Source organism: Eubalaena glacialis, chromosome 2, assembly GCF_028564815.1.
Source record: "Eubalaena glacialis isolate mEubGla1 chromosome 2, mEubGla1.1.hap2.+ XY, whole genome shotgun sequence".
Classification (NCBI taxonomy): Eukaryota; Metazoa; Chordata; class Mammalia; order Artiodactyla; family Balaenidae; genus Eubalaena; species Eubalaena glacialis.
In genome coordinates this window covers 114,100,303-114,172,391 of record NC_083717.1, presented here as the reverse complement: position 1 = coordinate 114,172,391, position 72,089 = coordinate 114,100,303, and positions in this window count along the sequence as shown.

Below are 72,089 nucleotides of genomic sequence, written 5' to 3'. Positions count from 1 at the left end.
CAGTTCATCCCACCACCCCCTTTCCTCACTTGGTGTCCATACATTTGTTCTCTACATCTGTGTCTCTGTTTCTGCCTTGCAAATATTTTAGATCAACAATTTCTGTGTTATAATAAAGTAATAAATATTCTAACTTTTAAATTTTATAATAATAATAAGCAGCACACTATTGAGTGCATAATATATACTAAACAATCTTTACAGCAGACTTCACATGCATCATCTCAATAAAGTTCAATAATTATACTTGGTAGGTACTATTACTAAGCCTATTTTACTGATGATAAAAATTGAAACTTGGAGAAGGTAAGTAAATTGCTCATGATTGGTAAGTAAAATACAATATAACCTGAGCCCCAGCCTAGATCTGAATGACTCCAGAACTAACACTCAACAATTGCACTCTACTCCCTTCCACTTTACTGGCAACTGGGCAGACCACATGCATACAAGTGAACATGATCTGCCAACCCTCGAATCACCAATAAGCTAGGGCAGCACTCTAATAGTCAACAGTGGTTTAGTGAAATGATCAACATCCTGCCTTAACAGATCACTACTACACACCATTTCAAACTTGTCATTTCCAGTCTCCTTTATTGGACCTTTGGAGCCAAAGAGGTCTGGGTTTAAAATCTGGTCGAGCACTTCATATCTGTATGCTGTTGGACAAATGGGTTTACTTCCATGTGACTTAGTTCCCAACAATGCCCAACATGAAGAGCTGGCAGAATATAAAAATTAATGAAGATGTATTACAAGTGTCTGAGATACAGTACGTCTCACAAAAGCACTGCTGGAAACTACTACTCCCCAATCATCAGCAAAGCATTCATTCCATGTCCATTAACTGATTATAATGCTTTGGACTCCAGACTGGTATGGTAGATGTCCTAGTGCTCAAAGTATATGAAAATGGAACTATTATGTTAATTAAACTTCTCCATGGTTGTGAGTAGTTATCATGGCTAAAATGTTGTGCCAGATTTTTCACAATCAGTAAAATTGGTCCTATAACCTTGAATGAGTATCCATTTATAGATTTATGTAGAATATAGATATAGATATAGATGGAGAGAGAGAGAACAGTTGTTCATATATAATGATATGTATATACATATTTATGTATTTATATGTATAAATAAAATAAACTCACTTCTGCTTTATATAGGTTGTTGAAGAAAACATGCAATTTTACTACTCCTACAACATAATAAATTTATTAACTCATCTTGGTGAATGGATGATGTGATGATAGTAGTAAAGAGTTAAGAGTGAGAAAAGAGGTAGAGGAAATAAAATTAAGAAACGAAATCTATTCTGAAAATCCTGTGATTGCCCATCGGTGAAGTCATTTTGGAAAAATAGCCTGTGGGTAAAATTGTAAACACCATATGTTTTTGAGTATTGAAGTGCTGTCTAAGAAAATTACTGAAAATGAAAAAACTTTAATCCCAAGATTATTCTGAATTGGCAGATATAGTCATAATATTAATAACCCTTTTCCTTTAACACCTTGCTGGTTCTGCAAATAGTTATTTATACTAACTAAAACGAAGGCTACAAAGAATATATGTCTTTATTGAACTTTATAAATTCCATATTTATTGGGAGAGAAGGAGCTTCTAAGGGATAAAAAGCTGTATTTTTTGGTATTTCTGTCATTAACTCACTCTGACCTTTCTCTGTCTGAGATTTCTCACACAAACCCAGGCAAAACGGTGCTATTTGTCCTCTAAGTTCAATTAAAAAAAAAAAAAGTTATAAATAGGATTAGATACTGTAAAATAAAAACTATCACCCATCCAAAATTAGATCATACTTTTCATTTTTAGTTTCCTCAATGATTCTTAAAAAGAAATATAAACAGTATCATAGATAAATCTGGTTGAGTACTTCATATCTGTATGCTGTTGGACAACTTCAGGATCATCTTGTAGCACTAGTATTGAGTCACAGTAGAACCCTTAACAACTGGTGTAAAGGCAGTAGAGAGGAGATGGCTGTCATGATCCATATCAGTGTTTGATTGTAATAAAGCATGTCCTAACACTACATCTGAGGAAGAAACAGAGGAAATAACATGGAATCCAAAATTCATTTTCACAAAGCGTTAGCATGTACATCAGTCAACCATCACATGGTTTGGGAGTTGTATAAATTTTCATGCATCACTTTGAGTAAGTTTATCAGTTGTGATGCTTTCAGCTGTTGAACAACAACAGATTTATCAAACTAATTCATGTGCAATTTAATGAGGATATAAAAATGCTTAACAAAGAGTGGTTTACCACTAGTTAATAGAGATTTACATGAACAATCATTTCCTGTTAATGACTGTTAATCAGACAAACAGAACTCCCACAAAGAGAACTGCTGTGTGATTTGGGCAAGTCCTTCAACCACTCTGATCTTTAGTAACTTCATGCAGAGGCCATGGATTTGTTGATTGCTTTCATAAGTTAAATTCATTTTAAGAGTACAGTTATACTGAACTACGAAGTTAAAAAATGATGCAATGTCTTTTGGAAGGTTTTGGAAATTTTTTTCCTGAATTATTTGCATTCTTCCTCTCATATTTGCCCACTTGCATATTTACATAACCAGGCAATAAATAAGTCCTTTTTCCCCTACTACCTAATTTAGGAATGACATATATTTTTGCACTTTTTATTGTATTTCTTTCATAGATTTCCACTCCATTAGAAACTAAGCTCTTTGAGACATGATCTATGCCTACTTCTTTTTCGTATTTTTCACTGTACTTAGCAAAATGCTCTGCTCATAAGATACATTCATTAAATATTTTTTAATAACTTAATGTTGCCTGAGGGTATCAATTTAGTGTGAGCACTGGTGTCTGCCTCTCCCAGCCACTACCACAGTTACTGAGGCTGTGGATATGACATAATCTGAAATCCAGATTGGAGAGTTTCTCCACTCTTGTCTTTATTCCATTGTTCTAAGCCGTTTCAGAAATCTGCTCTTGCTCTAGCCTTTTGGCTTTGAGAACTGGTTCACCCTCCTTGTTTTGTTCCATTTGGCTTTGGCAACTATTCCCAGACTGTTTACCTTGTGTACTGACCTTGGAAACACTTAAGATTTGCCTCTGCTAATTGTCTCCGCCTGCTTTGGCTCCAAATTCAAAATCATTGCCCAGAGTAGTCACCTGAGACACCACCTGCCCCATCACATGGAAAGGAGATCATATTTGATTTCTTTGGACAATATCCATCTTATCAGATTCATCCAAAACTCAGATTTGTTTGTAATGGACACTTGAAACACAAACTGCTAAGTTTAAAAGTTTCTAGCTGTGAAGATGAAGAGAACATTCATTTGGTTCCAATAACAAATGCCTACATTGAAATAAAGCAGTAGAGGAGTAGATGCACTTTTTGATAGAGTACGTGAAGAATGTGGACAAATAATTAAGAATTAAGAAAGATAAAATATAACTGAATTATAGGATCTTGGGGTTAAAAAGAACTCCAGAGCTTGAAATAAATAGGAATTCTTATAAAAATCTTCACACGAAAGAAATCTCCTCTATATAGTATTTCTGATACATGATCATTTAGACTGTGTTTTAATATTTCCAGGAATAAAGAGCTAAGTAAGCCAATATCTTAGGAATTCTATATTGAATGGAAATTTACATTTAGTCATTTCCACCATTTATCCTAGTTCAATCCTTTGAAACCACCAAAAAAAGACTTCTTTCTTTTCCATACAGCTCTTTAAAATACTGTAAGGTGACCATGACAGCCCCCACTACCATCATCACCTGTGTGTGTGTGTGTGTGTTTGTGTGTGTGTGTGTGTCTGTCCAATCTAATCATAAGAGCTGTCTACTTATTAGTACTGAGGCAAGTACTTTACATATATTAATTCCTTATCATAATTTATGAAGTTGTTATTAATTTCACTGCAGGCTCATGTTTAACTTTTCAGAGCATGATTTCTACCATGTACTAATAATGTGGTCTTTAAGCTTGAATTTTAAAATGCAGATGATGATACATACCTCATATAGTTGTTGTGAGGCTTAAGTGAATTAAAGTTTGTTGTAAGGATTAAGTTTGGTAAAGTATGAAAAGCACAGGATTTTCAACAAACCGTGATTGTCATTAGCCATCAGGATTAACTGCTTTCAAGCCAGACATCCTCAATCTACTACTTCTGTGACTGATTTTAAAATATTCATATAATTATAAAAAATAATATATATTCAGTATAAAAATTGAGACAAAAAGCAGAACTAAGACAGTGCATAGTAGAAACACAAAGATAGTATTTGGAGTATACTTGTTCAATTTTTATTTGCATAGCATTTTAATTATTTATTTGGATTAAGGCATCTGATTTGTATTAAGGTTTTTAGCATTAATACACAAGCATCTTACCATGTTGTTGGAAACTCTTGTCTCTTCATAAGTTTCATTTTGATGAATGCATGATATTCCATCAAGTGAATGTATCATGATTACAGTAACTAATTTCCTCGTTTGGACATTTACTTATTTTAAATAGTTCACTATTATAACACTGTATAACAAGCATGTTTATTGATAAATATTGCTCTGTTTTCGGTTTTTATTAGGATAGAGCTCAGATTTTTTTAAAAAAGAGATAATCCTGATATATATACTTCCACTTGATATTGTTAACCAAAATGTAAGACTGCGTATTTACATATCTTACATTGTGTGTGTGAGTGTGTGACTATTAAACTTCATTGTGTTGATTTTGTCACATATAGATTTGATGGGTCCAGTGTTTTCATATATATCTCTCAATTCTGCTTCTTCTACAAACACTATGTATCTAAGTCTTCATTCAAATTATTTATATGAACTTTAAGCAAGAAGTATATAGGATAGACACTCTTGATATGCCACTGGAGATACCACCTCCAGGTTAGTACTGGTCCATTAATCAACACTCTGGAAACACTGTGTAAATAGCTAAAAATTTACTAACTATACCATCTTTCAGTCCACATGTCTCTATATCATCAACAAGATGGTAAAATTCCTCCTAAAATATGCTATCCCAAGGCAACTTCATTTTTATATGGGATTTGAAACTACACAGGGAAATTTTGAATGCATACCATCTTAAAATAGCTGTTAGTAGATAATATGAATTAATCAATCTGTCTCATTTCTACTGCCTAGACAATTATCCATACAATATTTAGAGAACACTTGTTAGGGATCTTGCCCTGTGTCTCATGTATATTTCTCAATAGAAAAAAATAATAATAATTTTGCCTAAAAAGGCAGGTTTATTGTTGTAAAAATAAAAGCATAGAAAATTATTGTCCGATAATTTGTTTTTTAAATATAAATGCGTGAGTGGTTGCATGGATGGATGGACAGATGAATGGATAGATGGATGAATGAACGATAACGTATGAAATGTTTACAGCATCTTTAAGCTTTTTTGGTCAACAGTACATTGTCCTGCATTCACTGAGTTTTACTTGTGGCTTGACAGGCAAGTCTTATCAAAGTACATATTTGCTAAAAGAATCGCCTCTCATCAGTTAGTTCTGAATACATCTAATGGCAGCATTGTCTTGGTCCAATGCTTAATAACTTAAATGTTTCAATGGATAGACTGTACTCTCTGCAAATATAACTCTTGACATAATAAAAATAATTTCAAGTGAAATTAGATTTTAGATATCAGCTTATCACTAAAATACTGTTTATTCCTTTTCAAAGCACTACCCAAAAAATGAATTTCAAAAGAATTACTCATCTTTTCCTTTGACAGATAAAATAAGCCTAACAAAATTAAAGGGGCCTTTCCACCCTACCCAGACAGGCGTTGTTCTGGGTTCCCATCATAACTTAAAGCCAAAATTTACCATGTCCAGAGTCCCTGATGTCCTGCAAATGAAGGAACAAGATGTCCTCAATTTCCTTGCAGCAGGAGCCCACTCAGGTGGCACCAACCTTGACTTCCAAATGCAACAGTCATTTACAAAAGGAAAAATGATGGCATTACCTCATTAATCTGAAGCGAACCTCGAGAAGCTTCTGCTGGCGGCTCGTGCCATTGTTGCCACTGAAAACCCTGCTGAGGTCAATGTCACATCCTCTAGGAATGCTGGTCCTCCGAGCTGTGCTTAAGTTTGCCACTGCCACTGGAGCCACTCCTGTGTCAGGCGCTCCACACCTAGAACCTTTCCTAACCGGATCCACGCAGCCTTCTGGGAGCCGCGACTTCCAGTGGGTACTGATGCCAGGACAACCACCAGCCTCTCACAGAGGCGTCTTATGTTAACCTGCGTAACTGTGTCATACAGAACCTCCTCTGCACTGTGTGGATGTTGCCGTCCGGGCCACAGTTCGGCAGGTCTGACGCGTTGCATGCTGGGCCAGGAAGTTCTGCGCATGTGCGGCACCGGCTCTGGGCGGCCACGCCTGATCTCTACTGCTACGGAGGTCCCCTAGGTTCAAAAGGAAGAGCAGGCACGGCAGAAAAGGCTGTGACCGCGGAGGGGTTTCAGGGTGAATGGACTCTGCTTACCGGAGGTCGCTGGCTGCTCTGAAGGAACAGGAGCCCTCTGTGCCCATCCAGCAGTTCTCTGATGAAGACTGGACCTCAGCCTGCCACTGGGGACTGGTCTGCAACTCCACCGTTCAGTTCACTGAATGGGTAGGAACCACCACTGTGTGGCCTTCTTAAACAGAAAATGGAAACAAGGTGAATGAAAAATAAACAGTTTCTATTTAAAAAAAGAAAGAAAGAAAAAAAGAAATTAAAGTGCATCTTCCTTACTTTTCCAGTGTTTGGAAACATAGCCTCCTTATCCAGCATTTACAGGAACTCTGCAGTTTTTATGATCCATGTATCTAATTTTTATTTGTCTTCATTTTAATGTTGTTTTGGTTTGTTATCTAAAAGTTAAGGTTTCTTATAAATTGCCTCCAATGCAGTGTATCATGGAAAGTATACTAAAGGGGAAAAAAACTGTAATTTGGTTTGGGTAATTATAGTTAGAGGTACCACGTCATTTTTTAAAGTATATTGAAAGGAGAAAGTAGTTGAAACCCACTAGACAACCATTTGAGGCTTTATTTACGGGCTTCATTTGGATAACTAGGAGATTGTAAAGTTATACAAAACAAAGGCAGATTCCCTTTTTTTTTTAGTATAAAATTTCATTTTATTTATGTGGATTAAAATAACTTTATAATCTCAATGTCAATACTTATGATTTGAACAAATGTTAACTATTATGTTTAATGCAATTTAAGTAACTTATAATAACTAGGATTAGAAGAGTGAAATAACGTTTCTTTTTTCTGTGTAAGAATTGAAATAAAAGTTACTTGGAAATTCAGTGAATTTCCTAGTGAATAAAAAGGCAGATTCTTTAGCTATCATTTTCTTCAACAGTAACGATGTCTTTGTTATCCATAACAGACTAAATGAGCATTTACATATGGAGCAGAAAGTGTATATGAGAAGAAAAGTTAAGGTAAGAAACTGTATTAAGCACCTATCATGTGCCAGCATTTACACAGTGTGATTCAATGAAAGGACTATTTAAAATTCTAGTCAAACAAATCCCTCTTAAATCAGAACTATCACAGCATCTAGAGTGAAAAATGCAGATTATTTTTGACCCTCCTTTTCTTCATTGTAATCCTTCTCTACTCCTTGTTTTTCTTTGCCTCTTCTTTTTACTTAACAAATATTTGTTGTGCATTTATTTTGTCCCTGGTATTTTGCTGTGACCATTTGCTAATTTCCAGTAAGGGCAACTAGTGAAAATGAAATTATTTAGTAGCATTAGAAAAGAATGTATTATTCGATAGATTGATAAAATTCATTAGTCATGCTGAAGGAAACCTCATTGGGGACGAAGAATAGGAAAATAAGTTTCTTAACAAAATTTTAAAAAACAATGATAGATAAATATAGATATCAATAGATCTTATACCTAAAAGGGAAACTAAGTTTAGAGGCAGGCATGTCAATTAAACTTAGGAAGAACAGTACCAAAATGACATCTGATGCTTTCATTTAACATCATTCTTAAAAATTTTGGCTAATTTCAAGAAGATATAAGGCAGTAAAAAGAGATCTACTATTAGAAAATACAAGACAAAATTTTGATAACTTAAATTGATATGGTTGTATACCTAGAATCTCACCACACAGGAGACTCAACACGAAAGTGTTAGAATTAATAAGAGAGTTCAGTAAAATGACCAAATATAAGATTTTTTTCAGCTGATTATTTTGGAAACTTTTATACCTACAAAAAAGTTGCCAGGATAATACAATGAACATCTGCATTTTTTAAACCAAGATTCATCAATTGTTACAATTTTGCCACATCTGCTTTCTCTCTCATTTTATCCATACATCTATATGTTTGTATATTTTTTTCTCTCTGTCTCTCTCTTTTTATTTTTTATTTTTTGCTAAGGCATTTAAAAGAAAGTTACAGACATTGCAATACTTGATTCCTAAAACTACAGCATGTATACAAAAATATTTTTAAAAGTCAATATCTTCTCATATGTAAGCAATAACTAGTTAGAAAATATAATGAAAAGATATTACTTGCAATAGCAATAAAAAAATAATGACCTTATTGAGAAATATGTTGGACCTAAATGAGGAAAATTATTTTAAAATTTACTGAGCTATGTAAAAGACAAACTATATTCTTGGACAGAAGATAACATATAATAGAATTACCCTTTTCCTAAAATTAATTCGTAAGTACATATTACACAAAATCCAATCAGACTCATATTGTGATTTTTTTAAAAACTTAAAATATTGCTAATGTTGATAAGAAAGACAGATCAAGAATCAAAAATATAGTTTTGAAAAGAAATAAGGAAAGAAGGCTAATCTTACATTTAGGCTTCCTAGTGAACCAGAAACTATGACTACTGGCATTAGAATGAAACGTGAACCCCATTTTATCACCACAACTTGTTTGACCTTGGACAAGTTGTTAACTTCTCAGAGTTTTGGGTTCTTCATCTATAAAGTAAGCTTGAAAACAACTGTCTTGCAGGGGTTTGTGAGGAGTCCAAGCAACCCACTTGAAAAATATAGTACGATGTCCAGGCAATGAAGAAAAAGTCATATATGTTTTAGCAGAATTGTTTGGCTCTTTGGATATTATAATCTATAATCAATATGGACCTAAAATAAATTTCAGCTCTATATAAAGACTGAATATTATGAAATATATATATGTTACAAAATTTTAAAATTAAAAAATAATAAAAGAAGTGAACCTTAAAAAAAAGAAAATGCAAACTAAAATGTATCAAATCTCTGAGGTAGAGACTTCTTTATTTTAAAAATGATACAATAAATTATAAAATTTATGCATAGAAAAAATTCTGGAAGAAAAATGCTATAAGAAGCATATATTAACTTTATGATGAAAAATATTTTCTGAAAAGTCAATCAAAATAAAATAACGACATTACACTGAGGACAAGAGTGGACTTTAAAAGAAGCATTAAAAAAGAAATAAATAAAAAATTTTAAAAACACCTTCAGGAGCAAGAAGCACCAAACATTTCCAAGATGAACAAGGAGTCAGGAAAGGCTTCACAGAGGAAAGTACTAAGTATGTGTAAGCTAATTCAAAGAACGAATAAGAAATGATAGGTGGAAGGAGGAAGGCATAGAAGGGATTAAAAATGAAAGCCACAGGGACTTCCCCGGCGGTCCAGGGGTTAATACTTCACCTTTCAATGCAGGGGGTGCTGGTTCAGTCCCTGGTTGGGGAGCTAAGATCCCACATGCCTTGTGGCCAAAAAACCAAAACATAAAACAGAAGCAGTATTGTAACAAATTCAATAAAGACTTTAACAATGGTACACATCAAAAAAATCTTTAAAAAGAAAAAAAAAAGAAAGAAAGAAAGCCAGGATGGACCAGAGTGTGATAGATATATTTGCTACATTAAGGGTTTTTTACTTCTCCCTACAGGCAGAAAAGAGCAGTATTTTCATCATTGGGGATATGAATGAATGAATGAATGAATGGATGCGTGAGTGATTTGCTTGAAATTAAGGATTTTAAACTAGTGAGAAATACAATGAGAATGCGAACAGCTGTGGGCAGCACGGACTGGTAGGGACTATGAAGAGACCATTAGGAGACTATTTTGCAGGTAATAAATGGTGAAGCCTGCTTTGTGAAAGAGTGAATCCAGCTAGGAAATTAAGTCAGTTAATCTGCCACGTGCTTGAAGCCAAATTATAATGTCAGTCCTGTAGTTCTTTTATAGTGCCTCTACCTTAACATTGTTGTATATTTTCTTGTTATACTTCACTGAGGAAGTCTAGGACAGAAACCAGCATATCATTTGTTTCCTCTGTTCAGTACTTGGGCAATGCTTGACATAAAGGGGAGGAAGAAAGAGAAGAGGGATGTGGAGGGAGGGATCCAGAAAGGAAAGGAAGGAAGAAAAGTTAGGATAAGAAAGAGAAAATGTGGTAGAAAAAGAGAGAAGAGAGAAAAATGAGAGAGAAAAATGAGAGGGGGAAGGGTAAGCTGGGATGAAGTGAGAGAGTGGCACTGACATATATACACTACCAAATGTAAAATAGATAGCTAGTGGGAAGCAGCTGCATTGCACAGGGAGAGAAAGAAATCGGTGGGAAGAATACACAGGGAGTCTACTAAAAAGAATTTTATGGGTATTGAGAAAAGATGAAGAATCAGATAGTCATTACTGAAATAGCACCTACTTATTCATGGTAAATCATCATAAATTGTTCATTTATGGTTATTTCTATTATTTATGGTTATTTCTATTATTTGTGCTTAATTTGTATTAAGATTATTCCTGCTGTTTCAGTTTCTTTTGCTTTTATGAAATGGATCAGTCAGCAGATAGATTTCCCAAATACAGTCAATGCACCATTGCTTATTAATAGGCTCATTTAGGCTCAAGGCTATGTCTAGCCCATGGCTGCATTGCTCAAGTTTTCAAGTTGTCCTCAGTCCTGGTATAGCAGCAATCCATTTCCCACTCCAGCCAAAATGTTTACTATGCTATTTGAATTCTTACTTTAAATAGCTCAAATTAATAAATGTATTGAACAACCTGGTCAGTACCAAAGGACTAACATTGCTATTATTTGCTAAAGGCAACATAATTTGATCTGGTACATTTCCATTTACTTAACTATAGATCCTCATTCACAGTGCCAAGGGAACAGTTTTGAAGAGATGATATTTTTATCTATCAGAATAACCAAGGAAGAGAATACAGATCATCTCAAATTTTTAAAAAAGCTTTACTTTCATGAACTGGGTTAACCACATCATTTACTAGTTTTGACAAAGGTGCAGAGCCTAATAAGTAAAAATAAAATTGGTGTTGCCCCTCAAGAGGTTATTTTTTAATATGCAGCACATTGGAGGAGTGTTGTTTATTACAGCTTGGTAAATATTTTTAAAGACTTGTTTTGACGGAAGCTGTGTTTCTTCAGAGAGAGGTTTATGGGGATATTGTAGCAGCCTAGAAGATGCAAATCAGTAGATTTATGAGCTGGGAAAAGATAGGCATCAAGTCGTACCTGACATACAATGAAAATGTACAACTTTGGTCATTAAAATTGCACATGGATATCTAAGGGAAGTCACTATTTCTCTTACCACATGCCTTCCTAGTGCATCTATAAGATTGTTGTGTATCTCATGGGCATGTTTGCTCTCATTCAAGAAGACATTATACACAAAATCCTAAATTTACAGAAGATATAAATTGGAGGATAATTATGCACAATTCAGAAGGACTTTTTAACATAAGTTTTTTTTAAGAGGTAGCTTGCTCAGTGCATTTAAAATATTATTTGCTATAAAGAACTGTGGACTACATGCAATCCATCAGAATCATATCTATTAGATAAAGGGAGGTATATCTGTAAGTAGAATTTAAAGAATATAATCAGAATGTGTCCCACAAAAGTATGAAAATAAATGACACTACCTAAAAACTTGTTCATTTTTTAATTTCAGGAAATAACCCTGACGAATACACAAGAAAGGCAAGTATTAATTTAATTTACACATAGAGTTCAAAGAAAGGACCAATTTTTTTTTCTTTCATAATCGAAAGATTATTGGATTGTTAGCCAGATTATTGATTGGAGGTCAGCTTTCAAACCCATCCTGAAAGGTGCTTTATTCTATGAGACTAATACAAGGTTAGTATTCAACTGGATATTTTTAAAATCTGCAAGCTATTATACAGCAATCAAAATGAATGAATATATACTATAGCTGTTCACAAGGCAACAATATGGATAATCTTAATTTTATCTTAAGTTTTAAAAGTCACGGATGACTACCTAAAGCATGATCCCTTTTAAAAGTTAAAAATAATTAAAATATACATATATGCTTTTTAGAAATACAATTAGATGGGATAAAATGCTACAAAAAGCAAAGCAAGGAAACAATAAACACAAGACTTGGGATAGTGATTATGTCAGATAAGAAAAGACAGGGTGAGGATGCTGTGGAGGACCACATAGCCAGATAGAAGTTGCTGTCAAGGTCTCAACGTTTGTGCTGACTGTCTAACTCATTGCATAAATGAGGGAGGGAGGGAGGGAAGGAGGAAGGGAAGGGAAGGGGAGGAAAGAAGAAGGAAGGAAGGGAGGGAAGGAGGGAGGAAGGAAGGGAGGAAGTCATGAATGGACTAATGGTGACCAAGGATTATGGATAATCCAATTTGATTCACCTGGTGTCTACTAAAACATTAAAAGGATTCTAGTAGTGACACCATAGAATACTCACTTGAAAACTATCAGAATCAATACAAAAAATGAGTTCTTCACTATAATTAGGTTATTAAGGCAAGAGGACCTTTCCTTACACAGCCTTTCCTTAAACAGGTTTTATCTATATGTTGTTTATATTTAACTAAAAAAAGGAAAAATGTAACAAATCTCAGCTCTAGGCAAGATTGATAAAAATAATGCATCTTCAAGACATGCTATGCCACTTCTTTAGTACCACCTTATCCTTTATTATCCTATTACTGGATTTCCACGGCCCTAAGCTATGGAGAACAGGAGTAACTGGGTCACTACTCTCCGTAACCCTAAATATCAATATAATTCCTTGGTTCTAACCACTGCCATCAAACCTGACAGTCTGTGTCAAATTGCCCGAGGCCCTTCTTCTACAGCATAACAGTGAGTAGCAATTATTCCTATAGACAAATTAATGCCTGCTAACAAGCTAGCTACTGGTTAACTCCTCTTAGAGTGATAGCTTAACCTAGTTGAAATGTACAGCTTCTTGAAAGATCCTTAACTTTACATGAATATGTGGAATTTGGGACTCTGTGGCATGCCATGGAGGAAGATATATCTGATCATAGAGACTTTTCTTCAAAGCACACCACCTAAATAGCACTCTACCTTACTTATAGGAAAGACTGGTTATGTATGTAATTTTCATTTATAAAGGTAATTTCTAAAGTATGCATTTAAGTCCTTGGTGCTAATGGAAGATGAAATGATTGATTCTGGGAAGTTGAACCATGTTACTACTAAGTCGCTAACATTCTGTTAAATAATCACATGCCAGTGGAACGAAGAACATTTTCTCGTATTTACCTTTTGTCCCATTGGACCTTAGTTGTCCCACTGGACCTTAATTTTGTCCCATTGGACCTTAACTGAAGGATTTACAAAGATGCTGTTTGTCAAGCGACATGGAAAAGGAAAGGTCATACTAAATACATATGTCTTATCCAAATGTCCAAATTTAGATAAAAACATTATTTTAAAATATAGACTGATTCAATCTGCATTTTCTTTTCACCCAGTGCAATGAAATAAGAACTGGATATTATTAAATTATATATATTACGTTATTATATATATATGAGAGAGAGAGACACATACGCATATATACATAACTTGATAATACATAAAAAGATCTAACTATATTTACTTTCAAAGGAATGCCATCTATAAAACAACACAATATTATACTGTTAGCTATCTCAACTCAAATGTCTTTAGTCACTTAAACTATGAATATTCCTTTCTCCATTACCTATGAGTAAGAATTCCTTAAGGGCAGGTAATTTTTTTTCCCACTAACATAAAGCAAAAACACTAAATGGACTAAAGTTCAAGACTTTGCAAAAGGGATTTACCTTTGTACTAAGATCAGATAGTCAAACTCTTGAGAAAATTATGCATAACCTAAGGATATATTTATAATGGAAATCGTTTAGTAAATGGAATTAAGATTTGAAGTGAGTTGCATTGCCTCCATTAGGGAGAAAAGAAAGTGTGATCATTTATTCACAGGCACAGATTCGAGCCAGATATCTATAAAAAGTTAATGGGAAGATTCAGGACCTCATAAAAAGCTATAGAAGAGCATCCTGCCCTACATCAAATCACCACACACATCCGTTGTGTGAGGTGTACATTATATGGTCTGAGAAGGGTGGAAATTATGTATGTAAAAGGCTACCAATATGTTAAATCACAAATATTCACTAGCTTGAATATCCACAATACTTAAGGCACCTTAATATCAGCATTTTTTGTGAGAACACTGTCAAATGTACTTTGTTACATTTGAAAGAGCTTATTGTTAATGCTTTCTTGTTAGATGTAATTTGTAGGAGATACAGATGAAATGGATGTTCAAGGCATTTAGGCTTTCTCTAACATACTTCTCAAAATCCTTCCAACCTCAACCCACTTCCAGCAAAATCTGTATTATTTATCTATGGCTGTATAATAATTTATCCCCAAACTCAAAACTTAGTAACTTAAAACAACAAACATTTATTATCTCAGTGACTCTGTAGTTAAGAAATCCAGGCTTGGCTTAGCTGGGTCCCATGGCTCAAGGATTCTCACAGTGTTACAACTAAGGTAACGCTGGGGCTGTTAGTCAGCTGGGGCTGCATCTCAAGGCTGAACTGGGGGAAGTCTCTCAAGCCCGAACTGGGGGAAGTCTCTCAAGCCCATTCACGTGGCTGGCGGTAAGCCTCAGGACTTTGCTAGCTGTTGGCCACAAACATCAGTTCCTTGTCCTTTGTACATGCTCTCCTATCCATAGGGCCACTCGCAGAATGGGATCTGGCTTCCCTCAAGGCAAGGGCTCAGAGAGAGAGACAGAGAGAAAGGGAGAGACCATGAGAGAGCCAGCAAGATGAAAGTCACAGTCTTTTTGTAACCTAATTTCAGAAGAGACATCTCATCACTTTTGCTGAATTCTGTTCTTTAGAAGTGAGTCACGATGTCCAGCCCACGCTCAAGGCAAGCAGGGGCATGAATTGCACAAGGCAGGGATCTTGGGGAGACAATTTACCGGCTGCCTACCACAGCAATCTTCTGTACTGAAGGAACTTGTCACATATTTCTGATTGCCTGGGAATTGTACAAAATTTCTGGAAGAATGGCATTTGAGCCCACTGTTTTATCTACATCTAGATTATTAATTAAATCTGAGACAGTCTATCTATAGGGTACAATATGATCATATAAAATGCAAAGTCTAGAAGATAAGGGAAAATGTCCCTGAAGAGATGACTTTTAAAGTACTACTTGAAGAATAGGCAGTTAGCTATGCCTGGGTGAAGGTCCAGATGTAGGAAGGAACAGTTTAATGTAGAAAACAGCAGAGAAAAGGAAGAATGATATTCAGAACCCCATCTGCTTCTCAGCTACCACTTTTCTTCCTTGTATTCATCTTTTGTTCCTTGATCTGTTAACTTACACTACTAATTTTAGAATAGATTTATTCACTTTGATATAAAGAACCTAAAATTTAATGAGTTTGGAACCCCGGTGATTTGAAGAAGAATGAGAGGAAGAAGGAAGGGGTGTAGGGGAGGGAAAATGGAAAAGGGCAAAGGAGGAAGACCAGGCTGGGGAGGAGTGGTGACAGGGAGAAACAAGTTAAGAAAAGGATGTTTCAGTGAGATCCTCCATCTTTTCTCCTGAGAGATACTCTGCAGGTGGGTGAGGAAATCTTTTCAGGGAAAAACATTAAAGGCTTTCATGGTAAAAAGTCATTAATCGAATTTGAGTTCAATTCATGGTCAATAATATAAAACCAAACTATCTAATAAGGGAGCTATTAGAAATCAAAATTGGAACTCCTGGGTGGAATTAAAAACAAGAAAAGCCAAAATGAACATGAAGATTGGCCAGAACCCAGAATGAGGAAACAAAAAAAGGATAAGTGACAAAGGTAAAGGAAAAGTTACATAGGACAAGGAGTGCCCAGGGATTCCAGCTCCACCAAGATGCAGGGAATGTCTGAGGGTCTTGTACATCTTTGTCTACACCAGCTCTTTATATTTTAGGTGTTGTTGGTATCTCTGTCTCCATATGAGTGTGGTTCACAGGTAAAATCCTTCCATCCCAGGTCACCTGCTTATTCATAGAGTTCTCAGATACGGAAAGAGATTTCTGTGTGGACAATACTACATAGTTAAAAAGGGAATGTATACACTTGAAAGTCTTTTCATCCCTGCTTACACAAAGGTCATCTTGATGCATGAAGGCTATGGATATATTTGCTTTATTGCTGCATTCCATTTTCAAAGATGGAACTAACCAATTTATGTACATATAGAAAAGATCAACAGGTTAAAAAATGCTCTTTATCACATTGTGAACTCATTATGGTTGTTCTTCAATTTGTTGTTATAGTCACTACTTATAGGATCTTACATAGGATCTATATATTTATAGGATCTCAGCAACAAGGTCAGTTGTCAAAAAAAAAATATACAATTTTTGACAAGCGTACATCAAGCTATCAAGCTGAACTGTTTAGTTATCACAATTTTGTTATAAGGCTTAAAACACATCTCAGGATATTTCTTAATGCACTTATTTTGCCTTTCCTCCTTATAATTGTATTACTTCCGATCACCTTATAGATTTAACATTCATCCACATAAACATTTATTGAGCTCTTGCCTATTATGTGCTAGGAATGTTAGATTCTGAGACTGCAAAGATAAATTGAACCCAGATCATATCCTGAAGTCCAGACCATTTCCTGATAGTGAAAATAACCAATAATTTATTGTTTGGGAGCCATTCTTCATCTACCAACATCAATGAAGTTGTTCCCTTAGTTAAAGCAATTGAAAATCTCCAATAACTCTGGTGTGTATGATTCAGAACATTGTTCCCACTATATAGAAGTTCATGGATAGCCATTTAGATTATTTTCATTGCTGTTGCTTGATCTATTGAAAGTTTTCTGGTTGGCATGCTTTGCAAAACTCCTCCATGCCCATTACTATCTCCTAGTATAACTCTGTAGACCAGTTGACTAACATCAGTCTTATTCTTTATTCTTTGGAAATTACAACAGAAGCACCACCAATTTTGATTCCCAATCATGCCATCAAAGGGTGGTGGAGAACTTCTTAAGGTCATCTAACTTGCACAACAACTACCATAGCCCCCGTCTACTGAAAGTGTGAAATACTGGAGATGTTGACATGGATGTACAGACCATAACACTATTTCCTATGTTTTTCTTCAATCTTTGTGCAGTGAGGGTCTATCAGCTAAGCCGTAAAGGTTTTCTCCACCCCGTTTCTAAACCCTGTAATAGACATCACATCAAAAAGGACTTCTAGCACTCTTGTAGTTTGTGAAAAATTGGCCAACTCCTGTTTCCCACATTTAATCCTTTTTTTTCCCACATTTAATTCTATGTCCTCTTCAATACTCCTAACTTTTCCCACATTATTGACTGTCCCATTGTGACCTTCATCTAGCCCTGCAGACCTAACACTCCGTACCAATGTACCAGCTATAGCCCTGGGTTCTCTCTGGTTCTTCTATATCAAGCTGGCTTGATTGCACACACTTCCTAATGATTCCTATCTCCTGCTGGGCTGATCATGAACCACTGTAATTATTTTGCTCCATAGGAAACAGTATGTTTGATGGAGCAGAAATTCTGAGCGATGTTAATATTTTACTTGGAATAAATGATTTTCAAGGTTAAAAATTTTTATTTACAACAGGAGCAAAAAGTCAATGAAACCGTGAATCTCAAGGAGGAAAATATAGACGTTATTTTCCAAAGGTACTGAACGTGAGGACACCCTCATTTTTTGGACTGGTGTTGAGAGAATACTTTGTTTGGAAATGTTAATCATATGGGACTTTATACTCCGTAAGCTCATTATGGGTTTGATGATGCTTGATTGACAATATAGGTCCCTAATGATCCAGAAGGTTACCAGGATATTTTGACCAGCAGTGGGAAAGATAGAAATGCTGTGATAATTACTTAAGGTTACCAGGATATTTTGACCAGCAGTGGGAAAGATAGAAATGCTGTGATAATTACTTAATCAGCTTTCTTTGACCTGAAAAGGGAAACTTCTCAATCTTGAGAAGTTTTTTCATAATTAAGTTGAAGAAGAATTTTTATGGTCACCTGAGGAACATTTTCTAGTCCTTACTTGGATATCTTAGCAATCCTATTATCAGGTTCTCTGATCTCTATAGTACACTTATATAAAATATATGACTATGAACATATACACATTTCTAATGTCTTAAATAATTTTAGCGGATCTTATCCACAGTCCCACATATCATAATTCACATTAAAAACAAAAAGAACAATGACTAGTCCTTTACATATTACATCTAATCCCTTGATAAACTTTGTTGGGTCCAGAGTGTTTTGATAAAGAGTTTTCTTCACACTATGACATTATGGTGAATAAACAAAGCACACTAGCCATTTAATTTGAGAATGTAAACTCTATACATGGATAGATTTTAGTCAGAGTGAGGATTTTGTTACTACAAGGACCATGATAATAAAGTAAAAATTTTCAAATCCATAAAATGTCACAGACCAGAGGAAAAGCAGATCTTTTCTTTAGGTTCTTCTCCTTCAATGCACTTAACATTGTTAAAAATCATTCAGTGTTTATTCTATCAAGTATACTGCTTTCTGGAAAACAACCAACTCAGAAAGTAGTTCAAAGGTTAGTTACAAGATAAACTAATAGCTATGCTAAGCTATTACTTTGTAGAGCTAATAAAAAAAGAAAAAAATAAACTATATTATTTCCACAATCTATATGGTCAGCTCCAGCAACAACCAAATCAATAATAAAACATTTTTATTTAAACTTCCCCCTGCTTTCTCCTCTCTGCTCTGAAATTTTATCCCAACAGGGAAATCTCTTTGGAATATACCATAAATATAAAAAAGCAAGAGTGGACAATGTAATAAATGTTTTATTTTCGTTTGTTAATAGATGGTGAAGTTCGGCTCACTTGTGGTTTGACCTTATCCTAGTACATGAACAATTTTTCTTAAATACAGCTTTCATATAACACCAGCCATCTCAAACTTCTGCACTCACCCCAAAGAAATAGATCTATACATGCACACACATGTATGCACGCAGTCATTGCAATATAATATTATTTCATAAATTTGTACATACCACAATTCGAATCATACAGTGCCAAACATTACAGTTACACGTATAAGTGGCTGATAAAATGCATTATCCCACAAATGTAGCCTTTAGACCAAGTCATCAGTTACAATTTTTTGTTGTTTCATTGCATATATTAATTTTAATAACAATTGGTAATAATCAATGTTCAATATTGAATCTTTATTGCAATGATTTTCATCTGGGCTATACATCAAGAATATACTCAGATATTCAGATCTGATACATTTGGAGGATGGCCCAGGCCACTGTCTATTTTTTAAGTTCCAGATGTTACTGACACAAATTTCAGGTTAAAAACTCCTGACTTACTAAACGCTTTCTGTGTGCTGAGTCCTGTGCTAAGTGATTTACATTCATTAACTCATTTAATTCATAACTACATCGGGTAAATTTTATTATTTCCATTTCACAGATGAAGGTAGGACACATAGAGCAGTTAAATAACGTGTTCAAGGTCTCCCAGAGCTGGGATTTAAACCTAGATTGCATATATGTGTATGAAAGCAAATACATGATTCTGTATTTTTTAATCACCTAATTCTTCAAATAAAGAAAAATAAGGCTAAGGCAAAACTAAAATGGGTCCGTGAAAATTCAAATTAAGATAGCACCTGAACTCCGCAAATAGTCTCCTTCTGCCGTAAACTACTCTGACCCTCCCCAGTCTACTCTCCACCATTTCAAATGTCATCATTTCAAAAAGCAAGCCGATTGAGCTCCCAGTGCCCTGAGTTCTGCATTCCCTGGGACTGTGCTTCTCAGTTTTTCCCTCTCCCGGTCGTGGTGCTTAGGGCATGATGAGGCGTCAACACATTATCTGTTAAATAAATAAACTAAACGTCACAGATTTAGTCCCCTGCTTTCTCAACAAGTCCCATCTTCTGTCTCTGGATTCCTTTAGGGTACGTCTCCTGGTTCCTAACTCCAGTTCCTTCCTCAACTCCAGCTCTCAGAACCTCCCTACTAGGCCCTCGGGCTCCTAGTGAGCACTTGTATCAAGCTTGATCCTTCAATCACAGGCTGAACCACCCACTGTCTGATCTCCCCCTAGGAGCTCCAGATTGTTCTTTGAGCAGACCCCCAAGTCACCCCACGGCACAGTGAGTGGGCAACATAGGGAAGCCGAGGCCCAGGGCCCAGGTTACTCCATGGCCTTTCAGACTACAATGCAGGACTGCACTTCAGTGTTCCTGTCCCCAGGTGTATTGTGTTGCTACAATTCTTCCGTTAGGTTATTCTGTCTCTCCTCGCTGAGGGAACTCCAGAAATGGGATGACAGAAAGCAAAAGCCATTTATTTACATGGCTCTGAGGAAGGAGTAAGCTGGAGAAAATGATGTGATTTAAGAGATCTCTTTTTCAGCCTGATTTAAGTACAACTACTCAAACCACCTAAAATGGTTTCCTAGAGATATCACATGTGAATTCGAGTTCATGGGGCACACTAAAGAATTAATCCTCTGTGACTTGCCTACATTTCAAGAGAAACAATAGCTTATCCTCAGAACTTGAAGAGAGATACACCTCAACAGAAGTCTCATAATTAATACATTAGAGCCTCATGTTTTAGGCCAAAACAAACATTTAATTCGAGGTATTTTTAAAATACTAGGCATTACTCTAGTGAAGAAAGATTTTGATAATGATGGACAATATTAGTGTGGTTCCTCCACAAAGACTTTTGCTTCTTGCATACTATTATGATTGCATGGTAATCTTACCCAGCTAGTGTTTTCTTAATGTCCTGGGGAGCCTGATCATTGTAAATTACCTGTGACATCTCATTAATCCTCTTTTTCCTCACAAACGCATAATTAATGGTAACATTGACAATAATACACAAATTAGCTAAGTGACGCTTTATGGTGTTGGTTTTGATTAACGTCAGGAACCCAAAAATGACATTAATGTAATGCAGATCCCAAAAGGCAGTCTGCACTTTGACCCCAGACATACATTTTGTTTGCACCATCACCAAGATTAATCCTCCTCTGGATGAAGACAAGACAAAACTCTGGCCACTGGCAGTGTATGCCGGGCTGTCGGAAAACAAACTGCCTCAATTGCATTTGTTTAAGAAGGAAATCTTAATGCATAGAAAACAACAGCATAGTGTCATTTCCTATTGTCTAGTTAGGACAAAGATAAATGAGCAACTGTCATGATTTAGATCAACTGCCTCTCTGCTAACTTCTATTATTTGCTTATTTATGGAGCAGTGTTTAATTAAAAGTATGCCTAGATATGAAGCACATGATAAAATGATTAAAATTCCTTCTGCTCTCACTGTAAATGGTTTTTGGAAATCAAAACTGATTTTTATATGCATTTCAACCTTCAGGACCTCTAAATGATACATTCTTACTAACCACAAGAGAGTAAAAAAAAAAATCAATGCCTGAGAAAATATTCTTTGTCTCTGACTTGAGTAACAAAGTGAAAGCACTAAAAGGAATTTGGATAAACTTTGCTTCAGAAGTGAGGCACCTTTGCTGAGAGTGAAGAGGCTGATTTAGGAACACTTTTTCCAAATTATAAAAGAGAAACAGACACTGTACTTAGTCACAGTATTGTCTATTGCTGCATCATCAACTTCCAAATTCAGGGTTAATCATATGACTTTATTATGATCATGAACAGTTCCTTAATCACGATTTTCACAAATCCAAGTTGGGTACTGAATCTTTTTAACACTCTAAAGAGGTATAGTATGCTAATTTTTAAAGATGCAACCTTCTATTTTCTTCCTAACAATTATTAATAGCTGAAAAATTTTAATGGTATGTCGTTTTCTGAAAATAATTACAATTGTCCTTTCTTGATTCATTTGACATCTATTTATTTAGGCTATTTTTCAAAATGTTGTAAACCACAGCCGTGGCTAATGATCATATTCCATTTCAATAATGGAATAGGGAGAAAAGCCATATTTTCGTGCTATTTTTCTATTCACATAAATAACTACCATTTGGAGAATGCTTTATAGACAAAAATATATAATACATAAAGTGATGTTGTAAAATTTGAAATAAATCCACCACAACTGGAAAGTAAAGATCACCAAAAGTATAAAAACACTGTGTATGTATTTGTTTGAAAGAAGAGGAATTTGAATATCTTAACAGATGATTTTAGTTGCTATGGGTATACATTTTCAATTATAATACTCCTAATTTCCACTCCCCTCCCAAAAAATAAGAAAGCAGACTGCCTTACAACTGCTTGTCATAGCAGTTTAATTTTGAAAAATGCCTTGTCTGTCCCCACTTGCAATATATTTATCATATGACTTGGTTTATCTTTTTTTTTTTTTTTTTTTTTGGTTATTTAAAATTACAAAATAATCCACTGGAAGAGGCTCAGGTTTTTCTTTTTCTCTTGTTTAAACATTATTTTAAAATCAAAAGCAGCTTATTTTTAAGTAGACTTATTAAGTGTTAGTTGCACCAACTTTCACCAGCACACAAACCTACTGGAAAGCAAACTGGAATTTAAGGGGCAACAGGGATTCCCATAGAAGTCATATTTTCAGTCAACCTAACTAAACTGTAAATCGAGATTATGACAATAAATTATTTTGTATTATTTTGTCACGAATAAGTACAGCACCGAATTTTGAAAGAGATTTGGGCTTAATTCATATGTTAAATAGGTTGGGATAAACCAGTGCTAGAAGAAATTGAAACTGGCCCTATATTACATAGAAACCCAAATTAGGCACTCATCACTAAACTAATTAGTCATTGATAAATTTATTATAGAAATGCAATTCCTTTACACTGCAAAGCCTGAGGAATGAGATGATTGAAAGCTTCAAATTAAAAAAAAAAAAAAAATCGGTGACAATCTTTTCATCAGAGACATTGTTTATAACATGGTTTGAAGGTAGCTGTAGTAACATCTTTAACTGGTTAAAAACACTCATCAAGCTATAAAACTACTTTCTTAGATGAGTCCTCTGTAGCAAACTGTTTGAAACCTCCCAAAGTGCCTTCATTTGTATTTTTTCAGCAGTTACGATGAATATTACTCTTCGTCCAAATGTATAATTTTCACTTTTCGTTTTTATTCAGGTTCATAGGGAGCAAATGTGTCAAGCCATGATTTTATAGAAATCTCTTTTTCAGGTTTACATGTGGTACACTGAATTTTAATAAGCCCCAATAGATGTGCCAAGTTACTTTTTTTGTTGTTCTAAGAAATTACTCCACGCAAATAAAGAGGCTGCTGTGTGGGAAAGCATGTTTTCTTAAGTGTTTAATCGGATATTTCCATCCCACAAGACTTTGTAGATATGTTTTTGCTTTGAAAACATATCTTATCAGGGTGGTTGGTGTAAAATTCTTGTCTGTTTTCTTACCTTTGAATTTGAGCTCTATTTATAAGGCTCAGCTGAATGATGTCTACAGCTAAGGAATTTCCTTACTAGGGAGTTTTACATGAACACGATTAATGAGAAAGCACCACGAGGCAAGGAGCAGGGTGTCAATTTAGGTTTCCTTTACAGGCTAACCTTATCAAAATGTTCCCCTTTACATAGGAGAAAAAGACGTGACAAAGTGGTTAACTATGTATCTGATTTTATCTTTCTGTCACTTTCCTCTTGATAGGATATCTTTTCAGAATAAACAAAAGGAGATGAATTCTTCATTCCCTATTTGTATATGCAAGTGAAATGGGGTCCCTCTCCCTGTGGAAAGCACTGGCCTTTCTCACATGGAACAAACTGCTAGAGAAACTTGGTTTAGACGAAATGCAAATATTTAATTCTTGAATCTATATTTTGAAATATAACATGGTATTTTTCCATAAATCTATGTGCAATGACATATTTCATAACATTACATAAGGTTTTCCATGCATTTTTATTCATGGAAGAACAGTTTGCAGAAAATCACAACATTGTACTATTCATCTCCAGTGAGTTAATTTTCACTTTAATGTGAATATACAATTTATGGAAAAATAATAGTTATTTAGGCAGAGCAGCACTTACCTGTTGCTGTGTGAAAATTTCTACCCTCAAAAAGGTGCTTTTACTTCAGTTATTATTAGTAGGCTATACCAATGCCTAAAAATTTTTATAAACAGAACCTTAAATCTGCGTTTTGGTTGAGGACTTCCCTTTTTTAGACAACTGAAAATGAAACAGCACGACCTAAAGTCCAAAGAGCATTCTTATACATGCCTCGACTTTGGTTTTTTGGTAACTGCCCTATGGAGACTGTCCTTTATTAAGACTTAATTAGTGTTCTGCCTGTATTTTTCTACCAAGAATGTCAAATAAGGTTTGAAAGCAAATGTAAACTGTAATGCAAGTGACACACACTAAAAATAGCCCTATAAATCTGTTCATTTTGTTTAGATAGTCTACAGAGTTGTAAAAAGTAGGACTGCTCGGCTTTATTATTTGTTTTGGAAACACTAATTCTGTGGAGAATAGGCCACTGATAATGCTATATTACATTAGAGAAGATTTATTGACTGTCTCTAGATTTAATTTTTTTTAAAAAAGATATTTTTTCTGCCCTCATTTTCCAAATAATCTACAGGATAATTAACTGAATGGAATCTACAATGGCAAAGAAATTTGCCCATTTAGTCATTAGAACTAAGATTTTGAAAGAATCACATTTATCTAAAATGAAATTAATTAAATTTTCTAATGGAATTCTCATCCCTATTAACCTGTCAAATACGTTGTTTCCAGTGTTTCCAATGACAGAGTAACAATATTTATTATCCAACATACCATGAGTTTTTAAAAATAACTCCAGGAGAACATTTTTAGAACATTTACAAGCTGAATAGACAACTAAAAAAAAAAAAAAAAGAAAATCAGACATTTCTCTGTGAAAAATAGCTATTGTAACTTACAGTGTTTGATGGAGGATGTATTTTTAGGAAACCATAAAATGTGAATTTGAGATATAGAGTGGTGGGGTAAAATTGAAGGAGGGAGCGTGAGTTCTCTCATATGTTAAGGAGGTTTAAAAAAAGTGGCTTATCTTTCTCTTGAGAAAAAGTTTAGGCGTTTAAACTCTTCCATTTCCCTTTCCACATGATAGTCAATAGGATTTCTTGGATTGGTTGGATGGCTTTGCACTTAAGCCAAGATTGATTGCAATCTAAGGCTTTGTTTTTGGATATCGTATCCCAATGGAGGCATGTATAAACAGACAAAATGACTAAATTGGGCAGTGATCTGACCTTTCAGAAGAGAGGCAGTTAAAAACTACACCAACTTTTCTTTGAAGAAACAAGAATATTGTCATTTAACAGAACCTTACAGTTTAGTTATTTTTCTTCCACACGGCCAAACTGAACACTGAATTACTAAGAAATAGTTTCCAGGGTTTGGGGCCTCCTTTCCCCCCTAGAACACTTTCCCCCATCCCCAAGTTCAGAAAGAAAAAAGTGTTGCTATTCATGTGATAATTGTCAAAACCATGATAAGTGCCAAACAAGGCAGTGCCAAGAAATCATTAGTTCAGTATACGTCTCGGATTCCTGTAATGTTCAGTTAATGGGCCAGATTTCACCAGACCTTTTTTTCTTGTAAATTCTTCTTGGTTTGTTTTTAGCCATCTTTCAAAAGAATTGTGTAAGCCAGCCTTATGGTGATTCTGCATGAGTTAAAATTAAATATTAAAAAACCTGAAATATTGTTTTTGACAAATTTTTACATTCCATTCTCATTACATATATTTTGGCATGCTAATTTAGAAAACCAAAATGCTGCACTGAAAAATTTACCGGCCCCATATCACAGCTGAACAGTATATCTCAAACACATAAAACATAGAAGGAAGATAAGATAACCGAACCATCTTTAAATCTTAAAAATAATTCTGATTCATGTAAAAAGAAAGTTAACATCCAGAAAAATTTAGGAATATGTTTTAACCTTTTTTTAATCCTCATGGTATATGTTGATGCAAAATCTTTTCCATAAGTGAATTACATCTAATGCTTCAAATACATACAGTTTTATTGTATCGTTCTAAATAGTTCATAGAAAAATGTCACCATGAAATTAGCAAATATGACAATGATAGTAACCAACCAGGACTTTGAAAAGCAAAGGAAAAGGAATAGAACAACTTTTGTTTGTAAACCTATTGACATAAATAGTCTGACCTGTCACAAATTACCTTTCAGCTACCGTATGTTATGTATAGAACAGTCAAAACTGATAACATTTTGCTTTCATCAGTTTTGTGTTAAATTCTGAAAACCTGAAATGTTTATTGTGGTGAGATAACACAATGAATCTAGATAGCATGCATTCCCTGTACATGTTTACTAGGGTAAGAATTCATAAATGGAAAACTGTTTGGACTAAACAACAGGGTTATTGCTTCTAAAAGGCAGCTCATGGGTTGTTTAATAGTATTTTAAATGTCTGCTAATGAGAGTCACCAAAAAAGCACAGAAGAGTAGAGAATTGGTTCCAGAGGCGATCACACAGTAGTCAAGAAGATTAACATACCGCTAGGGGACAGCAGAAAGTCACAGAATGAGGTAGTGCCAGAGAGACCAGAACAAAAGGCTTTTCTTTGTCGAGAGTGAGAGAGAGAGAGAGAGAGAGAGAGAGACACTAAGATGTATTTCCAAACCAAAATCTTTTACAAGTGAAGTGTTTGTAACTATATTTTTAAAAAGCAGTAAAAAATATTTGCAGAGATCTATTTTTAGATTGCTAAGATCTGTGTACCAGAATGTTATAAAATATACATAACTATCATCTTGGCAAAATAAATTCAAATATGGACTATTCTATTTTCTGCAGTTGAGAGTGAAGGAAAGTTTTAAACATCAGAAAAAAAACGTGAGTTGCAAAACACATTAGACTGAACCTATCAATGACAAAATACAGCTGAGAAATACTGAAAATTTGTTCAACAAAGCTAAACATATGCAGAATCTATTCCATTTTCAAAGAGTGACTATCCAAAGAAAGAAAAGTAACTAGAAAATTGATCAAACTAACCAAATACTCTACAAATCAAGCTGCTTACCCAGACCCACAATATATTCATAATTTTTAAGCCCAATTTTGATTATTGGTTTGAGTTGCAGTCGTATTTCCAGGGGACTGGAAATCTTAACCTCTGCAATTATTTTAAAAGCTAATGCACATCCTTTAACAATTCAACTCACTGAAATGGTCATTTATACTTCTATATTTATACACCTAAGCATCATTTTTAAGTGCAATAGATTCTGCAATCCCAGGTGATTTACCTATAAAGCAACATTTGTATCAAATCTTAGACTCTAAATTTCTTAAATTCATGGATCACTATTCCTTTGTTTGATCTGCTTAATCCTGGATCACTGAATACTCAGTTAATATATCCTATGATAAAGATGTTGATAACTTTTGCAATCATTTTTCTCGGTTCTAGTATTGCTTCTTGAATTCTATCTATTCTTTATTCTTGTTTTGTGTAATATATATATACCATTTCTTACCACACAATCACAATTTTCTCATATGTCGTAAGATCAAAAGGCTGAAAAGAATTTAAGAAGTTATTTAGTTCATTTCCCCATTATTTTTTTTAAACTGTTCATTAAATATTGCAAATGATTGTTGGTCCTGTGTTTATTATTCAAGAACCAATATGTCAAGCACAGAATTTTTTTTTTAATTACTAGTAGCTGGTATATATTGTACACATAAATACTTAGGATTCTTTTCCCAGCACCAAAACAAAATTTTAATTAAAATTGTACATTCGTTTCCAAATACATGCCATACCCTTGAGTTTTCATTGTTTTATCTTTACCTGTTTAATCTTCTCCTTTTTTCTGTAACGTACTTTCCCTTCTGGTCAAGTATTCTGACTCTTACACACTTCTAGAATTTAGTATTTCTTTTTTCCCAGAGGGCCTTTATCCCTAGATCACAAGTATTCATTCTTTGTCTCCTTTTCCCCATAGGTTCCGGTTTTATAGATTGTATTCTTTTTATTCTGCAATTTGGACTGACTCCAAAAAAATAATAATAATAATTCCCTCAACACATTCTAAATCCTGAGGATCCTTTCTCTGCACTCCCCCCAAGGTAGAGAAGATCTTCCTAACATCTTGCCTAAATCCTGTCTGCTGCATTTAAGACCCTGCTGTCTTGTACTATCCTCAGAGGAAACAGAGACCAGCTGTTCACTCTACCTGCAAAGGACTGTGTTCCTTCATGAACTTGAAGACTGCTATTAATTCCCTCCAAGTCTTTTCTTCTCCAGACTAAACAAGGCCAGTTTCTTTACCCTTGTTTCATTGAGACTGTTTCCCAAGCCTTTAGTTATTTTGCTGCTTCCTCTGGACCTACTCCAAATTCTGCACATTCAGCTTAAGTGGTAGGATCCTAAAGGACACAGTGTGATAACAAGGAACTGATTAATAATACATATAATGTAGATGATTATTTATGTTCCCTAAATTCTTCAGTGACTATCAGTATTTTGTGTATGAAAAACAGGGCTCTGTTTTTAACCCATAATTGGCTTGTGATCCACTATGGCCTCCTGTATCTTTTCTCTTACTTATGATTGAACAAACGTCTCCTTTCTTATACTTAAAGTTTATTTTTTTTTCTCTCTACTAGCTAATTGCTTTTATGTTTTACCAATAACCCTCACTCTATTTTTTCTACTTGCTTCTTAACTATTCTCTCTTACTTTGGTTGGTGTCTCTTGCTTAAATTCAGATCACAATATCTTGCATAACTATCAAATTCTCAACAATTTATTTATAGTGCAAAAATAATTGAAATAATTCTTTGTGTGTTTGATTTCCTTAAGCAGACTCTTAATAAGTAAGATTAGTGAGTTTTGAAGAAGGCACAATATCTGGAAAAGATTAATGTTACACTAAAAGCTAGATAATTGTTCCTTTCAAACAGGAAGACTTGGTTAATGCAAGTGTGAAAGAAAGAGAGAAGAGAGGGTGTTTGCATAAGTTAACTTCTGGAACACTGGAAGCATTTGGCCTTTACTCCTTTCTTACCTCAGAAAACACCTGAGGTCTGTGATTTCCCTCACAACTGCACACTCTGTCATGTCAAATACTTTATGTGCCTACATAGAGAGATAGAGAAGATAGATATGAATAAAATTATATCTAATCTCTCCCATCCCTAACACCTGTGAATAACAGTTATCTTTCAGGACGTTCACCTTGTAGAGTAGGTTATAACACTTAGAAATTATATTAAGTGTTTAGTCTAGAGAGAAAAAGCTATGGAATAATTCTGCAAATTCTGAGTAGTTCGCATTGTGGGCCACTGTTGACTAAAATGATCAGTAATAGTGAACAAATCAGAGTAAAAAGTACTACGTAATTCTGTTATTGCCCAAATATTGTGCTGTGAAAGGAAAGAAAAAAATTTCAAAATTATACAGGTTTAATAGAAAAGTATGACTTCATAAGCTGATTTTCAATACCAGTCATCTAACATGAAAGAACAAAAAGTTACCTCTGCAAAATGATCATTTTTTAATTTGTGCTAAATCACGAACTTTTTTAAAAAAGAGATCCCAAGAAATAGAAAACTATTCGCATTGTATTACCCATTCATCTCCAATCTAATCTTTACCCAAAGAAAAGGAGGAAGGAGGAGGGAAAGAAATAAAGTGAAAAAATATAACCTTCAAAATTTTATTCTCACCCAGAGGTTAGCCTATAAAAAGAAGGCTCTCCAGCATAGACAGTCCAGGACTCTATCGTTTCCAGCGCCTGCATTCAAGTTGCTGAAATTGCAAAGAAAAGTTAACTCTATTAAATACATGTCTAGTGCATACAAGCCCTTTTATTGTTTCTTAAACCCTAGAGTTACCTTCATGAAGAAAATACTACCTTCAAGTAAGAAGACAAAAGTAAAGGTCCCCCTCTGTCATTTGTAATAGTAATTTCAATTTACAAAAAATAAAAAGTAAAATAAATAAAACCTTTGGGACAGTACGATAGCTGTCATTTGGCACAGCGTGAATTTAGCCAGACTGTTTACTTACATAGGAGTCTTATCTGAAGGTCAGAAATGTAATCAAAAACTAACTAAATACAAAGGGAAACCAGTGAAAGGGGAAATAATCCACTCTCAAAATGTCCTACTTACACCATTTACAGTTGGTCGTTTGAGAACTTGTAAAATTATTATTTATCTGGAAATAATTAGAGCTTTAGAAAAAAAAATACCCTAATGTAAAAATCTCCATAATGAACTCTGTGGAATATTTAGAAGTGAAAAGAGGTGCATAAGCACACTGTAGATTCACTGCAATGCACGGGGCACAGAGCTTTCTAACAGGCTCCTTTACGTGTGGCGTGTGCAGAGGAGAGGTGTGAGGAGCCTCTGACTCCTTCATTGTCACTTGAATGGACAGACACCTTGGCTGGAAAACATCAGGGACTCTGCTGTTTGTTTCCTTTTTCTCTGTCTAGAATTTTCTTTTCCGATCAGCTTTCTAAACATTATCCCTTTCTCTCTCAATCTCTATAGTCTACCTTTTCTCTTGCTCTCTCTCTCTAGGTTCAGTAACTCACTCTTCCTGTGTCACGATTACATTTGTTATGTTAAATTCTATTTATATTTTACCTTCGTAATGCCCCATCTTTATTTCCCTCTCTCTAAACCATTTCTGTCTTTCTGTCTCTTTCTCCTTTAGGCCCTCTCTGTCCCCTGCAACATTTTCTCTTATTCTGTCACCTCAGGGTGCAGCTGACTTCACTGCTCTTTTTCCTGTCACTCTGGGACACTCCTCAGGAGCAGATCTCTTTTTCACTTCTCTTTCCATGTGGTCCGTGCGTGCATTTGGAAGGATGACTTATGCCTTGAGTCAGCGTTAGGTGAGGGGGTCATAATACGCAAGGAAATGCAAAATGTCTCAAGAAGAGTAGATTTTTCAAAATATTTTATTTTAATGGAGAGTACCAGCAGATGCAAAAATTAAAAAGTAATACCCATAAAATATAATCCCTCTGTGTTTCAAACACACTGCCTTTATATCCTGCAGATGTTCTTTAAGACCAAGTTGAAGCACATTCATTTAAAAGATCTCTTGCTACTTTATTTTTACTTTTCATTTCCCAAAAAGTTTTAAGTGATTTCTTCAGCACAATTTACTAAAAGGAAGATGTAGGTGCATTTGTCTACTGAATCTGAATATCTTGGTTTGGCTTCAACAAAATGTATTTTAACAAGTCTGTTCTTAGTAGAGACACAGTTTAAGTAACCTGTGCATTTCATTTGTAAATAATTTATTATTGAATACAAATGGCTACACTTTCTAACATGTCAAAATCAACAAGAGGCAGGGCTGGGTATAAGGGTTCACTATTAGCCAACTACATTTTTGTCAAGATTGTATGCAAGGCATAGTTAATATTTAATTTAGCTTATAGCACTGAAAGGCTCTGGCATATAACTCATTGCCATGATATACAAAGCTGAATACACTGTGTCTGCCTCTTTTGGTGAAAAGAAAAATGTTTAAATTTCCCACCAATGAAGCAATCTGAGAAACTGGGTAACTTTTAACATGTTTTTTAATCCCCACTTTAAAAGAAACAATGAGCATTTATATGTATATTCAGCAATGATTACGATACCACCCACTCCCCCCGAAAAGCTCTGATGGGTTTTCGATCTTTGGATCCCCCCAACATACTCTAGGAGACTAGAGAACAATCGGTGGGTTTCACGTAGCACCTGATTGATATTTCCAGGGTGTGAAAGCCTCCACTGGCAGATTAGGCTGATATTGCATATTCAAACACGTACAATGATATATTTGTCATTGCTATTGACCTTTATCTCTCCAGTTTCCTGACAACCTTCTACAGTTATTGACATTACAAATACCAGCAACAACGTGCAGGGCAAAGTATAACCTTTCATTTACCTTCATGTCCCTCAAATGACTTGTGTAGGTAGTTTCAACAAAAGCAGCAAACAATGATACTGTTGATTTTTTTTCCTCTTAACTTGCTAAAATGTTTTCCATTTTCCTCTTGTTCTCAGAAAATCATGCCAATAACTCTCTACAAAGGAAATTATTTCAAATGAATACAGGTAATTAGAAGTGTCAAGAAATCAGCAAAGTAGGGTGTCTGCCATCATTTCTTGGAAAGAATGCCAGATTCCCTTTCAAAAAGGTCTTTGTCATTTTTTAATAGAAGGTAATTAATGTAAACTACAGTAAAACGTACAGGATCTCAGTCGCTTGTCTTTCTTGCCATAGAAATGGGACCATAAAGATGTTTTGATATCTAGAAACAATCTTCTGAGGTTATTTTAACATGACTTTTAATTACAAAAGTAGTCTTTTTAGTCTTTTCATTTTAAAAGAAAAAGGATTTAGAACGGGCATATTTATTAGGAGACAAAAGATAGAAAGTTTTACAAGGAAAAATTATCTGGAAGGTGAAACAACAGGATTGTATAAAGCTGACAAGAGTTAAGGATGCAGTAAATTAGCCTATATCTCAAATGTTCCCAACAGTAAGAGAAATAATGCATAACATCCTAGTGAAGGTAATTATACACTTTTGACACTATGATACCTTGGACACAATTAGATCTTTTTTTTTCTCTAAGGCTATACCAAATTGCCTATTTAGCTTTATTAAAGCCACCTCTCCATGAGATCAGTGACAAGTGGCTCATAGGTATTTATTAAACATGAGAATTTTTAGGGCTGTTCCATTCTTTTGCAGATGAGGGTGAAATTTAAGCCAATTTTGAGATTATCTGAAGGTCATAATTATGAAGGTCATAATTTCCTACTATAAGCTATACGAATGGAATAATCCTTCCAAGATTAAGTTTCTACATATATGTACATATGAAATTATTCTCATTTTATCTCTTGGTTCCCAAGAAACAGTAATATTCCCTCATTTAAGGTTTCATTATCTTGGGATAGCAAAAAGTGTCTTAATCACAACAAATATATCCTAAAACCTTGAAATTTGAAATTAAAGTTATGAGGCTATTTCAGTATTGATGACTTTAACATTGAAACATTAATTAATTGGGGATTATGATAACAGTGCATATAAGCACTCAGTAAGTATGACCATTATTATCTATTACTGGGAATAAGAGGGACTGGAGAAAAAATATAGCCAAACTCTTACAACAAATCTTTGTCAATGCAACAAGTAGAATAACATCTTGTTTTTCCATAAACCTCTATACTGAGATTGTTCTCCTTCATGGAACTCACACCACTCATCAAACAAACAAAAGAAAAACACTGAACTGTAATTGATGTGCTAATCATATGCTATTCCATTTACCAATAATATGCTTCTGGGAATCATGATTCAGTGTATTTTTGTTTATAAACCAGTCAAATCAAATTTTCAGAGTGGATGAATCTGGCCATTTTAGGGAAGAGACTACGCTTCATACAAGCATAATTTTTAAAGTCTGGCATTAAACTAATATATAAAAGGTAGTGCAAAATGCCACAGAATCATTTATAATAGATATTACCCCAAAGGTGGGAGAAGTAGCAAAGTAGTAATGAAGATTGAGTCTAGGAAATGTGGCTTGGTTGATATACTCAGATTGATCAAGGCCCAGGCAAGATTTACAAGTGATGGACCCAAGCTTTAACCACCACATAGAAGAAATAATCAGAGTCTATTTTAGTTACTAAAGTTTAGTTCAAAAGCTGAAGTGAATTCACAATATTATGAAAGAAACACAGTCAAAAATACAGAACACAGTCAGAAAAATTGACAGAGAAGGTAGAAAAAGTTGCTTCCAAGCAGCACATTAGCATCAAGGAAGAGAAAGCTGGACTGCCTCAAGTACCTGGATTCAGCTGATGGTTCTTTCTCACTTATATGACTCTGGTTTTTTTAGCCCCAGGATAGTGGGTGGTCAGGAAAGTAGCCATCGACGGCAGGATCATTTCAAGCTGTGTTGCCTCATCGTCCAAATCATATAATCTCAGCTCAGAGCCCTGACTCAATATTTTCTCAGAGCCTGTTGTCCTAAAACCCTTCCCAGAATCAAAGGAATTTGGAAGAGTCATTTGAAACACCATATTCCAAGTGTAATGGTGTACAACTGGTTTGTCTTTCACTCCTTCCCCTCCTTCCTTGCTTGTAAATAAGAAATTCCGTTCTCATTATTGCCCTCCAGCTAGACAGTGAAGACGAGTCATTTCTTTTGTTACTAATGGTATAGTTTATTGTGTATGGCCTTAAAAAGCAGATGAAACTATTGGTTCATCACTGTCAAAAATAATAGCAAAATATTAACCATGTCAAATCAAAGATTACTGGTTTCATCATTCCTTGTTGTTCAAATGTGTAATTGTAGGCAGGGCTGGTATTCAGCCAGGGAGTAATAGAACAGGCCATGTTGGTTTTTAAAATAATGAAATACTATTATCCACAGTCACAGACCACTAACTGCTCTTACCCCTCAAAGACTGACCATGCTCCTAGCAGCCTAGCTTCTCATCCCCAAAATAACGACCCTAAGCTAATTCAGGTAATGCCTTTATAGCAACAGGTTCTCCAGCAACCTCAGCGATATGACTGATGTCTTATTGGTTTGTGCTCTTACCATATCAGTTATTCAATATTTTTATAATTACCCCTGATTCCAGCTCCTCCCTCCACCCAAAGGGGTTAATTTGTTAACCCTCTTGAGCATGTATTTTGCAGATGGTAAACTTATTCTATAAAAGCCACACTTACATTTTGAGAGCTTATTCAGCTCATTGATAAAATCTACCCTTAAATTTTCTAGTCAAATTATATCTTCCACACTATTTGTATGTGTCCATGTATCTGAGTAGAATCAGAGATATTTTAGAGATGAGCTTTAGCACAGCTCAGATGCACCTCTGCAGCCCTTCTCTGCATAGAGGTAGGATGACACTCTATTTGAATGAGAAGTTTTATCAGGCTCATTAATTTTCATAATAGAATACCAGCTTTACCACCTACAAGTCTGATACCTAAAATATACAGCTCTCACTTCAATAATCAGCAATTTAAATATTATTGTGGGTCTATTATGGGCTAAGCAATTGGCAACATATAATATCCATGCTTAAAGTACAGGGAATTCAATTTTTAAATGAGTTCCATCCAACTTCTGCCAAAGCATGGTCAAGACAACCTATATTTGAGAAAGTTTAAAAAATATACTATCCATATCTCTCTGATTCTCTAAAATCTATTCCAGATTCTACTTTAAACAATAGAAACCAGTGGAGCTGGACTATATTAATTTGGCAGTCTATAAAAATGCTTTTATTAAATTAGCAAGCGTTATTGGAATTCAATATAAGAGATAGTACAATGAAAATCTTTTTGTGCATCTTTCCTAAATAAATTATCCAACATGTTACCCATCTTACTCCCAAATTTATATCTCAAATCCAGACCAGTCTGAACCTAGTTTTATAACAACCTCTGATGTCTCCACTACCTCAAAGGCACCTGAAATTCAACATTTATAATACTCGACTGATTATTTCCCCTCCAATCTGGTCGTCTTTCAGGGATTCCCTGTCTCAACACCTTGATCCATCCAGAAGGGGCAAGTTTGAAACTTGAGAGTAATCCTTGACCCCTCACTCTCCTTCACCCTCATATTAAATCTATTACCAAAGCTAATTAATTTAACCCCCTAAATATCTCTCAAACCTCTCTGCTTTTCACCATCTCTACACTATCATCTTCTACTTAGACACCATAATGGCCACCAAAATGGCCCTCTGCTTCCACCTTGAATACCCTCTGTTCTCTGCACTGCAAAGTGATGTTTTCCAAAGATAAATCTGATTATCTTCTTCCTCTGCTTAGAAATCTTCAAATATCCCTGAGTCTCTCAAGCCTGCAAAGCCCTGCTTCAGTGTCCCCAGTATGTGTAGATCTCCATTACCTTCTCATGCAGGATTCCCCCTCCCCTTACGACAAAGACTCCAGCCACACTGCCTGAATTTCAGTTCCTCTATTCTCCTTCCTGCCCCAGAGTCTTTGGACACACTGTTCCCTTTGTCCCCTCCTACCCTTTCTCCTAGATCAGTGCCTCTCAAACCTTAATGTTCGAAGGAATTACCTGTGTATCTAGTTAAAACAGAAGCAGACTCTCATTCGGTAGGTCCAAGCTGGAGCCTAAGATTCTGCATCTCTGAGAAGCTCCCAGCTGGTGCCAGTGCTGTTGGTCTACGGGCAGCACTTGGAAAGCAAGGACCTAAATAGCTTCTGCATATCCTTAAGATTTCAGCTCTATCATCCCTTCTTTAGGAAAGCCTTTCCAACCCCAAGTCTAGTTCGTATAATTTTGTTATGTGCTGTCATAGAACTACGCTCCTTTCCACATAGCAATGCTCCTCACTTTGTAATTACTTTGTAATTACAAACTAATATAAGGATTCATTGCTATTTCTCCACTACTGTAGTTTCCACTGGGAGCACCACTGAATCCTCAGTGACTAGCATAATACTAAGGCCATATAAGGCATTCAATAAATAGTTGTTGAATGAATGACAAAAAGGGAGAAGGAAAGACTCATGTCATAAATTGCTAGAATTTAGTATCAGAATAAAGTTTGAAGTTTCTTCCTACTGAGGAATATGAAAATATTTCCTTTTATTAAATGACAGCCATGTAACCCATCACATTTTCCTTTTTTGCCTTATCTGTGGGAACTGTTCCTAAATTTACTGTTATATTGCAGTAATCAGTATAGCACAGGTTTTAGTTTTTTAAATTACAATAATTTCACCTCCATTTTTCTATATTTATGATCCCTTGTTTTATCCTAATTTTTAACTGTCTTGTATGTTGATGTTTGATGGTAAGCTGCATCAAGTTATTTTTTAAATAGTGAAGTAAAATTACTTTAAAAATTGTAAATGAAGATACTTGATACCTTAGTAGTTACAGACTCTAGGTAAAGAACTTGGACTCTGGAGTCCAACAGTTGGTATCTGAATCCTGACTTGTGACTTAGAACAGTGTGGCTTGGATAAGTTACTTACACTTAGTTATTTATTAGTTAATACTTCTATCCCTGTTAAGAAGCACAGTCAGCAGATGAAAATGTTCCCAAATTGAGTTGCCACTAATTTCAGATTGTGAAATTAGAGTACTCCATTGGTTAAAACTTCAGAAACTTATAGTAGGCATAAAATTGGGGCAGGCATCAGTGAGACTCTATAAAGGCAGTTATGATCCTAAGGAAAGACTTGAGGTCTCTATAAAGATAGAATAATATTGCCTCATGTTCAAATAATATTAGACACAGTGTGATTAATTGATTGGAACAGTCATAAAGCCGGCCAGTGATGAAAGTACACATCTGTCAACACAGACCTCAGAACTAATTCCTATTCCACAGTTTTGATTCCTCAATGATAGCATGATATCAATATTAAATACCTAGATATCAAGAAGAGCATTTTAAAAGTTGAAAGTAAACTTTATAGCATAATAAATAAAGTTGGACAAATCATATTGAAAATACGTGTCCACAACTAAAGATGCCGTAAAAGGCTCATATGATGTACTGCAACTGAATAGAAATGTTGCCCTCAGGGAAGCTTCTATTTAAAAAATTCAGTGTGTGCTGTATTCCCTATGTGTAAAAAGTACTTAAGCTTAACTGCAACTTAAAAGTTAATTGATAATCAATATAAAATGTAACATCAAGGGCAAAATTCAGCTTCTAAATGAATATATAGAGAGGTCTTATTGTCTTCAAATAGAGACCAGGTGAGTGCTACTGGGAATAAAAGTGACTTTGGATATGAGGACACCATTTTATAAAGGCCCCACATGAGGTTGTAAGTGGACCTATTTTAAACAGCCCATTGTAGATCCAAGAGGAGAAGTTTAAAAGGATGAAAGAAAGAAGGGAGGTGAGAAAATATATATTTCCAGTCTGTTAACAGATGTTAATTTAGTGGCAGTGCAGTCAGGTTTTTGTGTACATTTTTATTTCGGTGGTACCAGATGAAAAGAAGCAAGTTCTTTACAGTAAAATCTCAAAGTAGTCAAAAAGTCTCTTGGGGTATTAACGAGTTTGTCTCATGTTTTATTTTTCAGTTTTACATCTGTAATTCATGAGTTTCCAAATAGGATGCAAAAGAGACTTAAGGAAAGAGAAAATATTGATTTTAGTCTGAGAGTATATCAAACCCCAAAGCTGAAATTAAAATCCAGAGTAATTGATGCTCACAAGTAAAGAGGTAATAAAGCCCCCTATGGAACGAAATCAACTGAGTTGCACTTACCTCCCATAAACGCCCGACAACTCCAATAGGTATTTAACTGAATTCAAATGTTTTTTGTCGTTATCTTTCATTCCCAGTTGAGCCTCTTCAGCAAACATTTGGTGGGATAAGCAGGACTTTCCTTTCTTTCTGTGTTTTAAGACTCCCAGGTTGTGTAGTACGGACCTATTCTTTTAAAGTTCAATTCCATTCAAATCAGTAGGAGAGACACGTTGCCTTATGTGTGATGGAACTTTTAAAACCATGTATATTGCTTTTACAAACACGTACATCACTGCAAACCAGAAGAATTCCATATAAAAGAAAAATTCCCTTGGAAAGAGAAAAAATATGGCTAATTTCTGGTTTTAAAAAATGACATTCCACCTTCCAAAAAAAAAGAAAAAGTGCATAGCTGTGGGAAAATAAAATACATTTTAAGGGCTGAAGTGTAAGAAAACCCTGTGTCATGAAGACATCCAAATATCTTTTGAACTATTTACGCCATATGTGTCCCAATAAGGCTCTTTTCTGATTAAATAATGACAAGTAAGTGGAACCAAAGATGGCTTCAAAGACCCTTGAATCTTTACACAGCTTTTTGTAATTTTGCAAGTGTGAAATTTAGCTATCATTATACAAATGTTCTAAAGCATAATTTTCTTGGTCTGTGAAATATGTCTAGGAACAAGATGCTGTGCCCATAGTAGGCACTCAAAAAATATGAACAAACAAATTAGTAGCAAATGAATGCTTAGGAAAGCAATCCTTATAAAATACACGTTATCTTTTTAAAAATTTTGAGCACAAATTTAATTACTTGAAAACAGTAATTATGAACTTAAGGTGGACAGCCACTTCTTAAAGAAAATTCATTGAGAGCTACAGAGTACAACAATAGGGTAATGGCCAAAAATATGTGGAACACACAAAGAGGGAGAAAGTATACAGTCATTAAAATTCTGCATAGCTGGTAGTGATGTGGGAAAATATTTATAATAAAATGTTAAGTGAAAAAAGCAGGAAAAGCTACATATGCAGTAAAATACGAATGCTTTCATACACATAGAAAACAAAACTGGTATTAAATGTGCAAAAAATTAATAGTGGATATCTCTAGGTAATGGGATTATAAATGTTTAGTTTCAATTTTTGATGAAAATGCCTTATCAATGAGTATATGACTTTTAAATTCAGAATAAAAAGACGCCTTTTGAATGGCAAATAAGGGTGTTGTAATGTTCTAATACCTTTCAAGATCTAAAATTCCTTTTAAAAAAATGTGACTGGTTAAGCAGTGTTACAAAACCCATGGGTTATTCATGGATTCAGCTGCACCACCCCTCCCAGAGAGCCCAGGCGTGGTAAGCGTCAACATCTAGATGAGATCATGATGCCTTGAACTCCCCAGGCAAAAAGGAGGAAGGATAGCAAAAGAAAAACTTCGTTATTGTTGAAATAAAACTAGGGGAGACAAATCCAGAACTCCAGGGACACTTTAGATACCATAAACTTTAGGTTTCTACTCCATAATAATATTCCAAGCCAGTCATCCAGATACTTTATTCTAATATATAAGAATGTAACAGTCTAACCCCTGGTATCATAGATTTTTAGGAACTGATGGAAGCTAAAAGGGCCATCTGGTATGGCAGTTGACCTGACGCTTGCCATCTAAGGGTCAGCGTTACTGTCAAACAAATGCCTAGGTCTAGACAATCTTCTAGAAAATTTGCTACCTCCTATGGCAAAGTTGACAGCTAGAATGTATTTTTTCCCTCAGTATCCTTAGGGTAGCAAGTACTTTAGCTTGATTTAAAAAAAAAAAAAGGAATACATTAACCAGCACTCTTTAGGTTACAATGGTGGGGATGGTTGGCGGGGGGAGGGGTAGGCAGGATTCAAACTGGCTTAACCAAAAAACAAAACAGAGACATAAAGCTGGCTCAGGTGCAACTGGATCCAAGACCTCAAATGATGAAATCAGGATTCAAGTTCCCTCTATCACTTGGCTCTTCCTCTTTCTATTTTGGCTTCATCCTCAGACAATTCAGCTCTGAAACTGTGGTGACAAGATGGCCTCAGCAGCGCCCAAGCCCCAATTCTCTCCTCTCAGCCATCCTCTTAAAATACACATACACTCACACATACAGCATTTTCCCCCAACTGTTTTTAAACAATAAAAAATCTAGGCCTGACCATTATTGCTTGAATTGAGCTTTGTAACTGGCTTGAACCAGTTTTGTGGTCAAGGGTATGAAATCCATTGATTGATTCCTTTGGACTGTGCACCCACTCTTAGAAATGAGCGCAGGGCCAGTTCCAGGCAAACCATATGAATTACGAAAAATTAGGAAGGGATGACCGTAAATGAATGTAAGGGAAAAAGAAAGCAGAAGAGATCATAGATGATAGGTCAATCAATCAACAGATAGGCAGGCAGGTAGACAGTCATTCGTCTGTTACAAGGTAATTTCTTTGTAGCTATGCTCTCCAGTGCCTTGACAGAAAGAGGGAAAAAGAAAAAGATGGAGTAAAATTGTACCAATGCAAACGCAGGAAAAAACTGTTGCTCTGTGTCAGCATCATAGGGCTTTACAGGTTTTAAAATAAAGAAACAGAAAAATGAGCAAAATGGCGAATGATTTCACAAATATGATGGTGATATTAGGAAACAATAAAACAGAATCAAAGATAAATTTGATGATGACCCATGCCATCTGCTGCCTGGTATGGTCTAATATAAAACTGAAAATTCTGTCACCAAACACCACATGCCTCAGCCTTTCAACAAAAGCAGCATCCAGTTATTCAAGGTGTTGGGTACAAAATGACTAGTCAGAAATGTACTTGCTCGAGTGACTATCTCTGATAATCCCACACAGCTTGTGGCAGGGGTAAATGTGCTAGCAGCAGTTAAATGAAGTTGAGAAGTGTACCATGGGGTGAAAGATGAGGGCAATCGTGTTTTGTGATGACTGGCTCAGACAGAACTTCTGGTGGAAGATGTTTTAGGAAACTGTGAAACAATACCTGATGGGAAAACCTTGGTGAGACAGCTAAAATTTAACAGATAAAGCTGAATAAAGACATTAAGGTGCATCCCTATTCATATGTCAACAGAAAGAAAGTCCTGAAATTTTCTGTATAAATCCTTAAGTCTCAATCAGAAAAAAAATCTTTGAGATATAGAAATTAAAAAATACAAGAAAGATGATTCCAGGGAAGAAAATAAGTAAGAGATGTAAATCTTTTAAAGAGAAAAATCACCCTTTTTATCTATAGGATTGAAACAGTCATGACAGACAAAGATAATCCTAGGCAAAGCTCTTTCATCCTCTCAGTAAGTGTTTATTGAGCAACTATTATATGCCAGTCACCCTATTCCATCCTTCCTGGAAATAAAATACATGAGCCAAATAGGTATGGTCTGTCATCAAAGAACTTACACTACTGAGAGACTATCTAGACTAGGGTATCACAAAGACTTCCATGGAAAAGTGTTATTTAAACAAGGGTATTAAGAGAAGTAGGAGATATTTAGGCAAAGAGTAAGTCAGAAGCAAAGGGAATCCTATACAAGAACATTCTAAGGCAGATGGAAGAATGGAACTTCTTCAGTATAGAAAAGACAGTGTGAGTTGTGTGTAACAAGAAAGGAAGCAAGTGCTACAAGAATAGGCTAGAAGGAGGAGTTATCACCAGATCACACAGAGTCTTATCAACCCTGTTAAGGATGTTAGTCTTCAGTTCATGAGCAGTGAAAAGCCAACAAACAGTTTTTTGTTTTTTGTTTTTTTAAATTTTATTTATTTTTACAGCAGGTTCTTGTTAGTTATCAATTTTATACATACTGTTGTATATATGTCAATCCCAATCTCCCAATTCATCCCACCACCACTTCCCCCCACTTTTCCCCCTTGGTGTCCATACATTTGTTCTCTACATCTGTGTCTCTATTTCTGCCTTGCAAACCGGTTCATCTGTACCATTTTTCTAGATTCCACATATATGCGTTAATATACGATATTTGTTTTTCTCTTTCTGACTTAACTTCACTCTGTATGACAGTCTCTAGGTACATCCACGTCTCTACAAATGACCCAATTTTGTTTCTTTTTATGGCTGAGTGATATTCCATTGTATATATGTACCACATCTTCTTTATCCATTCGTCTGTCAGCCATCGAACAGTTTTGAGCAGAGTGGAGTCTTGAGAAGGCGTGTCCTTCAAAAAGTTCACCCTGGCTATAATGTGGAAAAATAATTATTTTTACATGTAAGATTTGAGGGTGGGAGAGCAGACTGGTAGAGTACATACCAGAACTATCAGAGGGGGTTGACAACAGAGAGGAAAAGGGGTGAGGAAATCTGAGAAACATTAGGAGGTCTCATTGACAGAACTCAGGGATGAACTGGATAAGGAAGGCAAGGGAAATTGAGATGTGAAGGATGAACTCTGTTTTTTTATGCCCACTGGTTAGAGGTTCACTGAAATGGGAAACACTGTAGAAGCAGCAGGTCCAGGGGGAGGCTAGAATCTGAATTGTCTGAATGTCTTGAGTCTGTAGTGCTTTTGATACATCTGCTTAAGAAAGCAGAGTAGACAGTTTGATATATGGATATTGAACCCAAAAGAGAGATCTGAACTGGAAATATAAACATGGAATACATTTGATTAAATAGCAGAACATTTGGTGCCATGGGGGTGGACAAGATCACCAGAAATTAATACAGAAAAGAGAAGGGCAATTTTAGAGCCAGTTTTGAGGAACTTCAAAATCTAATAGCCAGTAAGAAGAGCATATGCTTGAAATAAGTCCAAGATAGAATGTCCTGCATGGTAAGAGGAAAAATCAGGATTGTGGGTTAAGGAATTCCTGTAAAAAAGAGAGTAAGAGGGAAGGACTGCTGGACGTGAAGTAACCTTCCATTACCGACAAGCTTCTGCAAATTCAGAAGAACCAACCCCAAAAAACCACCTCCCCTACCCAAACAACAAAAAATTATTTCTTCAAGCCACTAACATATTTTCTTAAAATAACAGTGGTGCTTTAGTCTTGTACTACGGGCAGGCCTACCTTGTGTAAAACTTTAGGTTGACCTGAAAATAGGAAATCCATACTTAAGATCATCCCTTACTAAGCAGCAGCTGCAACAGAATTTTCATGGGCTGTCCCTTTTACTGCTTCTTTCTTACAGGTGGGAGGGAGTAGGAGAGGAAATGTCTTTAATTCCAGGAAAATCAAGGCGAGAAAAAAATGCCTCCCCACAACCATCACTATTTTCTAGAGGCCAGTGAGAAGGGAGGTGGGTTCTTTTGTCACCGCCGCCCCACATTGGTGGTAATGAACTCAGGACAGAAACATTGTAAGAAACAATCATTAAACTGGATTATAGGTCAAATAGGTTTTATCTGGATCAGCTGGGGCTGAAACCACCATTTAAATCCTTTCCTCCCTGGGAAAGTGTGTTCTAAATTTGCCTTCAGTTGGGGCAAATTCTCCTATAAGCCTCTGATCCTATCTCCAGTTAGTAGCTTTGAGCTCAGGGCAGCCCACATCCTCCGAAGAGTATAAAACAAGCAAGAGAGAAAGCAGTGTTTGTCAGTGTTTATGTTGCAAGGACCCCCTGTTCATGCTTTTGGAAGTTACTGGAGTAAAGATAACACAGCCGTCATTTCTCACAGAGTAATAGGGCATTCGAATGCCATCTAAGTTCAAGGCCATGGCGTTAATATGGCCTTAATTTCAGACAGATCTTAAGTGTTCCTGAGTTAACGAAAATGCAGTTTTGTTCCTCTTGGATCAGAAACTTCCTTAATAGACCTGACCACTTAAACAACTAAAAGGTCTGTGTTTTAAGGGTAGACCTAGCCAAAGAAGACCAGGAATAAATGGAAAGTACTTGTTTGCTGCCTTCCAAGGATTATAAGAACACTGGGAGCTCTCCCTGGTGCTACTAATACCATGACCCTGCCTAGTTTGCTTGATCCAATCTTTGCTCCTATTTCTCTGTGCAAATCTCCTGCCAGAAGCCCAACCTGATGGGACCCTAATTTGCTATTTATGTCTCTGGTCAGCAGCACTGGGCTACCATCATGTCCACCACCACCCCCGTCTCCACCCAATTTGTCTTTGTTCCACCTGAAGCGGAACTGCCTAGGATGCAGCTTTGATGGTGCTCCTGCCTGGCACTCCCCCTTCAAACTCTCAGACCTCACTGTACATTCTTCAGTCTTCTTTCCAAAAACTACAGAACTTGTAGTCAGCTTAAAGATGATTTACTAAATACTAATCCTTATTGTCCGAAGTGCAAGGTACTAGCCTAGAATTCATTTAACTTTCACAACATCCTTAAGAATGAGGTAGTTCTTTAAGCCCCATTTTATAAATGAGGACATGAGACCGAGAAAAGTTAAGTAGTTTGCTGTGTTGATGCCTGGATCTCACTCCGATTACCTGTCCCCTACTCTATATTGCCTGCTTGGGCCTGTGGCCACTCCTCCTTCTCCCTGACCTGGGTTATCCCACTGGACTTGATTACTTGCTGGGGAGTCGTACAACATCTGCCAGACTCAGTCTGCCTCTCTGGGTACCAGTCTTGGCCTCATAAGTGTCAATATTCATTCAACAACCCACATCATATAGCAATTATTAAGTTCAGACTTCAGATTTCAATGGACAGAATTTGCATCTTGGCTCTGCTGCTTCATAGCTCTGGCAACATGTGCAATCACTGACAATCACAGCCCAACTTGTCATCTGTAAAATGCAGCTTCTTATACCTATCAGTACTTCCTCAGGTTGCTGGGAGGCATACATGAGAGAATATATCTAAAGTGATTTGTGCCCAATAGCTGCTCAATAAAAGAAAGTTGTTATTTGTGAGCACTTCCTATGTGCCAGTCTTTATTACCCATCATGCTCTGGCATGCCAAGAACAAACTTTTGGAACAGGGCTCACATATAAATTGGGGACAGATTTTATACAGTTTTCTGTATAGTCACACACACGCATATACACCCCACAGATTATGAAATATTGCTTCATCACATTTTAGAAATCTTATGTCACTAAAAGATCAGTATTGCAAATAATCTGTTAAAATTTTCTATTTTTGCAGTTACTTAGTGGTTAATGAGGTTAACATGTGTACCCAACACTTACTTGGGTGGATTCAAATGATGTTAATGTACATTAATGCTCATAATTACAAGACCCCTGAGCCTGTTTCCTGTGCACTTTACACCAAGAGGTCCATGGGGTGACTAAATCTAGGCAGTTTATACCTGATACCAAAACCTACCCAGACCCCACCAACTGGTGCCATGGTCATGCTATGAGGACAAAGGCATTCATATGTGGAATGGAAAGAGCTGTTCCAATTAAGACGTGTAACACTGAGTTCCACAGCAAGAATGTCTAGCTTCTGGGTCTGAACTCCTCACGAAGGTTTTCTCTGAGATAGTCCATTGTCCTTTCTGAAATATAGTCTTGATTTGAACCTCCACAGTTCCTTAGATGTGCTTTTAATAATCTTGAGGCTTAGCTGGGGATTAAGAATAAAAGGTTTAGATCCAAGATCCTTTTTCATTGAAAAGACTGCTCTACCACTATGTAAATTTATGGATGCAGCTATGTAGATTTGTAGGAAAAAGGATATTGCTTGGTGCAGGGACCATTGCTATCCAATAAAATCCAGGTTCTTTTTCTTCAAGCATATAGTTAGACAACATTTCATAATCTCCCTGAAGTTAGGGTTTGGTCCCAAGGCCAAGCTCTCAGCAGTGGATTCAAGCAGATGTGTGTTGGGGGAGAGGTAAGACATCTCCAGCATGTACAGCATCTGAGTCTCAGGCTCTGAGTCTATCCAAAATGCTCCGTTCAAAAATCTGGTTTAGAGTCAGTCTTAACATTCCTTCGTGATAGTTAAGAACATATAAATGAATTGCCTAAGATGACACCTCTTGTTCACAGCAAAGCTAATATTTGAATCCCAGTTTTAGACTCAGTCCAATGTACCTTCCACCATACACCACAAGCAGGCTGTATTAAGAACTTCCATTTGAGGATCATTAACTAAGAACAGTACTTTTCCTTTGAACCCTGGCCTCTAGAATGTATTTCCCTTTTCATATGCATGTTGCTAAATTCTTTTCAAGTAATTTTTTTTACCCATTCTAGAGGTAGAAACATTAAGGGGCAGAAAGTTTAAGGAGCTACAAAAAACACCGGTAATAAATGGTAGATTTCAGAGGAATTATTTTCTAGATTTCTTCTAAAAGTGTGATTTCTCTTACCAGTCAAACCCATTTGTCTATAGTGCATGAACTCTTATAGGCTTATCTCTTTTACTCAATATCTTAACAGGAGCTTTATTATACTGATACTTTGATAGATTTAATTGTCTATATTTTTAAGTCTCCATAATAAGAATCAATGTAGATAAAACTCAGATTTTTAAAAATAACTTTTTCCTTCCAAGTGTACACCTTTAAGGGTTTAATTTCAGAAGCATCTCAGAGGTTGTAAAGACATAATCTGTGAGTAATATTTAAGTCAATAATAGATACAATGCTGTATAAATTTTAAGTTGAATGTTGCAATATGTACAGAAAGATACTGAATGCTCTGAGGGGAGTCAAATTCTGCAGACTTGCAGCATCAATCATGATTCCACTGACAACTTGACATAGCAATTAATGGCATATCTGGCACGTATAGGTGCCTCTAATCCTGTCTTTGACTGCATACCAAAATAATACCGGGCTAAGACGTCCAGTAGATTACTTTCATTTACTCTGCACAACTGAGTAGAAATTCTTCTGAGCACTTTGGACAAATTACTTCTGCCACATGTGTATTTTTGACTAGGACAAGAGGGTACATAGAAATGGTGGTGATCACTCAGACAACACACTGACTGAATCATGTGATGATCAGTTATGATGCCCAGCTGAGGAGCACCAGTTTCCATCCTTTTTAGAAAATACTTCTGCCAGGGTTGGAAAGACAGCCTTTTTATCTATTAAACCAAATGGTTCTCAAGTGACTATACTATAACATCAGTGCAAAGAAGAGTTGACTGCATAGAAAACATTTTCCTCCCCGCCATCCCAATGTCTAGGCAATCTGGAGCTATAAGCATAGTTTCCACGTTAAACTGTTTTGTGTTTCTTCTCATTCCAAGTGATTTGTATAATATTTGAACTTCATAATGTCTTGTATCGTTGTAACTATAGCTGTGCTGCCATGCTACTTTGTGCATTAACCGATCATTTCTAGGCACTGTATTAAATACGACTCATTTTAATGCTATACCAATAGGCCTGACCTCATAATAGATACTGCTGTCTTAGGTCTTTAAATGTTGAGCAACGTGTTCAGGTCAATGGCATATTAATAGGGGTCAGCTATGCTCATGAATTGTTAATTATTTTTGTTGTTTTAAATGTTCCTGAAATAAGAACATAAAGTGGGATACTTTCACACACACATACACATACACACACACGTACACACTCTTACATACCACAGTGCCTACATAGATTTGAGAGAGAGACTAAGTTTCTGTGATTCAAGAAGTTTTATTCAAATCTATATATTCCCTAAGACAAGAGAAGTTTTTTTTTTGCCGAGGGTAAAATTCACTGAAGTTTGTTTTTAATTGAACTTCAGAAGGATGAGATATATAATTTTTGAAAAAGTAGAAGAAACTGGTCTCAAAATAAAACAGATGTGTGCAGAAGAAAAAACTGTATAAGGTTCAACCTAAAATGTATTGTGAAATGTAGTTATTTGATTAATGAATATTCTTTTCTTACTTTTGAGCTGAGACATCTCTTTCTTTGCACATAGGGTTTCCCCTCATATATTTAAATATAGCTTGCGTGTAATCACTGTATTTGCAAAGACAATATAGTTTTATCTGCTGCCCTCAAAATTTTTTGGCTGCATTATAGGTAAGTTTGATAGCAACTTCACCTTAATCAGAAGAAAAAGGACACAATGGCCTGGGCCAAGTTCTCATAAATGTCAGATACACTTGTGCAAGCTGAGATTAGCATGTCTGTTAGGTCACGAGGGCATGGTCATTTCAGTTCAAAACTCCCCAAATTCATTTACCTTTTATTTGTCATCTGTTATGACATTTGAAGCTCAATTTGTATGCTTTTCTTAGAATGCCTTATCTAATTGTTTTTATAATTCAGAATTGCATTCTACATCTTACACCGAAAAAAGAAAGCATTTGCATCTGCTATCCATGTTTCCAAGTGCTTATTTCCAAATGATATTTTCATAAGTGGAGTTTGAAGGTTTTCTATAATGCAATTCAAAAGTGCCTCTTCCGAAAGGGATGGGTTCCTAAAGCAATGACTCAAGATATATTAGATATGGAAAAAGAAAAAGAAAAGCCAAACTTCTTCCACTGATATCTCACTATCCAGCCACAATATATCTGCTTCTTTTTTTCCATCTTGACAGGGATTCACAGACATCTTTTTAACAGCGGTAAAACAGAAATACTCAATATGGAAACAAAGGAACATATTGCCAGTAATATTCGGGTAATCTACAACTCCTTCCATTAACACTGTTGTTTTTATCCATTTCCACATGCAAACTTCTTTCTGCTTATAAATCAGGAGACTAAAGGGGAATAAATACATACGTATCATAGTGATCTAACACCCATCCCAAGCAAGCCTCATCCTGTGTCACCGCCTAAGTCATGCAAATTACACCAGAGCTGCCAGTTGACTAAGATTAATGACACTGCGCCAGCTTCTTTGTTTCTCTCTGCGGCCGTTTAGTGTGAAATACTATCCAAAAACATTATCTATCCTCGATTAATCCCACAAATTTGTTCACACGATGCACATTGTTTAGGGCAATTTACAACAGGAACATACTGAGCACAATTGCATTTAATTACTTGGGTTCTAATTACATTCATTAAAGGCTAATAAAATAAATGAAACAGCTTTAAAAGCTTCTGCAAAACACATGGGTCTTGTCTCCCTAGTGAAACATACAGTAGATGTTTGACGGGAAACACAGATTTGACCATATCTGTGTGGTTATAGACATATATATATGCATATTCCATATGTTAAATAAAGTAGATTTTTAAATCATAAGCAATAAAACATCAAGTGTTGTAGGAACACATTTACTTAATGAGTGGTTGAGAGATTTTAGGAACCTAGAACTACTTTTTATGTGGCGAATAAAGAGAAAAGCAAATCAGTTTTCAAAATCCATTTTGAATCTTAATTGTTGCCACCTGCGTGGTCCAGATGCCCAGCCCGCTCTTTCCCATGTCCACATTATAAAGGCTACTGACCAACAGAACAGGGAGGCATTCCACTCAAGCTGGGTTCTGAAGAACATTTCCATCAGGTTGAATCCCCAAACCCCCAAACTCAGTCAGGACTTTTGGATTACTTCCCTCCAACACTAGAGGCAGTTTATTTAAAGACCGTATAACGTATTATATGAAAATTCATACTTTAAGGCACACTGGGCACTCTGAATAATTTATTTTGTAAGGGTTAAAAAAATGAGCTTGTAAATATCTGATTTTCCTAATATTTGCGTACTTTTTTAATGCAGTGTGTTTGGACCATTTGAGAAAGAGAAAAATGTAAAACATCAGTGTTGACAACTATGCCAGTGAGAAAACAATATGGAAATTCAAAATACAGACTTTCATTTTAAACTTTTCTGTCACTCTACTGGAGCTCTGAATAATCTGATTACCCAAAGACAAATGTCTACCTAACTAATTGTCTTAAATGCCTTTGAAATCCATGCTGTACTTTATCAAGTCCATGGTGATTTGATCTGGCGAAGGTATACTGAGCCTTGCAAAGCCCTCTTTAGTGCTCAGCTCTAGCAAACGGAGCAGCAGCATGGAAGTCTAAATACATGTGATTAGCATGTCTCATCACAAACAGCATTTTACTTCTAGAGTAGCTTTTTAGCATTATCCAAAATAAATCAAGGACTTTGGGGATGATTTTGATAGGCACTTGGATTTAGGATTTCAACTGGATTCAGATCTTTGCCAAAGAATAAACATTTTTTTTAAAAAATCTTACGTAAATGCATTGATAATTATCGGATTATAGTCTTTTTTTCTGTGGGTGCTCTTTGACCCAGCAACTCCACTTCTAGGTATGTGACTTAATGAAATACTCTCACACACGCACGAAGAGAGAATTAGGAAGATGGTTATTACAGCATTGCCTTTAATAGTGAAAAAATGGAAACATCCTAAATGCTTATCAATAAAGAAATGGTTAGTAAACCAAAGGAATCCATAGTATGTAGTCCTATGTAACAATTAAAAAGAAAAAGGTAAATCCATATGTGCGATATGGAATGCTCTCAAAAAGCAAGTTGTGGGCAACATATAGTGTAGGAATGTACAAGTTAAAATAGTATGTAGGGGGGTGTGTGTGTGTGCGCGTGCATGCGCGCGCATGGGAGAAAGTCTGGAAGAATCCAAAGACTGATAGCAGTGATGACCTCTGAGAAGAGTAGAAAAGGTGGTAAGAAGGGAGTTTCAGGGCAGGAAGGAGGACTCCCACTTGTCCCACTTGTTATGTGGCATTAAGTGAATTTTTATATAAATGCATTCACGTATTTATTGTATGTAATTTTTGAAATTAATATAGGTGCAAGGTAAATATTTAGAGCTACGATGTGTTATCAAACACCCCCTCCCCAAGACACACACTAATTTCCCAAATATCTTCATCTGATAGCTCTTCAGAACATGATCTGGAAGAGGTTTTCTTGGGAAGTTATTTTTAAAAAGTGGGATTTTACAATCTAGAAGTTTTTTCTCTTTCACACTCATCCTCTGCTCCTACCTTCCTATTTTCATTTCCTCCTATTATGTGTCAATGCCAGAAATTTGGAGAAGTTCTGTTCTCATAACATAGCTGCAGGAGGCACTTGGTGTCCTCACAGAACCCCTCAACAGGAACACTGACTGGCTTCAGCGCAACCTACCTTATAGAATCCTATTAGTTTAGAGTTATGTCCCACATGGTTGAAGATTATCTCTCCAAAACACATCGGTGCAGGCTCTGGTGCAAAGCAAGCACAACTGTTGCTTTGGGGAAATTTTTAAAAGAATGATGCTTTGCTATCATTCAATCATTACCACAAATGCTTTAACAGGATTTCAGAACTGTGCTATAAAACTCAGAATCATAATAGCATGGAAAAGGACTTAACACCTAAACAAAACAAAACACACACACACACACACACACACACACACACACACAAAAGACAAGCAAATTGAGAAGTAAAGCAGGACTGCAAAGCCTTGGATGTGTATTTTCTGATGCAAGCCTACTTTTCTCCTCACCATGTCTCAAACACCACGTAATCTCCAGAGCTTGCAAGATTCTTCAAGACTCGAAGTGGAGACGCCCAGTTTTGTCACATTATCTCTGACAATGCCTACAAAGTGTGGTCTAAATCTCTGGACCTTTCATTCAAAGCTCTTCAGCCATGGAGTTTTGTGTCTTGCTACCTGATTTCATATACCATATACCCCAAGTGGACTTGGCACTAACTTTTTAATAGCCTCTCCTCTTAGAATCTGTTTGCTGCTCTCTGCTACTCTCCACATGTTAGGATCCCTCAGGTCTATCTTAAATGTCATTTCCTCTGGTGATTTCCCCCTGGTATCCTTTGAGATGCCTTTTCTGTATCTTCGCTATCACTGTACAACTGTTTCAGTTTATTTGCACTTCCGTGGCATTTGCCACATGTGTTCTTGTATAACGGATCTCCATGTATGTCTCATAACCCCCTTAAAGATTGGAACTGATACCAATGTGCCCATGAAACCGAGTAGACTGCTTGTCATATAGCTAGAAGGAATTAAAAAGAAAACAAATAATTAACCAGATAAAAAGAGTGCTTGAATTGTTTGAATAATTGCTCAGCTCTTTGTATTAATATGTAGCTGTCAGTAGGCAGAGATCTCCAATGACTAATAGAGTACCTGGCCTATAGTAAGTGCTCAATAAATATTTGTTGAATGCATATGAATAAGTAAATGAACAAAAAAACCAACATAGGAACAAATAAGTGATTTTTTTCTTTCTCTCTTTCTCCCATTTGTCTACCCCAAGAGGGAAGATGTTTATTATAGTATCTCATGAATAATGTCAAAATCCCTTCATGGCATTTCATCAAAAACAGCAATCTTCATTATCATAGTCTAAAACTATAATAACAGCTTTGTACAGCGTCTGTAATTCAACATCTAGTTTTCATTAAGATTTTTAGGACTGACTCTTACAGTTTAAATTTATTCCATTTTACAATAAAAGCTGTAGAATAATTGCAAATATGTTTAATGAGTCCTGGATTAGTAATTCAATATCTTTAGAATTCTGTCTTTATACATACTTACAGAGATTTAAAGATAGGGTGTTTTTTTGTTTTTGTTTTTAAGACTGAATATCTTTTTAAATTTATTTATTTATTTATTTATTTTTGGCTGTGTTGGGTCTTCGTTTCTGTGCGAGGGCTTTCTCTAGTTGCGGCAAGCGGGGCCACTCTTCATCGCAGTGCGCGGGCCTCTCTTGTTGCGGAGCACAGGCTCCAGACGCGCAGGCTCAGTAGTTGTGGCTCATGGGCCTAGTTGCTCCGCAGCATGTGGGATCTTCCCAGACCAGGGCTCGAACCCGTGTCCCCTGCATTAGGAGGCAGATTCTCAACCACTGCGCCACCAGGGAAGCCCAAGATAGGGTGTTTTTAATGAACAATGTGAACATCCTGAGAGTTGATAGGCAGAAGATATGCCCTTAAGGGAACAGAAGGCTTAGTGATTCTTCAGTGAGTAGGAAATTCCCCTGCATCTGACACTTCTGGGCAAGAGACCACAGCTTCTTCTGGATGGCCAAGTGGTAACATTCACTGTGTACACCCAGATGCGTTCCTTTATATGACTTCAAGAGCTTCCCCCTCCCTTTACCGACAAGGATGCACAATGGGGCAGAAAAAGACCCACACAAGCAATATCAGTACATTGCAATAGGATTCAGCGATTCCTTTCCTTTTCTCCTTTCTTTTTTTACTCACTTCTAGGAAACTAAGAGGAGCCATTCTATGTAAGCACCAGAGAAATATATAACTACAAACTGAAAGCTCATGACCTCGATCCTCGGCCACCCCTTGCCCCTCATTACTGCAGCAGTTGGTGTAGGGAAGGATTAAAGAGGGCTAGAAATCATTGGGTGAGCATACAAGGGCTCAGAAATTTGACCTTCGTTACTTAAAGCACACAGTCTCCACTAAAAGCTGGTATACGAGGAGAATTAAAAACAGAACCAAGAAAGGTCAGGTGGAGTGCAGATGCACTAACAAAGATGAGGTTGAAATGGCCAAAAAATTTTTTTAAATTTAAAAATCCTCCAAAATATTCACGTTTTCTTCTTTTTGGCATAAGTTGACATCATGAGGAGACATCAGTTTGGCTTTTGCCACTAACCAAAACTGCAAAAAAGCCTCCATGCTAAAAGCAGGAGCTTAAAACTTACAACTACCAGAACAAGAGAAGACTTCAGAATGCTCCCAACACAGGAGAGTTTCTTAGGGCACTTTCTAATGAAGTGGAATCAGATTGGGCCTCCCCCTATATCTGATAGCTTTTATTATCTGGATCTATGAATTACCCAAGTTTAATGGGAAATACAAGAAGAGATTACAAAGGCACTGACTAGTAAAATATTTTTACAATTGTGAAATTTGCAGCAAGGCTGTCTCTTTTCTGGGAAGACAGAGTAAGGGGCAAGGAACTAGCATTGTAAAGCATACGACCATGGCAACAGTGCAAAGGGGGTGTGAACTCAAAAGCATTTTAAGAAACATACACTAAGAAGTGAATGATTCCCATCTGTCAGCAACAATGGGACCGCATTATTCATTGTTCTGGCAGTCCTGTGCTCTGTGGGTGCTGGGAACAGGCTTCCCTTCAGAGATCTCTGGCTGTAGATGAGAAAACTGAGGCATTTAATTAAACTAAGCTTAAATGACTTGCCCCCAAAGAGGTAAGTAGCCTGAAATCAGTAAATGTTTGCTGAATTCTGAAAAGAAACTGTAATAACCAACTATTTTCTTTCTTAATGAGTATAAAGATATTTTATATTTCTATAATGGTTTGCACTTTTCAAAACAATTTCATAAATTTTCAATGAAGCAAATAAGTTATTTAAATACTATCCCATAAAGATGGCAAGATGTGTGTGGATCCTAATCTCTATTTTTTCTTTTCCTGTTTAAACAACTAGTGAATCCTCTGGAACAGTGCTATCCAATAAAAATATAATTAGATATACTTATATAATTTAAAATTTTCTAATAGCTATAGTCAAAAAGTAAAAAAGAGGTGAAATTTATTTTAATAATATCTTGTATTTAGCCCAATATATCAAAAATGTTTAAAAATGCAACTAATATAAAAAATATTGTGATATTTTATACTCTTTTTTATATTAAGTCTTTGAAATATAGTGTGTAATTTATACTTACAGCACATCTCAGTGAAGACTAGCCACCTTTCACATGCCCAAGAGTCACCTGAGGCTAGTGGCAACTGTTTTTAATAACATACCTCTGAGGTTCCTTCTTTCCCCTAATTTGGATATTATGCTGCCCTAGTTTCTCTGTTAACGACTGTAGACTTCAGGAATATCAAAAATTGGTTGTTTGAGTTAGTGCCATATTTACCAAGGGCACCTAATAATCCACTTGGGAGATATCAACATGTTCTCTCAAGTCCTAAGAATAAATATATGCGTGTATGATTATGCTAGTGTATATGTGTATGATGTGTATCATTATCAACAAGCCTTGAGTGTGCCTATTCCGTGTAAAGCATTATACCAAGATCCAGATCAACATCAAGTCATCATTTTGGCCAATATTTTTCTTAAGCCCCTAAAATGCATAAGACAGCCATGTTTCTTTCACCAGCAAACCTCAGGTTGGTTCTAAACTTTCAACAGCTCTAAGAGTGCTGGGTTCAGCATTTAACAAGGCCAAGGGAACCCTGACTTCAACTCTTGCCTCTTTATAAGCACTATGATTTTGGGCAAGTCATTTCCCTACCTTGATCTTTAGTTTACTCATTGGTAAAATGAGAACTGTTGACCTTTAAGCTCTTTTCCAGTTCTGACAGGCTATGGCTTGATAATAAAAGTTTACTTCCTTTTAGCCTCAAGGAACACGTTCCTCACATTTCAGCAGTTGTCTATATGGTGTGATTTATGGATTACGAGGGGTAATCCTACCAGTAGGGTTGCCAGATTTAGGAGAAAAAATGCAGGATATCCACTTAAAGTTCAGTTTAATTTTTTTTGATTAATTTTTATTGGAGTATAGTTGCTTTACAATGTTGTATTAGTTTCTACTGTAATTTTAATTTCAGATAAACAATGAATTACAAAGTATAAGCATGTCCCATACAATATTTGGTATGTATATACATTTTTAGTATTTACACTAAAAAATGATTTGTTGTTCATTTGAAATTCCAATTTAATGGGCATCCTGTATTTTATCTGGCAAACCTAGGTATTAAGAAAGTCTCATGGCCCTCACCTTTCAACCAGAGTTTGAAATTCTCATGCTGTAGCACAGTAGCGTGAGATAGCACAAACTTTTGTCAGATCCCACGTGTTTGAACCCTGGTTTAGCACATTTTCACTGTGTGTTGCTAAGGGCAAGTTTCTGAGCCTCAGTTTCCTCATCTGTAATCTAAAAACTGACCTATAAGGTCATTACTTATCCCTGTTATATAAATGAGAAAACTAATGGTGAGAGAAGTTGGACTACTGGTAACTTTACATTCATATTTTAATCATTGATGTTTCCCTATGAGAGGGTAATTATTAAATGAAACAATGCATGTGCCGGGTACATATTATGCATCCAACAAATGGCATATATTAGGACTGTTTTTGAAGCAATAGGAGTTGTGGATAGGGTGGGTGGAAAGGGGAAATTTTGAGTTAGAGAACTCTTTTGGAAAGGGCAGACATGAGTGAGACATTATAACAGAGTCTTGAGCAGCTGAGGGAGGGATAATGAGCGGAAGGCAGGTAGGAAAGGGTGTAGAATTGAGACAGGAGGGTACAAAAATCTTTACCTCTTCACGTGTTATCTAGTTCACTAAGCATGCACATGACACCATAGTTCCAGAGCTCCCGCGCCTCACGATTTCCAAAACCCAGTTTCATAGTTCTCGTAGCACTAGGTAAAGCAATCTGAATCAAGATTATCCTTCCTTAGAGAAAGTAAAGATACCATACCCTAGACAAACCCCTTTCCCCATTTCTCCAACACTTCTGTAGAGTACATAAAAAATGCAATTGCAATATACAAGGATAACCTTGTTGGGAAAAAGAAGCCTACCACAGAAGTCTAGGGGTATGAATGGAAGTGGGAAAGGGCCAGGCTTGGCCTCTATAGAATTATGAACTAAATTGAAAGCATCACCTTTGGGATTCTTTTAGTGCCATTAGTGGAGCCACCTGTTTCTCCCACTGATAGCTGCCACTAACACGGATGTTACTCCCAAAGCTTGGAGGCCAGAAAGATCTTCCCAATTTCTCAGGAAGGGAAAGTTCTACCTTTTCCAATTGAGACTGATTAAAAGTACAGGAAATTTTTCCTCATGACTCCCTTCCTAAATCCTCCATTCCAGTGATGCTGGCATGCCTTCAGACTTTTGCTCAAGGTGCTTCTCCAAATTTTGCTACCCTTTCCCTTTCTCCCTCCACGTCTGTCTCTGCTTCTCTCTTTGGTACTCTGAGTCCCATCTCCTGCGTAATGCCTTCCTGGCCCACCCAACACCAGAGTTGTCCCTCTCTTATCTGAACTCCTCTGGTTCTACTTGTTAGTTTGATTCAGTTAGCATTGATATTGCTGTGCTTTGTGTGTGTGTGTGTGTGTGTGTGTGTGTGTGTGTGCAAATCTGAGTGTCTATCCAATTAGAATGGAAACATTTTGTGGACAGAAACAAGGTCTTAGAGTTCTCTGTCTCCTCACACTGAATGAGACAATACCTTTTAGATGTTCAATAAACATTATTTTTGAGGGGATAATAATATAACCCATCAGACCTCCTTTTAATAATTCATGATTTTGTCTCAGTAAGTCTAATCCAAACTGTTGAAACCAGTGAAAATTGTTGAATCTGTGTAGCCTGGTCTATGGAGCATACCAGGACTTCAGTGGACGGTGAGTAAAAAAGGAAGCCGGAGCAGGTTGATACTGAAGCTGGTAGCTGACTCAGCAGTGGCGCTGGCCACTGAGAGAACTACCCAACAGTGCAAATTAGCATCTGTATTCTCAGTAGACCGTCTGGCCAATGAGGACAGAACTGGAGTGTCCAGACCTTTGTGATCCTCAGTGTATGGCAGTGTCATATTTTTGGGTTTCAGTCAACTTGAGGATCAGGACCCCATCTGGAAGCCTGAGGAACTAGAGACAAGGTCTAGCCCCAGGGAAAGAGGGCTGGCAACAGGTAGGCAAGGTGTCTCTGTCTGTGGTCCGGGATCTAGGACAAAAAGGTAACACCTACAGGGGCTTGGAACGCTTACCTGAAAACCCAAGAAAATGTTTATTTGTACTCCCTGGATATGAACAGAAAGAGGAAGGGAAGCCTGCATCTTAGGGGATATATGAGTACCATAACTAATCTTAGAACAGCATGTCTTAGAGAGGCTTATAGAAGCAAGACTAATTCTAGATCCCACTCCCTGGTGAGGCAAAATCTCCTTATGTCTTTCCCAGTCTCAAGATTTGAGCCTAGGGATTGAGGAGGACTGAACTTAGAGATGAATGGCCTCAGCCCTTACATATATATATCTATAGGCCTAACAGGACTGCGGAAAGTAAAGGCTGATAATTTATCTGTTGAGAAGTGGTTAGACAGCTTTGTATCATATATACCTCAATTTCTCAGTAATGGTTAAATGCTCTTTTAAAAAAAAATTCAACTAATCATTGTTTAATATTAATTAAGAAACACGTACATATGTAAAGAAGAAACACACTTCTCCAACTTGCAGTTTGAAAAGCAGGCCTAATAAGAGTCCAGAATGGATGTTCTTCATGAGTTTATAGAGAGAGAATATTATTGGTTCTCCAAGATATGATGCTATAATATAGTCTGCTTTAGAAATATGCTGAAGGTCTTAAGTAGAGCACACAGTACCTGCCACACCACTCCTTTGCACTATTCAGTCATTCACTTTGGGCTATCAAGTATGGAAGAAGAGGGGAGGGGGAATGGGGAAATGTTGGTCAAATGGTACAAAGATTCAGTTATGCAAGATGAATAAGTTCTGGAGATTTAATATACAGCATGGTGACTATAGTTAACAATATTGTATTGTATATTTGAAATTTGCTAAGAGGATAGGTCTTTTTTTTTTAATACATCTTTATTAGAATATAATTGTTTCACAATGTTGTGTTAGTTTCTGCCATACAACAAAGTGAATCAGCTATATGCATACGCATATCCCCATATCCCCTCCTTCTTGAGCCTCCCTCCCACCCTCCCTATCCCACCCCTCTAGGTGGTCACAAAGCACCGAGCTGATCTCCCTGTGCTATGCAGCAGCTTCCCACCAGCTATCCGTTTTACATTTGGTAGTGTATGTATGTCAGCGCTACTGTCTTACTATGTCCCAGCCTCCTCTTCCCCCCTGTGTTCTCAAGGCCGTTCTCAACATCTGCATCTTTATTCCTGCCCTACACTAGGTTCATCAGTACCATTTTTCTAGATTCCATATATATGCGTTAGCATACAGTATTTGTTTTTCTCCTTCTGACTTATTTCACTCTGTATGACAGACTCTAGGTCCATCCACCTCACTACAGATAACTCAATTCCGTTCCTTTTTATGGCTGAGTAATATTCCATCATATATATGTACCACATCTTCTTTATCCATTCATCTGTCGATGGACATCATCTCACACCGGTCAGAATGGCCATCCTCAAAAAATCTACAAACAACAAATGGTGGATAGGGTGTGGAAAAAAGGGAACCCTCCTGCACTGTTGGTGGGACTGTAAATTGATACAGCCACTATGGAGAACAGTATGGAGGTTCCTTAAAAAATTAAAAATGGAACTACCATATGACCCAGCAATCCCACTACTGGGCATATACCCTGAGAAAACCATAATTCAAAAAGAGTCATGTACCACAATGTTTATTGCAGCGTTATTTACAGTAGCCAAGATATGGAAACAACCTAAATGTCCATCGACAGACAAATGGATAAAGAAGATGAGGGTAGATCTTAAGACTTCTCACTACACACACACACACACACACACACACACACACACACTTCCTATGTGTAAATTATACCTCAGTACAGCTCAGAAAAAAAGTGTGGTCGATGAAATGATCAAGGTATGGAAGATTGGAAGATGACCAGGGACAGAGCCCTAGAAGCCCCTACATACAGAGATAGGGAAGAGGAATGAGATTTACTATAGGAACCTGAGAAGGAAAGGTCAGGCCAAAGAAGTAGAAGAGCCAGGAGAGAAGGATATCATGGAAGCCCAAGAAAGAGGGAGTTTCCAAAAGTCCACTGTAGTCAGTGGTGGCAAATGTCGAGAGGCCTAGATGTTTCCTACTTGGCTCCAACACCTCCTTTCTAAGCAGATCCACACAACATTCCAACTTTGGCTTCAGTAGTCACCAGTTTTAGCAAAGGCTGGAAAAGGATTAAACAGAGTTTGAACTTGAAATCCACAGGAGAACAGAGCAAGGCCTTTTGTTCCACACACGTTGCAGAGCATGAGACCAAGGGGCAGCTGCGGAACATACAGAGTTGCTACCTTTCAGATTGAGAGCTGAGCAAAGGTTTGTTTTAATAGAACATAAAGTACAGGAGTCAAATGAAGACAATGGAAAGATAAGTAAAAACCAAGAGATTCCTGGATATCATTTGAAGACATTTTTAAAGAGCTGTTTAAGCTCTCCTTGATTTGTACATAAATTTGGTGCTGGCAAATAATTACCTATTCCATTGCCAAAGTTCTACTTTGGGGTTCTTAAAAATTCTCCAAACATATGGTGACATAGCCTTTGGAGTTTAAGAATTTAATTTGTTTTTCACCTGTATGTTGGAAAAAGTGTCTTAGATTCAAATAATACATTTTTTCTCTAAACAGTCATTTTAAATATTGACTCATAATATTAAGTGTCTTTTGAAAGCATTATAAACCTCAACATTCTTTCATTGTTGTTTTAATATATTTTTGTAAGAATATCTTAAACTTGTAACAAGCAAACTGAAAATTTTGAGGAGTGGCAAATTTTCTTTAAGAATATAGAACAAAAGGCAAATAGCCCTAATGTTTTTCTATTTATTCAATGTATCACCATCTTCATCTGTCCATGCATGCTATATGTTAGCATAGGGCTTTCCTAACATTTTGAATTCCATTAATCTAAAATATAAAGCCCTATACCTGTGATAAATTACTAATGCTAATAGATAAGATCACCCAATTATAAACTTCAGTTTACTCTTATTAATGTAGCAAATGAAGTCATGGGAGTGAGTGAGATCTCATTTTGGATAAGGTTCCATTTCTTGTTAAATGTTGTTATTTCACAGTTGGACATATATCATCATTGATATAACAATAACAGATGTCTTATTTGTGGATTCCTCTCCTGTCTGCCTCACAGCAATGATTTTACTGCTTGTGAAGGATTACAAAAAATTACTGGAGGATTTACAAGAGGTCTCTGCAGTATTTATCTAGAAGCCAAGTATAATATTGTTTTTCCAAACCCATCAACCAATACAACTTAATCTTGACTCAAAAGAGCTACGTTATTCTTCCCTTAGTCAGCCTGTGTGATTACAGTTTCAGTACCTGTTTTGTCTATAAAAGTTGGATTCGTCACATTATGTAGGGATATGAACATCCCATCTCCCTATTCTCTTGGAAACGTCAAAAATCATCTTTTGCAGGAGATACTAGCACCAGGTTTTGTAGTGCATACCTACTGAGCCAGTTCCTTTTTTAATAGGGGTGGTACTTTTTTGAGGGGGGAGACAGTCTTCAAAAGATTTGGAACTTGTTTTCAGCTTTAATTGAAGTTGTTGTTGGTGTTTCTTATGAATTGGTTGGAAACAAAGGCCACAGAAGTTTTAGAATTTTCAGGACATTCTAATACCTCCCTCTGTTAATTGTCTACTGGAAAGAAAACTGGGGAAATGAGCCTTTAAATGTCAGAAGGTTGGGCACAGTCCCCAGGGCTGTGTCCTCAAGTATCATCAGCGGCCAAGTGCTACAGCCTCTTCTGTAGGTGATAGGAGTGTGAGTACAACTGTGTAATCAAGATGCTGTGAAAGAGTGGGTGTGCTTTCTTAATACTGCAGGAATTATTCATAAGACCTCATTTAACATTCCCAATGATAATAGGGCTTTTGACTACCATTGTCTTCTTAAAGGATGAATACAGACAAGGTGATTTTTATTCTATTCTACAAGTTGGGCAATGGGAGCCTGTGGTTGATCTGATTTTACTCTATATTGTTTGTAACAGCATATCAGAGTCCGGTCTGGGAAACACACTTTAGATCTTTCATGCAGACGCAATTGAACGCAAGAAAATGGTAACATGGTGATGGAAGAGCTGAGAAGCAGGTCAGGGAACAGGGAAGCAACCCAGAAATTCGCAGCAGCAGGAAGCCTCTACCATCTCTAAGGGACAGGGGGAGGAGGCGTTGTTCCTGGAGCTCAGAAGCCAGAGCTGTCTAGTGGGAGCTGGAATCCCAGCAGAGGTGGTAACGGAAGCCGTGGAGGGTGGGGCGATCCCCTAGGAGCTAGAGTCACAGAAGGAGGGTAGCCACCGTCAGAGAGAGCCCAAAGCAAAGAACTAAGAGGAGAAATATCTGGCTTCTCCCCTACTGCCTGCCAGCCTTTCACCTGTGCCTACCATTGGCCAAAACTTCCCAGAAGTCACTTGGGAAGAGAAGCTGAGAATGTGCATCCCTGCAACACAAACCAGAGAGGGGCAGGGCAGAGAATGGATGTGAGAGCAAACGAATGACTGGCAAAGCAGCATCTGCTACTCAAAAGAAATTTATGTCAAAATCTGAAAAAAAAAAAATCACATTCCTTCGGTATTACATACAGTCCCTATCTTCAAAGAATTAGCTGCAGCATTTCACTGGAAAGATAAGACATAGGCATTGGATAATTAAGCAATGCAACTATGTGAATACTGTCTGCTTTGCTGGAACGCCAGCCTCTGTCTATAATGTGATTAAGCTCATATGTAATTGATAAATAGGGGAAGGTAATTGATAAGCAGAGGAACATCTGTGAAATATGGAAGTAACCTTGTTTCAATATGCAAGTTTTGGTAGACAAGAGGAACCAATAATACAGCAAGAAGAGAATGATAACTTTTGGCAGGAAAGGAAAAGTTCCCCAGTATGGCTGTTGCATTGGTTGCAGCAACCCTTTCAAGGCTGCAGCATCTACATATAAAAAATTAAAACTGCGTGTTCGCACTCTTGGTTCCCTCCCCAAAGTGATCCTTTGCCAGCCTAAGGAGACGAGGCTTGAGGCAGGTTGCACTGCCACAGTGCCCACCTTAACAACTACCCCACTGGCTCAGACTCCACTTCCATCTACATTATCTCAGCAACTCCTCCCTAACAAATCAAAGTGTTATAGCATCTCCACTCTATTGTTACTGTTTGTTATTGATATCTCCTCTGGCCATGTCCAACCACACTGAGGAAGACCTTCAGGGAGATCCAACATAGCTCAGATATCCAATATTATTTTTATTAGTGCTCTGATTACAAATTGCATGAGATTTTCAGTGGTCTGCCCAATGAGACCTTTTAATTGTTTGTGTTTGTTTTGTTTCTGCAGAAGATGAGATTTTTCAGGAAAGCATATATCACATTATAGAGAAGCACTTATAGTAAAAATATCATTTCATTTGGTTACAGAGCACTGTAGCATGGGGAAAAGATCAATAGGGATCATTCATTCATTCTTACAGCATTTATTGAATGTTCTTGTAATTGAAAAATTCAAATATGAATCAGGTACAGGGAGAGTTTACAACCAGACTTATTAACAGATAATTAAGATACAATGCAATAGATGCTATATAGAAGTATTAATGGCATCATGAAAAAGTCTAGAGCAGGGTAAAAATAATTTTACCCATGTTAGGGAAGACTTCAAGAGGACATGATAGTAGCATGGTCTTAAATGGTTAGGTTTGCCAAGTGGTGAAGGAGAAAAGAAGACAGTAGGAAAACATGCACAAAGGCATACATTAATATAATTAACTAATACAAAAGTTTGATGTGAATGTTTAGGAATGGAGCAAGAGAAAAGAGTTCACATAGAAAATAGCAAGAACTGTAACTGGAGAAGTTGATGCCAAAAGCCTTAACAGACCCAGCTTAGGAGTTTAGAGCTCATCCTGTGAACAAATGGACTCCAGCTGAGGACTTTAAGGAGAGAAGTAACTTGATCAGAATTGTTTTCAGAAAGATCATCCTGGTGTCTATGTGAAGAATGGACTTGAGGGGAGGAAGATAGATGCCAGGGAGATCAGATAGGAGGCTGTATTCATACTCCAAACAAAAATGATGAGGGTCTAAGCCAGTGGCCGTGAGGATGATAAAAAGGGACTTTAGCCAGAGGACATTTCTGAGGGAGAACTGACAGGTCTGATGATCAATTGGACATGGAAAATAAGAGACATAAGTCAAAGATGACTTCAGGAGTTCTAACTGAGGCAAGAGGGTGTATTGAAATGCCATCAGCTGAGGTACAGAATTCCATAAGGAAATGCAGGTCTGAGGGTGACGCTAATGGGTTCAGCACTTCTATTTTCAAACTGTCTAGACTATTTCAGAAGTGGACAAGGGACCTTAATTTCTGTGAGATAACTCTATCCATGGGGGAAAATCTGCTGTTGAAAGATATTTAACCATTTGATTTGCATATTATAGCCAAATCATACATGGCCTAATTTCCTGATCTGTTAAATGGGTTTTACTTACCCATGTTTGTAAAGAGATCAACTTAAATTCTACACTGTCAACATTTTAAAATATTATTAAAAGCAGTAATAGATTTCCAATCCAAAAAAGCATCTGTACAGTCTGGCAAGCATACAATAAGTAGATTGGGGAAGAAACAGTCAAATTCAGGGCGGGAATGTTGCATGTTATAACTAAGGACAGATGCAGTTTCAGGGAAATACGTGTAGTGTACATAAAGAAGGCAGTGCACAGCCTTGAATTAATAGGAATATATATTCTAATTAATTGACAGCAAGAGCTGCTGATAGAATGAAAGACTAGATCTTTAGCTCCCTAAGCAAACACCCAGACAGAGCCGAATAAATTGCTGAGACTCTGTCTTTATATAATCTATGATGCAGTCTTGAAATAATCATCCTATGTTTTCCCATCCTCCATTTATTATTTTGGATTTGGGGGGTTTTTTTACACTTAAATTTAGCATGCATAAAAGAGAAAATCTGGAGATGAAAATTAGCACAAGAAGCAACATAAAAATTCAGAAAGAACACTTTGATTCAGACAAAATGGCCACCACATTGTACATTTAAGAAGTGTGTAATTTTTGTGAAAATGAAAATTATATCAGTGACACTCCTTCACTGTGGTGCTTTTCCTGACAGAAGTGATAGGTTATACTGGGCCATCAGCATTTTCTTATCATGTCCTTGTGACCAAAAGCACATTTTCATGTAGGGGATTAGGATTAGAAATACAATTTTCTTTGTACTAAGTTAACACACCACCTTGCCTTTTAGTAGTATTTTCTAAAAAGCAAAACAGAACAAACCTATATTAACCTCGTCAGACAATTCATCTACATACATGTCAAACACCTAGGAGGTGTTTAAAGCCAAGTCATAAAAGCAGAGGGAAAGAGTTTTAGGAGTACTGGTTCGATTCTTCACTTTCATTTACAGCATTGCCTTATGAAGTAAAGGCTTACTTGAGGCTTTCTGCTAAACACACCACTAAAAATGATGTTTGTGTACTTGTATTGTACTGATCTTTGCACCACAGAAATATTTTAATTCAAACTATTCACATAAACCCTTTATTTTAATATGCAATTGATTAGCTGGTATTGCACATAAAGAGAGAATAATTATAAATTGCCCAAGTAGTCTATAAATATTCCCCTTAGGAGTGCCAAAATTGCAAGCCATAATACGACAATGGTGATGGAAACTGGAATAAACTTCTGTAAATTAAAATTTATTTCCTAATGATGTGTCCACCAAACCAATATTATCATTACCATTTGAGCAATTACTTGGTGCCAGGCTCCAAGTTTAGGAGGAAGAACATAAAGATAAATAAGACTTAATCTCTGTTGTCTGAAATTAGTAGTTTAGAGGAGAACTTTAAAATATTAATAGCTATCTATAACAAAAATGATAAATGCTCATATATATATAGGACAAAGACATGCGTGTGCGTGTATAAATACAATGAGAAAACAGTAGAGGACACAATTTTAATGTGAGAAAAGTGTCAAATAGGCAATATGGGACTGTGTTTAAACAATTCCAGCTCCCAAAATACTGGGTTTTGACTCCAGGCTCTGCCTCTCACTAGCTGTGATACCTTGGCAAGTTACTTTGTCTCATTCAGCCTGGACTCTATCACCTGGATAATAAATAAGAACAACATGAAAACACCCAGTACATTGCCTGGCCCACCCAAAGTGCTTGATAAACAGTAACTATTACTATAGGGAAAGGCTTCACATAAATAGGAGTTTAATAGACAACTTCTGTTGGGCACTGGGTATTGTGCAGTTTGCACTTTCCTCCAGGAATCAGCAAGGAGTCACCATAGAGCATCGCCATAGAGCATCATCTCCGGTTGAGGTCTAAAAGGAGAAGAATGGGGCAGGCCATGCTGGTAAGAAACAAGTATGCACTTCCCTGGTGGCGCAGTGGTTGAAAGTCCGCCTGCCAAGGCAGGGGACATGGGTTCCAGCCCTGGTCTGGGAAGATCCCACATGCCGTGGAGCAACTAAGCCCATGTGCCACAGCTACTGAGCCTGTGCTCTAGAGCCCGCGAGCCACAACTACTGAGCCCACGTGCCGCAACTACTGAAGCCCACGTGCCTAGAGCCCGTGCTCCGCAACAAGGGAAGCGACCGCAATGAGAAGCCCGCGCACCGCAACGAAGAGTAGCCCCCGCTCGCTGCAACTAGAGAAAGCCCGCGTGCAGCAACGAAGACCCAATGCAGCCAAAAATTAATTAATTAATTTAAAAAAAAGAAACAAGTATGTACCAACAAGGACCTACCGTATAGCACAGGGAACTATACTCAAAATTTTGTAATAACCTATAAGGGAAGAGAATCTGAAGAAGAATATATATATATATATATGTAACTAAATATATATATATAAATGTATAACTGAGTCGCTCTGCTATACATGTGAAACTAACATGATATTGTAAATCAACTATTCTTCAATAAAAAATAAAGTAATTTTAAAAAGAGACACATGTGTAAATAAAATGATGCAGAGAGAGAGAGGAACCAAGAAATCCCAGAATCAAAGGAGTGAAACTGGGTCAGAAGCAGAGGAAATCTTCAGGTTAAGTAAGCAGGTAACGTAATTCCCCAGCAGGATGAAGGGTGTGCCATTGGGAGTAGCTGTATTCTTTTGGCTTTGCAGCCAGGGTGGATGCCTTTTTCAAGAGACATAGGGATGGCCCATGCAACAGCTGGCAGGCACTGCAAGAGGGGCACAAGGAAGAAGTGCAGAGTACTCAGGACATCTGTAATCAGGATGGAGTGGTATTATCAGAGCATGTCATTACCTTTCTCACAACTTACATATGGCAAATGTTTGAACCCAATTTAAGAATTGTCCATAAATCAAAGTCATAAGCATCTCAATCCTGTTACAGGAATTAGGAACTTGGCATCTTTGCAGTCCAGAAGACTCTAACCACTTCTTAAGAATCTGCTTGCAATTTTTTATCTCACTACACAACAAAAGAGACCAGATCCCTCAGGATCCAAGACAGAGATTCCCTGCTAGGATGCAACTAATTCATCCATTAACTTTATCTTGTTGTAAGTTTTCTAAAATTGCATAAAGGATCATTGTTTGGTAGAGAATACTAGGCAAAACAGAAAAGCTTTGAGACTCTGGGGCCGAGGAATCAACACCTATGGAGTAGTCTACATACTCCTTTAATTTTTTGCAAAATTTTTGTATTGTGGTGCACATAGAAATGAATTCTGAATGTGAGTCAAACAGTAGGAGGGCACTGTTGACAGCTGGATCTGTTGGAAAGCTGCTCACTTATGAAAAATGCTGCAAGGAAAATTGTGAATTTCCTGCCTGGCATTCAATGTAATTCAGCAATACTTTCCTTTGAAAATGTAAAATAGCAAGAATATGGTAAATGAACTGCATTTTTATTTGCTTATGACTTGAGAGTTTCTGCCTTGTACAAAGGATAAAAGGCCTAAAGGCAAAGGAATCTTTTGTCTCAAAGGGAAAATGCTGTGGAAGAAAATAAAGGTTGGGTAAGGTATTCAACAAGATTCAGAGGCACTCTCGGGGGGGGGGGGATGTCCTTCATTTGGGGAGACTCTTAAACTCATTCAGGCCACCACGGTACCAGTTAGCACATGGCAGTTGTAATTCACTAAATGTAACCCTGGTGGCCTAAAAGAATCAATGCTACCAAAGGACAAACTTACCTACGGGGAGCAAATTAGGTGCTAGCAGAATGTCTGATTATTCTGCCATTTATATTTATAGAATCACTGAGTCAACAAGTATTTATTGACCCCCTAGAGGTTGCACTGCTCTCTAATAAATGTGTGGGTACCTATTAGTGGTTAGACACAGTCTCCTGCCACAGTCTCCTGCCCTCAAGGAGATTTACAATCCAATAGAGGTGATAATTATCCTTTAAAATGGATACTTATTAATAAAAACCACAAAAGGGAAATTAGGAAGTTTGGGTTGGTTGTTATTTTTTTTTTTTTTTGACACATTGGAAAATGGGATACTAGTAAGTCTGGATAAACCAGGAACTTGGAGTTTGTGGAGGTTTTTTTTTTGTTGGTGGTGGTTTGAATTGGTTTATTTGCGGGTTTTTGTCTTTTTTTCATTTTTTTGTTTTGTTTTTAAAAGCAAAGATATGATATGACAACAGGAAGAAGGACTTTTTTTGAAACCTTCAGGAAAGCCTTAGTTAAGAATTTTTGGAGAATAAACAAGAGAGAAAATAGTATTAGAACCAAATGAATGCTCTCTTGGTTGGCCAGCTAAAAGGTACAACATGGCCTGAGTTACATAAGAGAGGTAATAGATTTTGTGGGTGAGACTAGATAATAGGGAAGTTTTAAAGGAAAAAAGTTACTATCTAAAAAGGAAGTCATTGGGGTCATTATTAACAGAAACACATGATCTAAGGCATGAACAATACTAAGGAATGAATGAACAATACTTTTTAGCCATGTGCAATAGGATTCCAAGTCAGGGGAGTTTGGGGACTAAGAAGTCAACAATAAAAGGCCAATCATCTTCTAACCTGTTCTATATAGAAGCTGCCTGGTTGGGGGGGTGGGGGGGTGGGGTTGAGAAGAGGACACAGTAGGAACAAAGTTACCTTTGGTGGGATCGTTCAAAGCGGCAAGCGTAGCTAGTGAGTTCAGTTTGAGGCATACCAAGTTTGATAATGACCAAAGGAAATCTAGTGAGCGTTATACTGAGGGCCAGGAGAAATCTGGGGCCAAAAAAGGGAAATTTGCTTAGGAGGAGAGTGAATGTGGGAGTTTAATCCATGGAAGCATGTGTGAGCTTGGATGAAATCTTCAAGGGGATTTCCCACATGAAGAAAATTATAGTGAAGGGGGATAAATTACAGTTGCATTTGAGATGTTCTTCTAAAGATCTTCTGTGAAAAGAAATTGTGTCATTACATTTGTTTCACATTTACTGAGCCTAAGAAGTTTTGTCTGGTTTGGAGTGGCAGGGATGGAAAGTTTGAACCACAGCTAATAGAAGATTGAGGGACACTTACCAATGATACTAACCCCACCCCTTGAAACCCTTCTTGCCACAAGGTGGGCTTTCACGCTGAACAGAGCCCCTTACTATCTTCAGTACCTATCTATCCATTATGCAGTCTCACACTGGACCCCATGGCTCTGCACAAACCAGGTAGCTTGAGTCCTAGTTCTGCTATATAGGGTCCAGAGTTAGTCCTAAACCTCGTTGACACCCGTTTCCTCAAATGTAAAACACAGTTTAATAATAGATACTATCTCAGAAGGATATTGTGAATATTAAACAAGATAATACATACCAGATGTCTGGTATATAGTATGTGCTCATTAAATGAGAGCTATTACTCTCATGCATTTTAAATTAAATTTTAAATATACACACAAATGTATATTGAATATGCCATCAATTTATAACAATTTTTTCTATTTTCCATAAATATCTTTTTCTAAATCCATGTGTCTCTTTAGAATGTATAATAAATTTGATATTTTCAAGAATACACACCCTACTCAGATTATTCCTTTACAATTCTTTCCAAAATTATTACTGCATCTTTTAAAACTACATTAATTTTCACTCATTTCAATTTAATACAATTAAATTTTAAAGGACCTGGGATTTGAAATTAGAAAATGTAGGTCATAAGCTTTAGCCAAACAATGTAGACAAGTTTCTTAACCTCATTGGATCTAAATTTTCTGTTTTTATAAGTAGAAATCATAGCAACAAATGTATATACATCATCAGCATTGCAGGATTATTATTAAAACAACTTAGGTAATATATGTAAAATTCCAAAGAGCTTCAGTAATTTAAAAATTATTGTTATAGGGACTTCCCTGGTGGTGCAGTGGTTAAGAATCTGCCTGCCAGTACAGGGGACACTGGTTTGATCCCTAGTCCAGGAAGATCCCACATGCCACAGAGCAACTAAGCCTGTGCGCCACAACTACTGAGACTGCGCTCTAGAGCCTGACAGTCACACTACTGAGCCCACGCGGCACAACTGCTGAGCCCATGCACCACAACTACTGGGTCCACGCGCCACAACTACTGAAGTCCGCGTGCCTAGAGCCCGTGCTCCGCAACAAGAGAAGCCACCGCAATGAGAAGCCCATGCACCGCAACGAAGAGTAGCCCCCTCTCACCGCAACTAGAGAACGCCCATGCACAGCAACAAAGACCCATTGCAGGCAAAAAAAAAAAAAAAACATTATTGTTATAAACCACTCAGTGGTTTTATGCTTATCCCTGATTAGAGGATGAACTCTGAGAGTAGACACCACTGCATCTATTACAGAACATTCACACCATTAGTACGCAAGAAATGCTTTCTATGTGTTTGAACAGAGGAGATGGTTGGCAGACACAGAAAGGAGACAGACACACTGACCAGCAGAGCTGAAGTGGTTCCCATAGCATGATTCTTTAGAGTTGGGAGCTGGGAAGACTGACTCTGAAGTGGTACTGATTCCTCCCCGTATGTTATTTTGGATGAAGACAATGGAGTTTGAAGTTCTTGACCAAAAGAATTTTGTGATTTCTTGGTTCAAACTTGCCACCTCATCCCTGGTTCCAAAACAATAGTTGCCACTTCATGCATTGCTTTTCACAACCCTTAATTCAGACATACTTAACACAGAGGCTCTTAAGCTATATGGTTGACATATAATCTTCAGAGTGTCGAATGTCTGAATTAGCATATTGTGTTACCGAGAACTCTAGAGGGCTCAAACTAGCCTCCTGGTTATTAGTGGCACAAATGGAATTCTAGAATCAAATATACAGGAGTATAAGCTGAAATCAAAGAAGCAGTGTTTAAGCAGTAACTGAGGTCCTAGGAGTGACAACTTCTCCCCAGAACTGCTCCTTTATCTCAAAAGCTTTCAATTCTGGTCCAGCTTTTGTGTGCTCCGTGTCTTCTGGTTCACCTTCTAATCCCATCTCACCCAGCTCCAGCTCAAGTCTCTTTCTCTTTGTTGTATACTTCCTTCAAGGGTAATCAATCAATAGAACTGCTGTTATTGGCATATAAGAAAGAAAGTGCTTTAAAAAGCAAGAGATGACAACTTCAAGGGTAATAATAGAAAAGAGCATAAAGCCAAATCAGCTTGTTCTTACCTTGAAAGAAAAATTTAAATAAATATC